This window comes from Gossypium hirsutum, chromosome D04 (genome assembly GCF_007990345.1).
Source record: "Gossypium hirsutum isolate 1008001.06 chromosome D04, Gossypium_hirsutum_v2.1, whole genome shotgun sequence".
Taxonomy (NCBI): Eukaryota; Viridiplantae; Streptophyta; class Magnoliopsida; order Malvales; family Malvaceae; genus Gossypium; species Gossypium hirsutum.
Window position 1 is genome coordinate 1,031,533 of NC_053440.1, and position 64,414 is coordinate 1,095,946.

The following is a 64,414-nucleotide window of genomic DNA, read 5'->3' on the forward strand; positions in this document are numbered from 1 at the left end:
CAAAACTAAGAAATCAAACTTCAAATCTTTGAATCACTAAAAATAAAAAGAATCCACGAATTCTAATTAACAGAAATCTACAATACAACTTAAAAACTAAAAGTGAAAAATACAATACTCCATTAAAGCTAAATTCCAGCATATGATACACAAAGAACAAAGAGGACCCAACTTCTCAATTTTCTTTAAAAAGGCATAAAGGCAATAAGTAAAGCTTGAACTCTAAAGCACGACAGATCTAAAGAAGCTATTTAAAATACAAAGAAAGTTGAGATATAAAGACCCACTTCTCAATTTAGTAGAATAAAATAACATTTCCAATGTAATTCAGATCTATGTATTGGTGCCAACCAGTCAAAAACAAACTCAACTTTACAAGACCGCAAAACAATGGAGAAAAGGGCATTTTTATCAATACAAAAGTAGCCAAAAACATATAAAAGAATGTAGTTTCGATAGCAAAGTTGATCATGTATATTGAAAATGAAAGAAACACTCACTCACAGTGTAGAATTGATTCACCATTTAACATTGAAGGCTCGTTTCACAAGAACAGATTGAACAAAGTAAATATTTTTATCAACACCCCCATACCTTATTATTATTTAAAGTTCAAAGAAAGAATGAATCCAGCAATGGCAGGAAAAACACACACCACTAAAGCTCAACCCTTTTTGGGTCTGTATAAGAAGATTTTGTTTTTGAATGTGTGGCTTTTGTCTGTAGTTCTTTTCCCTTTTAAACCCAACAGAAGCAGCAGCAGAAGAAGCAGCAGCAGCGTTGAAGAAGGAGTGAAAAAGTGGGGCCCAAAAGGACGGATCTGACGAGGTATGACCGCAAGGGTTGGTAGGCTCCACTCTCTCTCACTGCAGCCACCGTTTTCTTTTCTATACCTCTTAATTAATTTCCCTTTTTCTGACAAAACAAAATCCACAGTGTTTTTCGGAACAGGGTTTTTCTTTTGTTTCTGTTCTCACTGTTCCTGTGGGTGGGGGTCTTGTTGGCTTGCTTTCATACGTTTAATTATTTATTTTTGGTCAAAAACAAATTATGTCGTCATATTAAATTATATATTTTTATTAAAAATTAAATATTATTAATATTTGATTATTAGTTTATATAAAATTATATGGTAGAATTTTGAAAATTAAAATATATTTTATGCAAGATTTTCAAAACCGGACCAATAGTCAAATTGGTCAGACCATTGGTTTGTATGGTTCAATTGAATAAATCATTAGAAAGCATCTACCATCTAAGGGTGAGCGCTCGATTAAATCAAGTGAAAATATTTTGAATTAGTAGAGTTCACAAGTCTTATTTTATCTAACTCAATTTTAAATTTTTTCGAATTGAGTCAAGTGAAATGAAATTCAAGTCGAGTCGAATCAAATGAAATTGTTCGAGTTAAATTAAAAAATTAAACATGTCAAATAAAAATATTGTTATAGTATAATTAATTCTATATTAGAGAACATAAATTTGAAATCATATATATTTTTAAAAAAATTCAAAGCAAAATAAGAAAAAAATTTATTGAGTATGATAAATTTGAATCATTAATTAGGTTCTAAAATTACTATTTTAGAATATTTTTAAAATTTTAACTTTTTTTGATATATTTCTAAATTTTTTTAATTTTTTTTATAATTTAAAAATTGGAATTTCTATAAATATTTTGGATTATAAAATTTATTTTGAATTTTTGAAAATCATTTTGTAATTTTTAGGGTAAACTACACCCATGGTCACTTTTGTTTACCTTAGGTTACATTTCAGTCACTTATGTTTGAAATGTTACGTTTTAGTCACTTACGTTATCGTGTTGTAACGTTTTAGTCACTGAGCCATTAATTATCATTAATGGTGTAATGGTAAGCTGACGTGGCACGTTAAATCATCATTTCAAACAAAAACTTTAGGTTAAATTATACAATTGGTCCCCATAATTATTCGTTTTGAGCAATTTAATTCTTTTATGTTCATTTAACTTTCTTTCTTTCTTTTTTTCTTTTTTTTTTCATTCTCTTCTGCTTCTCACTCTGTTTTTCTACCTTCTTTATTTCTTTTAACATATCAGGAAGTCGAATTGGTAGTGAAGAAAGAAGCATGGTATGGGTTTATGGGTTTTGGTTATACGCAAATGATGACAGTCGACTTCCTACTTCTTTTTTCATTGCCAATTCGACTTCCTAATATGTTAAAAGAAATAGGAAATGTTTGAAACCAGAGGGAGAAACAAAAGAGAATGGAAAAAAAAAAAGAGAAAAGTTTAAAGAACATAAAAGAAAAAAAATTAAATTACTTAAAACGAAAAAAATATGGGGATCAATTGTATAATTTAACCTAAAATTTTATTTGAAATGATGATTTAACGTGTCACGTCAGCTTATCGTTACACCATTAACGACGATTAATGGCTCAGTGACTAAAATGTTACAACATGATAACATAAATGACTAAAACGTAACCTAAGGTAAACAAAAGTGACCATGGGTGTAGTTTACCCTAATTTTTATTATGAGAGAGACCAATTTGTTTATTTTCAAAATTGATTAAGGACCAAAAGAGTACTTACACCAATATGTTATTCGAATTATTTGAATTGTGAAGTTCAACTCAACTCGAACTAATTCGATTCGATTAACTTGAAATTTAAATTTTTTTCGATTTTTTAATCGAATCAATTCTGCTCACCCCTACTCTCACTAGACTGATACCCGACTTATCCAAACAACAATGACTCTAAATTTCTACAATTTGTACATTTAAAATTTAGTCCTTCTACTTTTATTTTCAAGAATTTAGTTCTTCTACGTTTTGGGTTTAGAAATTTACTTTCAAATTATATATAATCACGTAACATTTTAATTGATTACATTATAATAAAATATTAAACTAATTAATAGCATTTTGTAATATAAAGACCAAATAATGTTAGAAATTAAAGTATAATGATTAAATCTCAAATTTAAGCATATTAAAAAGACCAAAACTGAAAATTAACCACTTTTATAAAATGTAAATGTAACATCCCCAGAACCCAAGTCGGGGATCGATAGTAAATATGTTAGGATTTAAAAAGGTAATAAAATAAAAATTATCTGTGTTAGTGGAGGGTGAACATAGAATCTACGAATAATTGAAAAGGCCCGTATGTTGTGAGAAATAAATTCTGAGTTTTGGTCATTGAACTATGAAAAATTTTAAATTAGTTAACAATATTTTATATCATTCTTATTTTGATCACTCATATTTTAGATCGTTTTTATTTTGGTCACTTCCTATTAAATAGTAAACATGAGTGATAATTTGATATTTTTTCTAATTGATATAATAACATATTTAGTCATTAATACTTACAAATTTTATCAATTTGATCCTCAAAGACATATAATTAAATATAAGTATAGTTATATTTAAACACATTTAATTGTGGAAAAGGGTCTCCGACCTCTCCCGATCTAACTTCCAATCGTGCGTCTCTTCCATATTCGATTCCTACCATCCATTCGAGGGCGATGAAAACTAAAAAAGTTTGCTACTTTTAATTTTAAGGAGAAATTTCAAGAAATTGTTTGAAACCTTGAAATTTCCAAGCGAAAAGATGAACTGAGAGCTAAAAGAAACCTAAAAATCTTGATAAACTTCATTTATGATCGTGCTAATAACATTTTCAACGAAGGAATCCAATTTTTTCTATGAGACCTAACAAATAATTAACAAATAAAAAGAAAAAGCTTCCTATAAGCCATTTTCAAATCATAATCTTTTACATTCTTGTTAACTTGAATCGTGTAATAATTTGCATCCATCTCTAAATATAAAATTTATTTTAAATTTTATCTTCATTTAATTTATTTTCAATTTATTTAGAAAAAGATGTAAGTTTTATGAATTTTCGATTTTTCTATTTTGAATTTTATATATATTTTTAATATTTTAGATACATACATTTTTATAATTTATATTTTCTTTTGAATTTTTAAACACTTTTATTAAAAAAATAGATTATAGCATTATCATTGCCATGTGTTAAAACCTGAGAGTATCATGTGTCATGTATTTAACTTCGTTACAAAAAAAAAGTACTAAAGCCCTTGACGGAATGGAAACTCGGGTACCAACGTGAGACAAAAAAAGATATAAGTACCAATTTGAGAGAAAGTGTAAGTTCAAAGGACTAAATGAACAATTGAGCCTTATAATTATAATTAAATATAAACACATATAAACAATACTATATAACCATCATTTAATTATGTGTGTTTGAGGATAAGTTGATAGAATTTATGAAATTGGCGGATTAAATTTATTGAATTATTTAAAATTAAGAGCAAATTAATAAATTGTGTAAGTACTGAAGACTAAATGTGTTATTATATCAATTAGAAAAAGACAACATCATCACTAGTGACTAGAGGTGCTCATGGGCCGGGCTGGGCTCAGAAAAAATTTGGCCTGCGTCCTAGGCCCGGCCCGGCCCGAAATATGGGTCTGAAATTTTGTCTAGGCCCTGCCCGAGAAAAAATTCCTAAGCCTGAGTCTGGCCCGGTCCATTTTTTAATAAACACCAAAAATTTATTTTAAAAATAAAAAAATTTAAAAAAAGTATTTTAAAAATATTTTAAAATAAAAAAATAAAAAATAAATATTTATTATATTCGGGCCGAGCCCGGGTCAAAAAAGTGGTACCCGAAGCCTGACCCATTTTCTAAACGGGCCTTTTTTTTGCCTAAACTTATATTTCGGGTTTATATTTTTATCCGAACCCTCTCATATTACAGGTGAGCCGTCGGGCCACTCGACCCATGAGCACCTCTACTAGTGACCATAAAGAAACGATATAAGATGTGGGTGATAAAAATAAAACTGATGACTAAGGGTGAGTTTATATAGGCGGGAGCCATAGCGGATCCAAACCTGTAGGTCAAAATAAAAATTTTATAATTAGATAACCAAACATCATACTGTCAGTAATTCTTTCACTCATTTTAACTATAAATACTCGTTTCTCTTGCCATTTTCGTTTCCCCCTAGAAAAAACAGATGGCGAAACTGAAATCTCTAAGTCTAATATTCTTTTCCCATCTCTTTCTGGTTTCCTCTTCCGCCGCCGTATTCCCTGTCTTAGACGACCTACGTTTTGCCGGGTCGAGTTTTCCGTCGGTGCAAGCAAAGAAATTGATAAGGGAGTTGAATTTGTTTCCTAAAGAGGAAGTTAACCTGGTCGATCGAGGCCGAGTTTCGTTACCCCAGGATTCGAAGCTGGTGGAAAAGCGGTTCAAGTTCCCCGGTTTGGAAGCCCTTGGTGGGGTTTCTGTTGACGATTTGAGTCATCATGCTGGCTATTACAAGCTTCCTAATTCTTATGATGCCAGGTAATTTTTTTTAACTGGGATATTCATTTGATGGTTTTTTTTTTCAATTTTCATTATGTTGGAGGATTTTTTTTTAAAAAAATTTGATTCGAGAACCATGCTCTTGAGCAGGAATCACGCTCCAAGCACTGAGCTAAATGCTCGGCTTCGTTGGGGGGTTTTACAAGCCCTTAAATTATAGTTATTGTAACTTAATCGGTGAAGGGGGTTAACATTGTAGATTTGGGGGTTTAATAATTAAAGCCCCATGAATTGGATATTGAGGTGATTTTTCTCTGGTTTTTTATAGCTGAAAGTTTGGATTTAATTGGAATTAGGGTTTTTTCTTTTAATCTTAAAATAATTTTTAGTTAAAGAAAATCAGTATTTCATTTGTTAAGGAATATTTTCGATGTTTAAATTTGGAATAGGAATTTCAAATTCTAGTTATTAAAAGGCGATGACTCTATTTTTTTTTGCTTGATTCTTGTTATTCATGGTTTTAAAATAAATCTTATTTTTGTAATTTTCAGTGTGTAGTTTTTCATTAATCTTAAGTTGCCTCTCGGGCTTAATCTCTAAATCCCTGAAATTTATTTGGTTTCTGGGTGAATTTCTATATGTAAGTTCTCCCGTTGCCTTGTAAATTCAGAATCTTTTTTCTTTTAAAATTTTCTTAAATTTAGTCTCTAGATATGTAACAGCCTAACAGGTTTGTCTCAAACAATTTGGTCTTGCATAAATGTCTGTGCAGTTCATGATGATCTTACTTGTTTTGTAAATGTTAATGCTTGAATGGTTATCATCTGCCTCTTCAAGAAATTAGAGGCTACAGGGCCTTTCATTCCCTTGACTCATACCGATGAGAATTGGACTCCAAGGAAAAAATATATATTAAACAAACGAAGCTGAGCGAGCTCATCTTTTGCCCATATCTATTAAAGTCTTTTGAAATGAATTGCAGACTAAATGCTTTCTTGATACTCAAGCCTAAAATAATCCAGTCACAGAATAACATATTTTCCAGATTGCAGCTTTCTTGTTCCGCTATTAGGTTAATTAAACTTTATAAACTTTACATGTAATCTTCATTTCATGCTTGATTATCAGTTTATATAGTCAATCTCTCAGTTTTCACTCCCCCCCCCCCCCCGAAATGGATAGAGGTGATTAATTACCTCTATGGTGGGTTTATCGAAATTTACAAACAGCTTACTTGCTATATCTCTCCCCTGCTTTTCGCCCTTTAAATGTTACTAATATTTTCCTTTTCAATTTGGTTTCACTCTTCCTGTTTTTTGGCAGAATGTTCTATTTCTTCTTTGAATCACGCAGTAACAAAGAGGACCCTGTTGTAATCTGGTTGACTGGAGGTCCAGGTTGCAGTAGTGAACTGGCTTTATTTTATGAAAATGGCCCTTTCTCCATTTCTGATAACATGTCTCTTGTCTGGAATGAGTTTGGTTGGGACAAGGTATTTTTCTTAATATTCTCCGTTCTTTGGTATTTGGTGTTTTCCAAATTAGGTATCACATTGAATAATTATAATTTTGTATCGTTTTGAAACCATGTAATATTAAAAAGTTTTAAGTTCTTTATATAAATGATGATGGACATGTTTTCATCTTTCCTCTTTCTCGGTTTTGTGTTTAGGTGTCAAACCTTCTATATGTAGACCAGCCTGTTGGTACTGGCTTTAGTTATAGCTCTGACCGAAGGGACATTCGTCATAATGAAGACGAAGTTAGCAATGACCTTTATGACTTTTTACAGGTTAGTCTGTTTATCATTGGATCTTATTCTGGAAGAAAAGGAGTTTAGCATAATTATTTACTCTCCACTGAACTATTATTGTCAATATTGTGGAAGTGAATAAACTTCATTCAATATGTTAGAGAAAAACAAATAAATTTGTTTGTTTTGACTGTGCTCTTTTTATTATGTTAGGCATTCTTTGCTGAACACCCTGAGTTTGCCAAGAATGACTTTTATATAACTGGAGAATCGTATGCTGGGCACTACATTCCAGCTTTTGCTGCCCGACTCCACCGAGGAAACAAAGCTAAAGATGGAATTCATATAAACCTGAAGGTGTGTTACTAATTATGTGACGTAAAGCTTCTAGATTTTATTTACTAATTTCCCGAAGTTTTAACTCGTCTGAATCAATTCATTTGTTTGCTTACTTCAACTACAATGTGTTTTACAGGGATTTGCTATTGGAAATGGCCTGACTGACCCTGCAATCCAGTATAAAGCTTACCCCGATTATGCTTTAGACATGGGGTTAATTAAGAAGTCTGACTATAGTTTAATCAACAAGCTGGTTCCAGTTTGTGAATTTGCAATAAAGCTTTGTGGTAATTTTGCATCTGAAATGGCTTCATCTCTTTTGTATGATCATTCTCTACATATTTACCTCGAATTTTCAAACTTCAAAGAATTGATTTTCCCCCCCAATTCTGCATTTTATATTATAAGATTTTCTTTAGAAAAAGTTATATCACAGATTGAATCAGTGTTGCTTATCTCCTTGATTCTTTTTCTTTCTTTTTGGAAAACCATTTTTCCAGGCACTGATGGTACAGTCTCTTGCATGGCTTCCTATTTTGTCTGCAATACCATTTTCGCTAGCATCATAGCACGTGCTGGTGGTATAAATGTAAGAGACATAAATTATTTGCTTACTACGTGGGATCAGTTATCTTTTAATGCTTAGAAACAGATTTGATGAATTTTTTGCTTAATTGGTTCTAGTTGTTCTTGTTTCTGCTGTAATATCCTGTGATGTAGAATGTGTTTCTTTTCCTAGCATTACGAAACTATCTTCTTCTAAAATATCTGGAGAAAAGTTTTTGTGCAAATAATGTAATTTGCCTGATTAGAAAAGAAAATGAATATAGTTTATGAATGATGGAGTAGGGCCTGAAATTGGTCTTAATATCATTGACATTCTTTCTTAAGATATTTTATGAGCAATATGAGCAAAGGATACCTAGAATTTTTTTCCTATTGTTAAACCACTTATAACTTAAATTACTCAGATCCAACTGTGAGTGTCTGATATGGGTATGTGTTTGACATAGTTATATTCGATTCTTTTAGAAGTTTTTTCGTGTATTTAGAAGGTCATAGAGGTCAGACATGACACTTCAAAGGGGAAAAAAAAAAGCTATTGAGAGGAGTCATCTGTGGCCTGATATCTTATGATTCTTTGAATAAAATTTGAAATGCTCCAATGTTTTCTTGTTGCAGTACTATGATATTAGAAAGAAATGTGAGGGGAGTCTTTGCTATGACTTCTCAAACATGGAGACATTTCTGAACAAGAAATCTGTTAGGGATGCTCTTGGTGTTGGGAATATAGAATTCGTTTCCTGCAGCCCTACAGTGTATCAGGCCATGCTGGTTGACTGGATGCGGAATCTTGAAGTTGGCATTCCTGCTCTCCTTGAGGACGGAATCAAGCTTCTTGTCTATGCTGGTGAATATGATCTTATCTGCAACTGGCTCGGTAAGCATGTTCTGTTTCGTTTATGGATGGGGGGAGGGGCAAATTATACCAGATACATCTAGCGAATTACGGATCACAATATCATATTTGGAACAGGCAATTCAAGATGGGTTCATGCAATGCAATGGTCTGGTCGAAAAGAATTTGTAGCATCGCCAGAGGTTCCATTTGTGGTTGATGGCTCGGAAGCAGGAGTCTTGAAAACTCATGGACCTCTTGGTTTTCTTAAGGTCTGGTCCTTCTCTATACCAACATTTACCCGTGTCTTTAAATCTAGTTGCAGCTGGCTGGTTGTTGATATAGCTGCATGATGATCTTTAACAGGTTCATGATGCTGGTCACATGGTGCCTATGGACCAGCCCAAGGCAGCCTTAGAAATGCTGAAAAGATGGACCAAGGGTTCACTAGCTGAAGGTGGTAAGGCAGAGAAACTGTTTGCTGAAATGTGATTTTTTTTTTCACTTTTCACTGCTTGCAATCAGTGTTAGTTACCCGCTGCTCTTAGAGTGGGAACAACAAAACAAAGTAACTTTGAATACCTGTATATATATGTATGTGGATGCCATAGGATCCTGGTTATCTTGGTGTTTTGATTATAACCTACTAAAAATAATGAAGTGATTTGAACTTTTTGTTGTTTACTTTTTTATGTAGTTAATTAGTTAATCATGTGTTCTTTTATATCTATATTATTTAATATTTGATATAGAGTAGAAATATGGTTAGGAATTGACAAGTATCTTATAGGGTATGGTAAAATATTAAAAAAAAGAGACATTATAATTATTTAAGACTGTTTGTGAAATATTTTTTTGTCAATTTATATAATGTAGTTAAGTATAAATTTAGGCAAATTATATGATGCTACATGCTAACAAATTTAATGGGTAAATATTTAATTATTTGTATTTGTTTTTAAGAGTATTTTAAATGAGATGTTAGCATGTTTGATGAGTGTATAGATTTACACATTTGTAACATAGATTAGGTTATGGCCACCTATAATGGTGGTGGGAAAAAAATTAATAAAGTTTTAGTTGAATTGAAAAAGAATTAATGCTTTAGATGTTACGATGTTTAGGTTTTAATCTTACCTTATGTTGTAATTCTACTATGCATTGTTTAGAGATCATCACTCACTGACACAAAATAACCTTTTAAGGTGTTTGATTTGTCGAATTTTAGATTATGCTTCGTAATCCGATTATGGAAATGTAAGATTGTGAATGGAATGTGAGATTATATTGTTTGGTTCATTTTGTTGGAATGTGAAATTCAAGTATTTAATTGATTAAATGTAAAATTACTTAAAAAGTAAATTTTATTATATTGTCCTTGTTATAAAATATGGATCTATTAATCAAATAATTAATTCAACCATTGAATTAAAGAACAAGTTAATCCACCAAAGTGTCGATCATTCTACAATCTAATATATGAAAAAAAAAATAATCTAAAATCCTGTAAAGAAAAAAAGAATTTGATTGAAAGCTATGACGTTGGTGAAATTTTCTATCCGAACGGCATGGCTAAACAAATAAGCTTCAAACTTCAATCTATATCATTAATATTAAATTAATCGAATAAAAGTTAGCAATTGTTCTTAATAAAATAAAATAAACTCATAGCAAAAAGAAATTTTGGATTTGAAAATAGGAAGTTAGTTAAAACTTACAAACGGTACCATATAGAGGAAGAGATGGCAACGGTGGTTATCATACAAGGTCTCTTCCTTCTACCTCTCTCTTTATATACTCTCCTTAATTAATTAAACAATGATTCATAATAGTCAAGAGAACCAAAAAAATAAACGAAAGAATTCATAACAATCAACAACAAAGAACTCGACAAGCATCAAGCCTATAACATAAATTGAAAAAAAAAATCTACAACAATCAACAAACATGAAGCCTAAAACATATATTGAGAAAAAAAAAATTAAAAAAATCTTTCAATGCGATAAATCACAAAGCAATATGAAGACACAACTAGAAATTAAAAATATTAAACTTACCTAACTGTAGACGATAATGAATGTCCAAGAGAGTGTGGAGTTAAAATTAGGAGGAGAAGACTAGGAGTTTGGGTTTTCAATTTATGACAGAAAAAGAGAAGAAGAAAAAAAGAGATATTTTGATTTTTGTCTTAAAAATAATAAAATGAATTATACCGATAAATATAATAAAAATAGAAGATAATTTTGTCTTAAATTTCAGATTCTATTGTAATATTAGATTATTTAAGAATGTATATTGCAGGATGACCGTAACGTGAGATTATAGGATGTCAGGAATGTTGAAATCCAAACACTATAACCTCATTCTAGAATGTAAGATCATGAACCGTACATCGAGACGGGTGAAAGATGTTACAAAGTACACATTTTAGTAGGGATGGCTAGCCACTTAGAGGCCACCATTCGCCTAAAACAATTTTGAGGACTAATTTATAAAGTTTAAAATTAGGGAATCCATCTTATAATTTTCCATTTTTATTGAAATATTATATAAATAAAATTGGGCCATAAACCCTATTGGGTCATTAAAACAAAAGTGGGCTCCAAATACCCATATTTATTTAATTAAAAATTAACCAAGGCTCAAATAAGAATGAAAAGCCCAAACTAACTTAAATCTATTAAAATAAACCCAATTAGCCCCATGAAATTCAATGCCTTCTATATAGATAATCATTCAATTTTCACAAAAATTTTCATTTTGGGTATCGAAAATTATTCCCATTAGATATTTTTATCGCTTTAGATATTTTTCGTTAATTTATCATCACATTCAATCATTTTAGTCACCCAACTTTAGTACTTTTTTTATTTTGGTCGTCAGTTCATCTAATGAGATGAAACCCTTTTTTTTATTAAAAAAATAAAATCAAACCTAAAAAAATTAAAATAAATTAAAAAGATAAGCTGAATTTAAAAAAAAAAACAAATTTTCCCTATGAAAACTAATACAATTTCTTATAAACTCTCGTGCTTTTCCTTTTATTGAAAAAACTAAAATTAATTTTTTAAAAAATAAATTAAAAAGATAAATATTATAATTCTTGTAAAATTCCAAATTTCCCCCTTCTCTTTTACTAATAAAAAACTAAAATTAGTACTAAAAAGAAAAAAAATTAAAAAATTTGAAAAGATAAAATGAGTTAAAAATAAAAAAAATTAAAATTAAATTAATTAATAATATGTAATTGAAAATTAAGGATGAGTCACTAAAATAATAAAAATAAATAACGGTAGTGCTCATATTACAAACATTTTTTATACCTAAAATTAAAATTTATGAAAGTTGGAGGATCAACCATGGAATTTACCCTATAAAACCCGAAAAATCGGTTTACGGACTCTAATTAAAATAAAGTGGAGAGACATGTAATGCACACGTGTGATTGATGTTTATGAAAAAAACAAAGCCCTCACAACGCAATTAAATGAAACTGAACGGCTGATTGGGGAGCTGAAAGCCTATTATTTCATCAACAAAAAGAAAATAAAAAATCGAACGGCGATAATCTCTGGCGATGGTTCGACCGACGGCGATAGGCACCACGAACAGATCGTCATCAGCGATGTCCTCCATGACAACCACCGTGACGATCGAGAACACCTCGGGCGCGTCCTCCTCGTCGTCGCAGCCTCAAGAAGCCCTCGTCCTCGAACTCCGCCCTAGGAAGAAGAAAGTTACGTGGAAAGAAGGCACCGTGGACAACGAATTCATGAACAAGAAGAGTTCCAAGATCTGTTGTATTTACCATAAAGAAAAGCCCTTCGACGAAGACGACAGTGATGACGACGGACATGATCATCATCATCACCATCATCCGTCCAACGGACATGATTCCTCCAAGGATGGCTGCAGGCCCAGCAGCAGCTCCAGCTCCAGCTCCAGCGCCTGATTCTGTTTCCAATCTGTTTCTCTAAAACTTTGTTTTGGATGCACCGAACCGACTTTCATGAAATTCTATAGTATTGATTTCATGTAATTTGTTTGGACCTTTATATCGATTTGGTTTTTGGATGCAATGAACAAACGTTTATATCGATTTGGTTTTAACTAATAACGCATAGAACTGACATGATTAATTAACTTTTGATAGCTAAAGATGAATTTAAACCCTAATTTACTTATGATCTAAATTAATTTTTGAGGATGTCTTGAGAGATTGTTTTCTTATCATTTCTTTTCTCTACTTGCTTCTTAGTTAAATTTATCCAAGAATTCCAGCATCAGAACTGAAGGTATGCTTCAATTCATAACTCTGTTTTCTAATATGCATGATGAATATTCTGTTTGTTTACGATGCATAAATAAGCGAATTTTGTCTGACATAATTTTGGAGTGCTGGTTTTAGCCTCTTTTTGGTAGGCAAGAAAGAATTGGAAGGTAAATGTTTGAATTTAATGGTTGAGTTACAGGATAGGATATGTTAGCATGCACTTCTAACATTAGATTAGAACTTCTTTTCGTCCTATCCCCTGTTTTTCTCTCCTATCAAACTGTGTGTTAGACACAATGGGAATAGTGAGATAGACGACCCAAGGATTTAAGTTGTGGACTGAGGTGAACATCTGCGGCGGAAAAAGTCAGAAGCCCCAAAACAAGGGTCACAACATTGTGGTGTGACTAATATTTAAACCCTTCACAAGGCCAGTATCCCAATTAGCTGTTGGTAGAGGATAGTAGGGGAACATGTTACTGAAAATCTTGAATTATTGATTCCATTCTCATTTATAAAAGACATTAAGCAATGATTCAAGACTTTGATGCTGGGACTGTCTTTTTATCCACCGTTGAGATTCAAAATGGCCTCTTTTTTGGTGGTTGGTTTACTGTAACGGGGTTTACACTGATCTATTCAGGGGGGGTTCGCTTGGTTTTATAAAGTTAAACAGAGTTCGTGAGAAGAGTCTGGAGGGGAGGTAGCAATATGGAGATTGGAAAAGGGGACGGGGCATCAATTGAGGAATACGTTGTGCGTAAGAAAGGGGGTTAGAAGGAGATGGTTTGCTTCGTATTTAGAGTGTCAAACACAAAAATATGTCCCACATGGGTGTTATTTTTTTTATGTATTTAGAGGGTCCTTGGAAGATTATATTCTATACCATGTACAAGAATGTATGAAGATGGATACTTCATGAAAAGTTTTGGTAAGATAGACGGTAAGAGATGAGTAAACAAATAAAGCGGATAACAAATAAAGAGAAGGGTTAAAAGGAGGTGTGTAGGTATTAAAATGTGGAGAGGGTGGGTTGGTGAATGGTTAGGCTTGTTGGCTTTGGTGACAAGGGCTTGCTGGTGGTTGTTGGAAAGGTTAGTGCAAGTATGTCACAGGAATGAGTCTGGGGGCTTGGAAATGCTGTGTTACCCTTACCATGAATCTTCATTTTGATAAGTATGTTTATATATATATATTCAGACATGATATAAATTATGAAAAATTAAGCATGCTTGTATTAGTTATATACTCCAGGTCCAAGGGGTGATACTCATGCGAGGTGTTGAACACGAGCGAGCTAAGCCTTGACTGGGTGGCTGACTTGGCGAGGAGGAGATATGTAAACACCACTCGTTGAGGTTCTTGCTCTTTCTGTTAAGAATTACAGAGAATTTTGTTATTAATCACACTCCACGAAAAGGTCTGAATTTTGGGTTTACTTCTAGCTTCTATATAACTTTTATAACAAGGGAATGTGTTGATAGGCTCTCTAAAGATACTTCCTTAGCGAATCCCTAAATTTTTTCTATCAATAGAACGTTCACTGGAAGCTTAGCAACTTCTGAAGTAGTTTCTCCTTATTCCAACCTTTTTTTCATCAATAAATTCATTAACCATGACCTTATCCCAATTTTTATTCAAATCAAGGGATGATACATCACTATCCCACCAGTTATCCTTCCAAAAGCTAGTATAATAACCATCACCCAATACCCAAACTCCACCTTACTCCAGTCACAAGAACATGCTTCCCATCAAGGATGCTTCTTCAAGTATAGAGCATAAAACATTGTTTGCTTGAAACTTGGAAAAAGAAATTTTGTGAAGATATTTTGTACATATAACATCTTTCCACAGTCTCCTAATATCATCATGAAGCTCCAAACCCATTTTAGCAAGAAAGGTTCATATCTTTTGTTTTTGAGACCCAATTCCCTTCCAATTTAAGCAAAACAAAGTTCCAGTTAATATGAGGGGTTTTTTCCTCTTTCCGGTAGTACTTGCCTAATATGCCTAGTGGGTTGCATGGTATAGTTCGTGATAGAAGCAATAGCAACTTGGATGAGAACAACTGTACCAACAAGAGATAATTGATTAATCTTCCAAATTGCTGACCTGTTTTGAACTTTTTCCACTAAATGTAGTACAATTATGTTGTTTTGGGAATGCTATTATGTCTTGTGAGCTCTCTGGTTGCCCTTTCAAGACTGTTGTTGGAAATAGAAAGTTTTTACTTGGAGAAGCTAATAGTCTGTCCTGAGCATTTTTTGAGTTGTTTCAATGTTTCTTTGACAATCTCAACTGTGAGAAGAGAACCAATGGAGCTCTTCCTCTTTCAGAATTTGAGATACTCTTTCTTTTTCAAGCTTGTACAAGAACGAAATGAGATTCCAACACTTTTTAGATTGTAGTAAGGATTTTTTAATTTTTTTCTCTAAAAATTTTGCTACTCATCTAATTTATTCCATTTAGAAAAGGGCTGTAAATCTTAAAAGGTTTCAAGTGTGGCTATAGAGGACTCAACCCCAAAGTGCCCAAAGAGAGGTGATACACCATTGTTTCAGGATAAATAAGCTTCCATTTCTCATTACAGAGAAAATTATCAACCCTCTCATAAACATTTGTTATCCCCCATTTTTAATTAGTCTCCCAAGTATATTTCTACTCAATGAAACCAAGTTCAACAAAGCTATAGTGATTAATGACCTTTTGAAATTTATTGAATGAGCTGAAAAATTAAAATCATGTACTGATGAGGCAATTTCATTGAACACTAAAAGAGCCATTGGTTTGTTGATTTTGTAGGAGCTGGACTCCCATATATGTTGGTAATTTCACTCTCTACTAACCAAACATTGTGATTGTTCTCTTTCTTTCCATAGTCGTATCTTCATAAAAGAGAATGATAAAATGAGGAGGAATTCATCTTGTTGTACAACAAATCCCTCCTTTTCTTGCCTATCACTCATACCCTCACATCAAATTTCTTTATCTGAAATGTTGATAAAATGGTGAAGGTGTGCTACAGATTTCTTAAACATCTTTTACAATCCTAGATAACCTTGTATAGCTAAATATAATAAATCATCAATAATCTTGTACATGTGTGAGTTTTATATCTGAACCTAAAGGTCTGAGGAAGCCTAAAACTGATTTCCAAGAAAGGTTTAGGGGCTTTAATCAATTTCTTCTTTGCATATTCAAACTCAGCTCGATATGTGGATACTAAACCAAACGTGAACACTCATATAAGCTTGAAGATTGATAAAACATATTCTCAAGAAAAACTGTAACCTCTTTTGACCAGTTAAGTGTTTTCCCAAAATTCCCAAAGTATTATTTTGCAAAATTCAACAAACTTGCAATTTCTTTAAGGATAAAAATAGCAAAAATTATCAAAAATAATTTCCTGTAAACCTAATTATTTAGTTGTAGAATTTATGACCAAACTCTATCATGTATAGAGAGTCAACTGATAGAATTCTACTTAATTTGAAAAAATAAACTGCAAAGTCCTAAAATCATCACAACTAATATTGGCATGTCCTTGGTAAGTAATCTTTTTTCTGCACCAATACTTTACAACTTGCTCCATAAGTCAATCAATTGTTTTAATATATTAAAATAATTGTACTTGTTATACATGTAAAATTTCGAACGGATCTAATACCTCTATCATATCGATCTACAATATTATCTATATAAATATATATTTAATGACTAAATTCTTTTTATATAAAACAAATAGTTAAGATATCTCTATCAGATCGATCTAAAATATTATCTATATTAATATATATACCTAACGATTAAATTATTTTTATATAAAACAAATAGTTATAAATTTATCCAATTTCAACTAATGTAGTGCTTAGAGAGCCGCCTAGCAATTAGATTTTGGTGTAATTATAAAAAAATATAATTTTAAAAAATATTTTTATACAAGTTATAAACAATATATTATATGCATGAATATGTATGAGTGTTTGAGATGGACATGATAAAAAATTTCTCATATTAATAAAAAATATTAAACCCTAAAAATTTCTAAAATTATAGCAAAAAAATTTATTATAAAAAATAATTTACATGACTAGAAGTATGGACATAACTTATTTATGTGTCTATGCTATATATTATGAAAATAATATACTTATTCATAAAAATGTTATAATTTTTTATCATAATTTATTTATAAAAAAATAACTTTATAAAGTTATAAAAAAATTATTTATAAGAAAAGTCATAAAAATTTTGGACAATTTATATAATTTTTTTAATAGAAGTTATATATTATAGTTTTTATATTAATTTTTATATTATAAATAGGGATATAACTTAACATAAATCTTTCTCCAAATTAAGTTTATATAAGTTATTATAATTAAATTTACAGACTATTTGGACTATGAATTCAAATATTCTAAGGTCGATGCTAAATATGTAAATAGAAAATATTTTCTTGCACCATATCGTTGGGTATGGTACTATTTGAAAGAATAGTGCTAGGCACAATCACCATATACAACTCACAAACTCTTTAATTTGAGAATATATTTGTTGTTCTAGAAAAATATTTTTCATATTAACAAAATTATCTTAGCATAGCATAAAAAAAAGTTGGATCATACTAGGATATTGCATATTTTATAACTTCGATCATAGGTGGAATTGAAATAATTCATACTTCAAAGAGTACGTGGAAAATGATATATTAAGAATCTTAATGATATACAAATTCCAATGGTAATGAACTCAGTCAAGGACAAACCGGTGATGATGATAAGGAGCATATGTTAAATATTAAGGAGGGAATAATCCAACAAATATGCACTAAATCAATTAGATAAAATTGCACATGTTTATTTTCTTGTTATTTTTGTTAGTAATCATATTATCAATTATTTTTTAGACTGGCACAATACATATGATTTTTTATAGTAATTAATATTTTTTAAAATATAAATTACGTAACTGTCTAATTACGATATAATTACTATTTATAACATAGTAACTATTATTACTTTGTACTTTCCAAACATAACCTAATTTAATCGTGCAACAATTTTATTATAATTTTGATAAATTAATTATCTAATTATATAAATTTTGATATTTTCATGCATACCAGCCCATGTTTTTTTTTTGGGGGGGGGGTTACATTCCAAAATTACCAAATCTATTTTAAACATTATATTTACATAATAATATTACAACAAAAATAGAATTTTCAGTGAGGCTATTGCCACAATTGTAAGTCCCTCTCGTTAATGGCTAGTGAACTCAAAGCTCTTTTAAATGGCTGGCATGGTTGGTAGGTTCACGGTGAGCACAAAAGAAGCTATTTAATACTAACACAAAACACACACTTTTAGTTGATAGATAGCAAAAGAACACCAAAATGGAAGTTAAAGGTTTACGATCTAACTCGAGCGAGTCGCGCCCTTATCTCTTCCAACTCTTCCTCATCATCTGCACCCTCTGCAATCGCTTCTTCCTGTAATATTTTGAAGCAGTATAGTTCCTTTAGCGTTTTGTAATAACAAGTAAAAGAACATAAAAACAATGGCCAAGGGAACATACTTGATGTGAAGTGGTTTCTCTTTGGGTAGGTACCCTCGCTCTTTCCTTCCGAACAGCTTCAGGAAGCCGTGCAGCAGTTTCACCAGCTATTTCCGAAAGAACCTTATTGACTTCTTCTTCTGTCTCTTCTTCTATATCTTCTGAATCCAATGCCGTGCCAACAGCATCATTTACTATTTCTTCAATCACCCCAGCCTATAAACCAACTTGCAACTGCAGCTTAAGAGAATTTAAAGAAAAAAAGAGATGTACTCGCCAAATATGCTGCATGACGGTACTTCTTACATGCCACTTAGGTCTCTTATCAGTTTTAAAAGGGACGTTCATTGATTTAGTTACGTTACTAAATAGTACACCAATCTGGTTCTTTCAATCCTCTTAAGTCTGAATCCATATCCCACTTGACTGAGCTGAAAAACAGGGAATCTGGCATCCCCATCTGTTAAATAACTCAACACCAAATGCACCTCCTCCACTCCCACTAATAACGGTGGATTTTTTATCCAATTATCCATAATCTTTTTCCGAAGAAAGTTTATGTGACTATATCTAATATTTAAATAAAATGAAAGAAAACTTCAAACTCGTAAATGAATCTTAAATAACCTTTAGACGAAACCATACTGGATCAAAATTTGAAATTTCAATTGGACATGTAAGAAAATAAACAGCCTGACAGTTTACTCGAGCACCAGGAGAAAATCAACTAACTCAAAAAAAAAAAGCCAAATACCCAGTGTTAATATGTTACTTGCATTAATTTCCGATGAGATGAGAAAACAGAGATTTAGAACAACTGAGACAGGAATATTGCCAACAAGGATGATGAATATTATGAAACAAAAACTGGCAACATAAACATAACACAATAACAAACTTTAAAATTACCTTGGTCATTTCTTTGCTAAATTCTTGCATTGTGGTAGCCATTTGTGGAGCTTTCATGAGGTTGTTTACAAGTTTCATGACTTCAGCACTCTTGGAAAGATGACCGACAGTACGAGCAATTGCTTCAAATCCATCCCCAGAAAAGAAACATTTATAAATAAAGGTTAGAGAGGAGCAGAAGAGATCTATGTCAAGCATTTCTTCCAAAAGAATACAAAAAACATTAAAGAAAGAAAAAGGAGGAAAAAGAAAAAGGAAAAAAAATTCCCTACAATACCCTTTTATTTTCAGCAAGGGCTCCCCAAACATGCCATTCCTAAAGCTGAGTTAATATCTAAGGCAGATGGGAAAAATTGATAACCTCAACTCCAGCAACAAACAAGGTTTTGTTGCTCCAGAAAGAAGTTGAAAGTGAAGGTCTTCTTAAATACTACAATGAAAGTGATTTTACATTGGAAGTTTATAAATAACTCGACATAGCATAAATCTTTTATTAAAAAAGATTCTGCAATCAGTCATTCTTGTCCTCCCGTAAACATCACCTCCCAGAAACAGAAAAAAAGCTCCAAAATAACCACATGAATAAATCCTTGTACACTTTTAAGGCTGAATCCACCAGCACAGAAAGGAGTAGGCTTCTCTAGTAGCGAAAGCAAAACAATTTTCCAGACATATCGACATGATAAAGCATGAGTGTTCTTATCTTTCTATGTATAAAAATTGTAGAGGCATAGCTTCTGTAAATAGAAAAAAAATAAGAATAGGTACTTCAGTAATCGTCAATATCCCGTAAAAGATGATAATAATGATTATTGATAATAATCAAAAGTCAAAATCACATCTTTCAACCACCAAAATTGCTATTCCCATAAAACATTATTCGACTTGCACATTCTCCAAAGTTAGAAGAATATGTACTTAGGTGTGTTAGTTTAATAGTGAAAATACCAAATCATTCATGGAAGTAACAACATGCCATGAACATTCTCAGCATGCATTCTGATTCTTACGAATTAAAAAGTTTTAGGCGTAGGGATATAATAGTGTCTTGGAATAAACATAACGCATAAAAGCATAAGTTGTCATACCAACACTTTCTCCGAGGTGCATGGATATTGAATTAAGCTGTGCCTTATTCTCATATAGACGGTTCACAGCTTTTCTTGACATTACAATTTCTTTTGCAAGTGCCTGGATATATGTAGGGATCACAACGTGAATGTAATTAAGAGACAATTCATCAACAACAAGAAAGCAGATTGAAAATTAATTATGGGCATTCAAGCATGCGGATGACGGAAATAGATAAACATTCTCATATAACAGTTATGGGAACACAGGTTTTAATTTATCAAACCTATTCATTTTTTGTCAAGTACCTGTGTTTGATATATAGACGAACATGGATATGGAATATGACTCTCCAAATACATGGAAAAACTTAAAGAAAGAATTGAACAAGCTCATGTCACACATACTCAAATCCAACACTCATACCAGAGTACCAGTAGTAACATAGGGTCAAACCACTTAACTAAAACATGATCATTCTTGATCCCAAAATCTACATTTCCCTGTTTTCAGTTAACAATTTGTGTTTCTCACTAATAGCCAGTCACAGTTAGGCCAGCTTTCTAATCTTAAGTTTAGTTTCTAAACTTTCGAAAGCTTACTGGATGAATATCTAAGATCTTTAATATTTCTATATTCAATTAGCATCCCTTGCGTGCATGCCTCATTATGTCATTCAAACAAGAATAAACTCCAATCTGCTTTGGAAATTTAAATACCTAAATTATACATCATATTAGGACCAAATCCTTTTAAGGTAAACTTCAATCTACATGATAGAAGAAAATTTAAATATTTATAGTATTCATCATATTAGGGCCAAACCCTTTTAAAGTAAACTCCAATCTACATGATAGAAAAAAAATTAAATACCTATATTATTCATCATATTAGGGCCATATCCTTTTAAAGTGAACTCCAATCTACATGATAGAACAGAATAAAATAAAAGAATAGATCAGCTATCAACAAAAGATAAGAGATAGTCTATGTTGCCCCAATCATTTTTCTTGAATATCCATGTCCAACACCCATCTCCTACACATATTCGGACATGGGTATAGGGATATGAGTCTCAAAGAACCCTCAAACATACACTCACATCAGAGTCCAAGTAACATAACAAATAGTTACTACTAGCCACAATTGATTTCTTGAAAAACAAGCCAAAAAGACAAAAAAGAACAAGTAGAAAAATTCACACTAGGGAAAAGAAAAATTAGTTCAGATATCTCCAACAATAAGGCCAGTATCCGGATGGCAACAAAATCAATTCGATAACCCTTATTCCATAATGATCTTTGATGTAATTATATAACATCTACCTAATCATTCCATTCTAGTAAACAAGAAAAGAAAAAGAGTTCAATTCCCTAACAACTATGGCACAACCAATCTACTTAACTAAAATTCCATTGAAAACAAAATATAAACAGGAACACTAAGAAATTACCTTAGCAGACCCCATGTCATTTCTCTTGGCAGCTTCTCTAATTGCTTTTTGTACACTTTTCTCCTCTCTCTGAACATCTAAAACAAAATCCATATGAAAAAGAAAAACCCATAATCAATTTTCTTATCTGAAAATTCAACAACCAAAAACCAAGCAATATTAAACTCCGAATTTAACCAATTAGCTCAAAAATCACATTAGCACCAGAAAACTAATTTTTACGATTCACCTAAAAACTAAGAGAAAAAAGAAAATGAAGTAACTTGCCTCTGATTTGGCGTTCAATGTTACGACACTCTTGACGAAGCTTTCTTTGCCAATCTCTTAGTAATTGCTGTGGGTTCGGCTTGGGTTTCAACATATTCTTAAATTTATCCATCTTTTGCTAGTCTCTTTGTATATCAGTTTATTCCTAATTTTCTCATCGGCATTTGTTTCCCCAGAATCTTTTATTTGCCTTACTTCTGCACTTTTCAGGGACAAGAGAGTACACAGTGAGCACAAGACAGCGACGTCGTATGTAGACTGCTTTAGACTTTCCTCCACAAAATTTTGGCTTAATGCTCACTTTGTCCCCAAACTATACCAGTTTTTCATTTTGGTACTACTTTTTCTAGTCTCATTTTAGTACATAAACTGTCATTTTGTTCCATGGTTCAGTTCAATTTTTTTAATAGCGTTAAAAACATTTAAATTTAAAAATAGAAAAATAAGAATATTAAAAAATAAATATTTTTAAAAAATGCCTTTAACTTAACTTACCGTTGATCAATGTTGATTGGCCGTTGATCACTATGTTAACTAGTGTTGATTGATTATTGACCGAATTTTAAATATTTCCAAATTTTCATAATTTCTTAAAAAAAAAAATTTTCCACTTCTTAAAAAACTTAATAAAATTTTTCTAAAATTTATATATTTTGATTTTTCAATTTCATATGTTAACTTTTTCAATTTCTAGACTTCATATTTTTTAGTTAAAACTTTTTTTGTTCTAATTTTTCTAATTTTTTATTCATTTTTTTAATTTTTAGAATTTAAAATTTTCTCAAAAATTAAAATTTATTACAAATTTTCTAGAATATATATTTTAAAAATTTTAAGTTTTTTATTTGCAATTTTTTAAAATTTAAATACTTTTATTTTTATAAAATTCTACAATTTTTATATCTTATGATTTTTTAAAATTTATATTTATATATTTTATAATTTTATAATTTTTTTATTTTTTGAATTATTTTTATTGTATATATGATTTTTTAATTTTTTAATCAAATAATATATATAATATTAAAAAAATAAAAAAAGACTAAAATGGTGCATTCTAATAGCGACACGTGATTTGCTGTAATTTGATACATCAAATTAGGCGCTCCATTACACTCGAGAAGCTTATTCTCAAGCAATTTAGGAGTTTTTATTATTATTTATTTTTGTCAATTTTTAGCTTTTGTTATTAATAAATGGTTTTTATTAGTTTTATGCTCTTTTAAGAACCAAATTGGTCAAATGGTGCCATGAGGGACTTAACGATATATTGAGTTGATGTAGGAAGTTGATAATGGGCTGAAGTTGAAGAAATCATCATTCAGAGGGGATATCACGACACTGAGGCCATGGAAGTCATGATATCCCTTACAATGCTAAAGTGAAGAAAATTGAGATAAACTCTAGTGATATTGCGATAGCAAAGATGGGTATTGCGACACCGAGACCCCTCAAGACTCCAAATTTCAATATTTTTTTGGGTATCGCGACACCAAAACTTGAGTATTGCGATACTGTTGTCTGGCAAGAAGACAATTGACTGTAGGGGTAGTTTTTATCCAACAACAATTAAAATACAACATCTAATGGCATTTTGGTTAAAAATTTTAGATTGTAATTAGATGTTAAAAGTCACTTTTAACTGAGAACTAAGGAGGTTGTTCACTTTTTACTTTCTTGTCATCTTTTTGGTTTTCTAACTGTCTTCTTCCTCATTTTTCTAGGGTTTAGTTTCAAACTTTTCTAGTTTTAAGTTGTGTTAATTGGTAATCAGTGAGTTTTTACTGTAACTTTGCCTTAATTGTTATTTATTACTCTAAACTTTCTTTGTATTTTCATTTTAATCCATAGCATTTAATATAGTTAAGCTTAATTTCCTTTTTCTTAGTTAAAAATATGAACTTTCATGATATTTTGCACCTCCATTGTTGCCATATTCATTCTCCTCAAGCAATCATTAAGAAAACACTAAGCTTTCTTTAACCCTATCTTTGTGCTTATGTTAATGTATGACTTGAACGTATTTTGGATTGTTGCTTGTATTGGAATGATGATGAGTAGCCAAATTTATGGTGGTTGGCTGATGGAAATGTTGTTTGGTTAGTTTTTGGTATAGGGACTAAATTGTAAAAACTAGACTAAATTGAATAAACTTCAAAACTTAGAATTGACGCCTCTAAGGGAACATATAGATAGGGGAGACCAATAGGAGATCCTGTTGAGCATCAATTTATTTAGCCCGAGTTAGTTTGGTGAGGTTGAGAGATAAACTAGACTAAATCGTCTAATTTGATGAAATGGTGATCAAGAGATAACATTGAGCCAATTAGAAGTTTAAACCTTCTAAGCAATTTCATTTAAACTTCTAATTGAGCCCTCACTGACCTTAAAAAAACCAATTTGCTCCTTCTGCTAACAAAATCGTCAGTTGATTAATTGGACCGTTAATATTGCTGACATGATTGACGGAAGCCACCAAAAATTGCCATGTGACAGTACGCTGAAATAAGCATGCTGACGTGGCAAATATAAACAAAATTTAAAATTTTTTAAATAAAAAATAAAATAAAATGTGCATATATAATAAATCTAAACATCTTGATAGCCTTTTCATTACATAAATTAAAATTTTATTACATGCTTCAGTTTTATCTTGTTGATTTGGAAGTCTCCATATTAAAATATTTGTTGATTTTAAAAAATAAAAATATTTTAGATTTTGTTTTTTGAGTTTTTGAACATTCAAAATTTATATATATATATATTAGATTTTTTTAAAAAAATTTTGAAGTTTTTTTTTGGTTTTGTACTCATCCAAAATGAATCTATACAACCATTTGTACAAATTCATTTGAATCTGGACAACCTTGTGTCCAGATTCATTCTATATGCACATTTTAAATTTTTTTAAAAAAGATTTTATATTTTCAAAAAATAATTATTTAAAATTTAAAAAACTAATTTTTTTTATTTTTTTTGACATGGCATGCTAGGTTGCATACTACCACGTGACAATTTTTTATGGTTTTTGTCAATCATGTTAACGATGTTAATGGTTAAACCGATTAACTAATAGTTCTCGTTAATGGAAGGAACTAATTAAATTTTTTAATTTTTTTGAGTAGGAGTAATATGATAAAAAAAAAAGGAGTTAAAAACCGATGCTAAAAAATTTATCAAATTAAAGGAGAGCTTTGCTTTGATTCACCCTTAAAAGTTACGTCATGTAAGTATTTATTATCCACCAAAACATGTACAATTCTTTCTCAACAATTAAATCTTTTCTTTCAAATAATTTCCATATCAGTTTATTAATTATAATAATTTATAATCTCATTGTCCGTCAGCCGACCTTAGCTCAGTTGGTAGAGCGGAGGACTGTAGTTGGACATCTTAATAGCTATCCTTAGGTCGCTGGTTCGAATCCGGCAGGTCGGATCTACTGTCAGTATTTTTACACTTCTCTAACAGAATAGGTTAAATTCTGCTATTAGTCCCTGTTTTATGCCATAAGTTGTGAGTTTAATCCCTATGCTTCCTTTAGTATTATTTCAAATTTTAAAATTGCTTTGCATCACCTTTTCACCTTATTAAAACGATAGTAGGTTTAATTCAATTGAATTTTTTGATTATTTATAAAAGATGTATGCAATAAATGAATACTTATGTATAAATTCTTATCAATTTCAGTTTCAATCTTTAGATCTTTATTTTTTAAAATTAGTGATTTGTAATTGTTTTATTTGCTTATTTTCAGTACAGTAATTATAAAATTCATTAAGTTCTGTGATTTTCAAAATTTGAGGTGTCAAACATATTATCGCATGTGTAATGTTACTTCAGCTTGTTATTTTCATATATTACTCACACAAAAAAAATCAGTAAATGGATTTTAATGACTGTCGTTTATATTAAGACTAAAATTTCAAAATTCAAAAAAAAATATATAACGACTGAAAATGATCCAATTGGAGAATACAGATTAACTCTATAACTTTACAATAAATACAAGACTAATAGCATACTTTAACCAAACAAATTTTAACTGCTAGCATTTGATCAGGACTAAAATTAATCAAATTAAAGTACAAATACTAAATTTATAACATATATAAATTACATGGACTGATAACTAAATTTAATGCTCATAACCTACACGCTCCTTTTTCTTTGAATTATTATTAGGAGTTATTTAATTTAATAATTTTCCTTAGCTTAATTGTAATTAGTGATGTTCATAAATTGGGTGGGTCGGATTTAGGTTGAATTCATGTAACGTATTTAGATCAGTTTTTTAAGTTCTGGGCTGGCTCAGTCTGAAAAATGGGCTTATTTTTTTTAAACTCGACTCAATTTAAGAAAAGTAAACTTGGGCCTGACTCACCCATTTTTAGATTACTTTTTATGTAAAAATATTTTTTAAAGATATACTAAAATAAAATTTTCTAACACATTAAAAATATATTAAAAAGTATTTATATTAGAAAGCACTACCATAAATATAATAAATGTTTTATTATATTAAATAACACAAATAAATATAATAAATATTTTATTGTATTAAATATAATTTTTAAAATTTTATATTTTAGGTTGAGTTATTTAGTTGGGTAAGTATCTTCTTCTTTTTTAAGTTTTGAGAAATGAATTTAATTATTATTGATTTAATGTAAATATAAATAATTATTATTTAACATATATAATTAATATTTATATTAATATTTTAACTTCATAGTTGGTGTTGGATATGAATATTGATACTAATATTTAAAAAAAAAATTAACATGATGTGTGACAATATTCATGTAATAATGTCCGGTCAATGTCTTATGAATAGATATTTTTTTCTCAAATTATTGTATCTTTTTCATACAATGCCCAGAACCATCCATAACACATCCCTAACCCTTAAATAGGAGGATAATGCGCTTCAACGCACTCAAAACCACAATCTATTGCACTGATAATAATGTCGATATTAATCGAGCTAAGACTCAATCGACAATATAAACAATAATAATTAAATTTTTTTTTTGTTATAGTTGTTTTTTGAAGAGATAAATATGTTACGTAGTGAACCACATAAATAAGGTTAATAAGTTAAAAGAAGAACCATAGCTAATTGTTTGAGAGTGTGTTGTCCAGGAGATCCATAAGAACCTAAGTATGGTAAACATGAGTGGCCCCAATCCCTGTTTTCCCTACATCCTTGTCTCGTTGAAGCAGTCCCCTAATACCGGGGTTGCTCCGAAAGGCCCATCACCCAACCTTTTGTTCTTCCAATATTACGTGAGAGGGGATGAAGTGTAATTATTTCACATAATTGTTTTCCTTTAAAACATTAACAATCTGACACAAATAAAGAGAGATCTGTTTTACATGGTACCATTTTTAAAATCTAGTTGGATTTTAATATAAGTGTTGATAAATATTATACTATGTATAGATTAGATTGATAGTTATTTGATGTTTTGGTATTTTGGATTAAATCGTAATGATAGTTAAATTGAATGTCATAATTGAAAAATGTACATTTCGTGTAAGTACGTTTGAATTGGTATAGTGCAATGAAATTAAAGGATTTGAATATGTACATTGGTCCCGTTTGAACCTTGTGAATACTTAGGATACAAATGACATGTCATTAAGGATTAAATGGTTTCGGGTGCTGGTCTTGGATGTCCTACCAATGGCCGAGTTCCTGCATTTGTTGTGGATTCTCCACAGTTCATGTGAGCAGATTCGTTTCACAGCTCAAGTGAGATTATAGATACGATTACAGTTACATGTAAGGCAAACTTTGTGTGAGCATTTCCCGAGTATCCGATGTTATTCAATTTGGTTCTACGTGTAATTTAGCTTTGAAACGAAAATGTACGTATATGAAATGAGCTATGTTAATGAGAATATGGAATGAAAAATGTAACATGTGTAATTGGATTGAAAAGGTAACAAATGGAATATGTGATGGGTGGTTTATATATTGGAATCCTTTTCATGATATGTGCTATGTTTCATAGGTTGATATATTTTTAAATATATCTGCTAGCTATGTGATGTGTTGTGGATAGGAAAGAAAAATATCCATATGATCTAATGAGCAATGTTTGAATGGTTTAATCGTTTTATGTTTGGTAAGTTTAAGTTTCCTTTATATGAGTTTACTAAGCATTAGTTGCTTACGTAATTGTTTTTCTTTGTCTTGTAGATCATCAGAAAGCTTGATTGGTTGGAATCAGATCGAAGCATGATCACACTATCCAATTATCATTTTTGTAGTTTTTGGTTACTTTAATTTAGGGTTAAAAATGACATGTAATAGGGCTTGAATGTTAACTTGACAATTTGGTATGTTTGAGTAGTGCCAAACTTATGTATGCCTTAACGTTTTTGATTGATGAATTGTAAATAATGGTGCAAATAGGTGTGTTGTTAAACACTTATGCATGCCCATGTGATGATGGGTAAATCATGGCTAAATGATATGTATGTGTGAAATGGTTTTGGTCTGGTTACTTGTGCTTAATGAATGAACTTGAGATGTTGGTTGGATTCATTTTGATGTATTAATTGTGGTGCCTTGTGATGACATATTGGTTAGATTTATAGGATGGTTGATTTGGTATGTTTTGAAGTGTGTTTGAATGTGTTTTGGTCATATGAATGCATGTGGAAATAGTGTATTTTAGTGTGCAAGAATTGGTGCTTGATTTGACTTATTTAAGGGGCAACTTATAAAGCACATGACCTGAGAAACGGGCTACCATACGGCTGTGTGCCACACATGGTCACCCCACAAGGCCGTGTGTAAATATTATTTTAGTTGCAGATTTTACAGGGCCTATGACGCGACTGTGTAACCATATTTCAAATATACACACAGTTTGGCACACGGCCTGCAACACGACCATGCAACCCTATTTCGAATACCACATAGGCAGACACATGGGTTGAAACACGACTGTGTGTCCCATACTTCGAATACTCGCACGGTTTGGGTTATGTCACACGGCCTGGCCACACAATCGTGTGACTCCTGTTTCTAAAATTTTTCAAAATTTAAAAACTTTTCTATTTTGTTTCAAAATGATCTTTGAATGTTTTTAAATTATTTTTAGGGCCCCGTAGGCTCGGTTTAAGGCCTGGAAGTGCATTTTTACTTTAATTAAAATAAAGTACTATTGATTGATATCAATTAAATTTCTTAATTGTTTATGTTTAAAACTAAATGTTCTGATTTATATCGTAATGCTCTGTAACCCTAATCCAATGACGGAGATGGGTTAGCGGTGTTACAAATAATATATGAAAACCTTGAACCTTAAACCTCAAATCCCAAACCTAAATTCGAACCCCAACTCTGAACCCTAAATTTGACTTTTTGGTTTAAAGTTTAGAGTTCCAGATTCAAGGTTTAAAATTTGAGTTCGAGGTTTATGTTCAGGGTTCAAGTTAAAAGATTACTAAAATTATGTATTAATAAGATGCGGGAAGCGAATGAAAAATGATTTCCAATAAATAATATATTAAACACTAACTGATAAAATAATTTCAAAGACTTTCACACCCACTCTCATATATATATTTTGAAAAGAAAAAAGAAACTAATAATCCGGTCAACATAGCAGTTCAACAGCAATGCTTAAAAAATACCTGAAAGACAAAATATTAAAGTAGAAACCATATACTACTGAAAAATACCTTACTCATAGTAGAGGAGATTTTATTGATCATCCAAAGACACTCACAAGCTTGAAATCTGGAGATTTGGAGAAGCAAAGTTTAGGAATTCATGATCTTTTTGTAGTGCAGACATTCTGGTTTCATCTAAGGTTATCCAAGCTTCTATTCCTTTCCCACATTTGGTTTCAAGGAGAATAGTTAAGTTTCCAAATTGCCCTATTTTTCCCAGTATTGCCCATGAACAAGGTTGCCCCCGTCCGAAATCTAGTTTGTGAAACTCAGTATTGATCCAGCTGGTGAAGGCGAAAATGTCAGGTTTTTCAAAGGAAAACAACAGCTCCAGCTGGTTCAAGTGCTCAGCGATGGCTTCAAACCCTTGTTCACCTTGGATGGATCTCACGTATTCGCCGTCGATAACAGCAATGGATTGACTCATCAACTCGACCAATGTGGATAACTCGGTGCCTGTCTCGGCTGGATTCGAGAGTGCACTCGCCAGCCAAAACACATTCCCAATCGAACCATCTAATGTGGTAAGCTTCCCTTTTGACCTCATGTTCACCGCTTGGACTACAATGGATGGTTTCAGGGTTCCTTGTATCGCCCTGGATGCCGCCATTGAACATTTCCAGATGAAACTCGAGATAGCTACGGTTCGTGTCGGTGTAGTCACGACTTCCCCTTTTGCCATGTCCTTTAGGATGGCTACTGCTTCCTCATTAAACACAAATTTCCTTGTAATAAAATTACCTTTGGTGAACCATAAGTTTTCCATCATGGATACGTAATTCTTGGGCATTGGATTTTTAGGTGGAAAGATCAAGGATGCCTTAGATAAGGCAGGAAATCTAATTTCAGGGTGGTATCCTTGGCAGATTGTGCTCCAAACAAAGCCTAAAATGACTGCTGTTTCGGAGTCAGTGATTTTATGTGAGGCGCAGATGCCTAAAGCTATTCCCCCACATGCAAACATGGTGACTTGACAAACCAAGAGAGGACCCTGATGATTTGATTCCTTGGATAAAGGAGTGCAAGGGAGCAAGTTGTTCAAGGTCTCAATTTGATGATGCCTAAGAAACTCGGATAATCGACAACCGATTCGAGCCGATAAAAACGGAACACCAGCGTCGAAATCATGGATGAACATGTTACTAAAGATTCTCCCAGAAAAGGGATATAAGATGTTTAGGGTTTCTGAAAGAGATTTCTTCAGCTGAGTCAAAATATTGGAGGTGTTGGTATCACTCGGGGCATAAAATAATATGATTGGAACATAAGTGGTGGGAGTTAGCTGATCAAATACACAGAGTTTGAAGGGTTCTTTTAGATGAATTTCTGGGGAAGATGGTTTGATGATTTCTTTTGAAAGAATCTGAGCCTCAAACTTCATCATTTCTTTGTTTTTTTTTTCCCTCACCAATATGTTTACACAAGCTCCATCGGAAGGAGAAAAATATATAAACTATTGGAGATCAAAGCCTCCACTATAAGATCTTCTAGTTTTGGCTAAACTACTATAAAAGCCCTTTACTTAGTTTACCTTTGTTGAAGCCCTTCACTATAAGATCTCCAATAAATCTGCCAAAAATATTGTTAATAATAGTAAACAATTGTATTAAACATGGATAATAAGTGTAGATAGTAACATATTTTGGTGAATTACCCAAAAATGCTATTTTTTTCGAAAAAATATATCGGATTAGACCGGTTTTTTTTTAAATTTATCGGATTAAGCTGATTTTGGAGAGAGAGTGGATTTGGCAGGAAAGTGCTTCTAGCTAGATGTGCTTTCCTGCTCAGTCAACAAAGCACATCTAGCTAGATGCGTTTTCCCTAATGGCTACCCACTCAACGGTCGAATTCTAATGGCTCCCCCCTAACGGTAACTCTTTTCCCCTATTTAAACCCCAAATTTCCCACTTTTTCAATTCACTCTCTACTCTCTCAATTCATTCTCAATCCTCTCTTAATTCTCACTCAATTCTCTCAGTTCACTCTCAATTTTTATTAAAATTGTATTAAGGTTTTTTAATTATTTTGTATTACAATTTTTATTCGTCTTTATTGAAATTATTAATGACAAATTTTCTTATTCGTTTAGATGACAAGCACATTTCGACCGTTCAATTGCAAATGGTAAGAATTTTTTATTACTTTTAATCTAATTTAATTTAATTATTTTGTTGTTATATTGAAATTTAAGATTTTGTATTTTTTTTATAATTAGCTAGAAGATCGGATTTTGGAGACGTACATTCGCAATCTATCTACTCCTTTATCGTTTTTAATCGAACCATACTTGTGAGATGCGAGATTTTTGCACATCGCCCGTATGGGTAAGGGGTGCAAATTGGAACTCGCACTTGTAAGCGTGTTGGTGGAAAGATGGTTAAAGTCTTATTGGTTTGAGATGTGAAATTGGACCTATATATTGTGATGTTTTCACTTAGGTCTTAAGATCAACTGTACTTTGTTAAATGACAAGATGAAACTAAAAAGGTATGAGCTTGTAGGATTCTGCCTACAAGGTCGCGACACTAGCTTTCAACATTACTACGTCCTTTGTTTGAGGTCGCAACGTTAACTCATTGTTTTCAAAGTCGTGACATTGCACCATCAAAGTCATGACACCATGTTTCTGCCATTGATGACGCGACGTGAAACCTTCATGGTGGCGAAGCCAACTCGATAAAACTTGATAACTTTGCATTTTGGTCCTCATATGGTCTCGGGTTATCATAGGAGCTTTCATAAGCTTGCATAAACCCAAATATGAGTTGGAAGAATGTTTTATTGATGTTTTATCTGAAATAACTTATATAACAAATGTCCTTTTTTGAAAGAACAATTTTGTATGTTGATATGTGAGGGTGAGTTACAATATAAATGCAAGAGGTAGAAAAGAAAAATGAATGCTCTTATTATAGCTCCTAGTTGTTTACATTGAATTCACTCTTTAGTAATTGTGCTTACATCAAGAAGGAAAAAATTAATGCTCATAGCCTACACTTTGCACCCTTTTCTTTGAATTATTATTAGCTTAAATTGTCTAGTCACCTATTTTAAGAAGTTATTTAATTTAATAATTTTCGATAGCTTAATTGCAATTAGTGATGTTTATGAATTGGGCTGGGTCGGATTTGGGTCGAACTCATGCAACGTATTTAAATCAATTCTCTAAGTTCAGGACCGACTCAGTCCAGAAAATGGACTTACTTTTTTGTTCAAACTCGATCCGATTTAAGAAAAGTAAACCTGTGCCTGACCCACCCATATTTAAAATCTAGTTGGATTTTAATATAAGTGTTGAATGCATGTGTTTGATTTATATAACTATATATTTTTCCATATTCATATTCAAATTTTTAGTAGATGAGCAGGGGCGTCACCTCATCCTGTATTTCTTTCCAATTATTTAATGACACTTCAACAATTCTTTTCACGTCATTGATCCATAATTTTGGTAATTTTTTAAACCTAAACATTGAATTTTGAACCCAAAACCCCAAACCCCAACTCGAACCCCAACCCTAAATCTTAAACACTGACCTCTAAACTTGACCAATTAATTAAAATTTGTAATTTCCCATTGATAAGGGTTATAAGTTGAATTAATTATTCTAAGTTATTTGAATGGTTTAATTGAATGAAAATTATTATTTAGATCAATAAACAAACCAAACGAATCTAAACTGAGAAAAAGCTAAAGTGTCGGATTAGTCGTCGGCTTCGTTTTTACAACTGTTTTTGTCGAGGTAAGTTCATATAAAGATTTAAATTCATTAATTGATGTTCTGAATGTAGTTTTGATAAATATTATACTATGTATAGATTAGATTGATAGTTATTTGATGTTTTGGTATTTCAGATATAATCATAATGATAGCTAAATTGAATGTTATAATTGAAAAATGTACATTTCATGCTCACGTGGCAAATATAAAAAAATCCATATTTTTTTAAATTTAAAAGAAATAAAATGTGCATTTTAATTACATTAATTAAAATTAAAATTTTATGTTGTTGATTTGGAACTACTAGCAAATTGTTAAAAATCTTTATTGATTTAAAAAAATTAAAAAAATTATAGATTTTTTAAAGTTTTTTAACACTTGATAATTTTATTTATTTTTAGATTTTTTTTAATTTTTTGAAGTTTTTTTTTAATTTTGTACTCTTCTAAAATGAATTTGTACAACCGTTTGTACAAATTTATTTGAATATGAAGAACTTATTGTTTAGATTCATTCTATATGCATATTTTATTTTATTTTTTAAAAAGATTTTATATTTTCAAAAAATAATTATTCAAAATAAAAAAAATATTTTTTTTGCTGACTAGGCATGCTAGGTTAGCATACTACCACATGGAAAATTTTAGTGGTTTTTGTCAACCATGTTAATGGTTAAATCAGTCAAGTGACAGTTTCTGTTAATGAAAGGAACCAATAAATTTTTTTATTTTTTATTGAGATTTTTTTTTGACCCTTGGCAAAAGAAAATTACTTGTGCTAATTGTAAGAATTGACATAAGTAACTTTAAGGACTAATATGATAATAAAAAAAAAGTTAAATACGTCATGTAAGTATTTATTATCCAAATAATTTCCATATCTATTTATTTATTAAAATATTCTATAATCCCATAAGCAATTAACCGACCTTAGCTAAGTTGGTAGAGCGGAGGACTGTAGTAGAATATCCAAACAGCCATCCTTAGGTCGCTGGTTCGAATCCGGCAGGTCGGATATTGCCCCTTTTTTTTTTACAATTTATTTAAAAGAATAGGTTAAATTTTGCTTTTAGTCCCTATACTTTACTTGGTACTTTTTCAAATTTTAAAGTTGCTTTGCATCACTTTTTCACCTTATTAAGAGAATAGGTTAAATTCTACTATTAGTCCTGATCAAATTGTAACTGTTAAATAAATTAGTTTTTGTTATTTCTAAAATTTGGAATGAGAAATACATTATCACATATGTGTAAATGTCGCCTCAATCTATTATTTCCAAAGATGATATCAGTTTAATTCAATCAAACTTTTTTAGAATTTTCGAACCATCCATCATACTTTAATTTAGTAAATGAATCATAATAAAATGATAAAAATAAATCATATTTATAATTAAATATTTATTAAGAAATGATAAAAATTTATATAATTTTTTTTATAAAAGATGTATTCAATAAATGAATACTTATGTAAATTCTTATCAATTTCGGTTTCAATCTTTATTTAAAAATACTATTTTTGTAATTGTTTTATTTAAAATTTTGAATAAAAATAATAAAAGATAAAAGACACTATTTTTAAATTAAAATTTACAATATATCAATTTTTTTATATATTTTTTACAAATTCTTTAATAATGATTAGAATTTTTTTATCACTATATTTCAAATATCAAAATAATTTATATCTATTTATTATTTAATTAATTATTATTTTGAATAATGTTACTTTACATTAATCACAACATGATAAAATGCTTTAATTATGATTTGAATTTTTTATTATAATATTTGAATGATTAAATAAGTTAATGCATTTTAATTATATTCAACCATTCAAATAAAGCATATTATTGAACCTCATGTGATGGCTTGATGGTCAAAGGTGTTCATTGTCCTAGGTGTGACTTGAGTTCAAGTCGTGTTGGTTGTTTGGGCTTTACTTTGCTATTGTAATTCACAAAAAAAGGAATATTATTTTAAACTAATTATGATAATTATAAAAAAATATTTAAAAAATTAATTAAAAATTAAACACATAAAATCACATTGTAATTATAAAAATTAATTTGCAAAAAAAAAAAACTGTTGTTTTGCTGCCATTTCACTGTTATGTTGTTATTGTTTGCATATTGTATAATTCTTGTTTTATTGTTAATTTATTACTATTTTAGAGGCATTTGTTTGTTAAGTTACGCCTATCTTAGTGTTATTTAAGTATAAAAACATTTTTAAATTTATTTTCAATTTGTTGAGAAATATTTATTTTACTGTTTTTAGTATCTTTCATGTTTTTTTTTAAATTAACATAGACCGAATTAGGTTCGGGTTTAACATCTATAAAACGAACCTAAAATTTTGTTAGGACCGACTTGAACCCGACCCGACACAGGTATAGTTTAAACCCTTGAAACATCATTTTCTCCGATGTGGAGTCATAGTTTAAAATGTCCTCACACAGCTGCACCAAAATGGCATGGTGGAGTGGACACATGCCTTTCTTCTACAAGCCTTCGTGCCTCTGATGTTTTGGAAAGATGCGCTTTATTCTACGACCTTTATAATCAAAATACTTACTTCAAAGGCTATTCATCACAGGAACTCCTCATGAAATGGTCTTTGGAAGCAAGCTAGATTATGGTTTTCTAAAGGTCTTTGGCTGTAAGTGTTTTCCTTACCTTATACCTTTCAATAAAAATAAACTTGAATCTCATTCAATGCCTTGAACATGCCTTGGTTATTGTTCAAATCACAAAGGTTACAAGTGTCTTACAGATGATGGGAGGGCCGATATGGTATTACGTGAATCAATAAATTCGATACGGGTATGAGTAATGGTATGAATCGAAAAGGAAATGAATATGTTCTTAGTAGTAGAAACTATGGTATTATTTGGTTATATTAAATTGTTGAATGCAATATTTGTATGAATTGATATACAAAGCTATTATGCATATATCATATCTTAATGAAATGTGTATTGGCTAAAGGCTGAATTGGAATTGATTGTGCATAATCTCAGTTTTGATATATGCATGTTAATAGTTTTGTATTGGAACCCACCCATTGTTTGAAAAGTAAAAAAGGGTGGGCACCGAAAGTAGAAAGTAAAATTGGTTGGCAAGTTGGGTTAAAAGTTGGCATGGGATAATTGCAATTTTGGTCCCTAATTGTATAGGGACATTGCAAGTTGATCCTTGAACCTCAACTATAAATAGGCCTAACCATTTCTTACTTTCTTCATCCCACACTTGCCATTCTCTACTTAAGGCAATTGTTCTCTCTCCCTATTTGTAAACTTTCACTTGTATTTTTGGAGTGAAATATATTTGGTAGTGCCCGAGGACGTAGGCAAAATTTGCTGAACCTCGTTAAAATTCTAGTGTTCTTTATTTTTGTTCTGCATATTTTGCAAGTGTCATTGTAGTGATTTATTGTGCTATTAAATTACGATAGAGTGATATTCTGGCTAGGAAAGATCTGGTATGTAAGCGATCCTCGTGATCCACCTCTCTTTCCTGGGAATTGAACTTAGTGTGATTTTTCAGTACAATAATTTTACTCTTTCACACGCTTCCGCGCAACAATTGGTACCAGAGCCAGGTTCGTACTTGGGGAATACGACCGTTTACGGTACTATTCACGTATACGACACTATTCATGTATACAGTACTGTTCACGTATACGGCACTATTCACGTATACGGTACTGTTCACGTATACAGTAGTTGGGATTGAGGAGAAAAATGGCAGCAGCATCGTCATCAGCAAGGACTACTGTGACAAATGCAAAATTTGAAGTAGAGAAATTTGACGGTACCAATAATTTTGGTATGTGGCAGTGTGAGATCCTGGATGTCTTATGTCAGCAAGAGCTGGATATAGCCCTTGAAGAAAAACCTGACAAGATGGATGACAAGGAGTGGGCCAAGATCAATAGACAGGTGTGTGGTACAATCCGCCTATGTTTGGCCAAAGAGCAGAAGTACTCCGTCATGAGGGAGACATCAGCGAAGAAGCTGTGGGATACATTGGAAGAAAAGTTTCTAACGAAAAGTCTTGAAAATAGGCTTTATATGAAAAAGAAACTTTTTCGGTTCACGTATGCACCCGGTATGTCGATGAATGACCATGTGAACTCATTCAATAAAATTTTAGCAGACTTGCTAAATTTGGATGAGAAATTTGAAGATGAAGACAAGGCATTATTGTTGTTGAATTCCCTTCCTGATGAATATGATCATCTTACCACCACATTGCTTCATGGGAAAGATTCAATCACATTTGATGCAGTCTGTAGTGCGTTGTATAGATCTGAGACTCGAAAGAAAGATAAAAGAGATCACAGAGATACAACTGCAGAAGTCTTAACAGTAAGAGGTCGTTCACACAGCAGCAAACCTGGTAGAAGGGGTAAGTCCAAAGGGAGACCCGCCAAAGATGAATGTGCCTTTTGTTGTGAGAAAGGGCATTGGAAAAAGAATTGTCCTAAGTTACAAAAGGGCAAGTCTATTTCTAATGCATGTGTAGCGGAGCATGATGAGGAGTCAGACTTTAGTTTGGTTGGCATGGCAATGGCATGTCAAACGGATGAGTGGATATTGGATTCGGGATGTACTTACCATATGTGTCCTAATAAGGACTGGTTTTCTAGTCTTGAAGAACTAGAAGGTGGAGTTGTTTTTATGGGCAATGATAGTGCCTGTAAGACAATGGGTGTAGGTACAATCAAATTGAAGAACCATGACGGCTCAATCCAAGTTCTGACAGATGTTCGCTATGTACCCAGCTTGAAGAAAAATCTCATCTCATTAGGGGCCCTAGAATCTAAAGGGCTCACAATCACTTTGAGAGATGGATTACTAAAGGTAGTAGCTGGGGTATTGACGGTGATGAAAGGCACTAGAAGAAATAACTTGTACTATTTAAATGGAAGTACAGTTATTGGATCAACATCAACAGCTTCTGCGAAAGATGCAGATTCAGAGGCTACCTGGTTATGGCATAGGCGATTGGGACATGCTGGTGAAAAAGCTTTGCAGACTTTGGCGAAGTAAGGCTTGTTGAAAGGTGCAAATTCTTGCAAATTGGAATTCTGTGAACATTGTGTTCTGGGCAAGCAGACGAGGGTAAAATTTGGTTCAGCAATTCACAATACGAAAGGAATTCTGGACTATGTTCACAGTGATGTGTGGGGACCTACCAAAGTGGCTTCTTTGGGAGGTATGCACTATTTTGTCACTTTTCTTGATGATTATTCAAGAAAAGTATGGGTGTATCTAATGAAAAGAAAAAATGAAGTTTTGGATGCATTTCTGAAGTGGAAGAAGATGGTGGAGACTCAGACAGGTCGAAAGGTCAAACGACTTCGATCAGATAATGGTACTGAGTACAAAAATGATCCATTTCTACAAGTATGTCAAGATGAGGGCATTGTGCGACACTTCACTGTTCGAGATACACCACAGCAGAATGGGGTGGCAGAACGCATGAATCGGACTATACTGGAGAAAGTTCGATGTATGTTGTCCAATGCTGGATTGGGCAAGGAATTTTGGGCTGAGGCAGTTACATATGCGTGCCATCTAATTAACCGATTGCCATCAGCTGCAATAAATGGAAAAACTCCTATGGAGATGTGGACTGGTAAACCTGCTACTGATTATGATTCTTTACATGTTTTTGGTTCCACTGCATATTATCATGTAAAAGAATCTAAGTTAGACCCAAGAGCAAAGAAAGCATTATTCATGGGTATAACTGGTGGTGTAAAAGGATACCGTCTCTGGTGTCCTGATACAAGGAAGATTGTTTTCAGTAGAGATGTAACTTTTGATGAATCAACCATGATGAAGAACGAGGATTCACAAAAGGATGACAAAACCAGTAGTACTTTGCAGCAGGTGGAGTTTGAAAAGGTTAATGATGATCCAGCTAATATTGAAAGAACAAATGATGAAGAAGTTTCGACCCAAGAACTTCTACAGCAACAAGATTCAATTGCATATAGGAGGCCAAGAAGAGAGATTCGTAAGCCTGCTCGCTTTGATGATATGGTGGCCTATGCACTTCCAATTGCAGATGATGATGTTCCTTCCACTTACACAGAAGCAATAAGTAACTCTGATGGTGTAAAGTGGAAGCAAGCTATGAATGAAGAAATGCAGTCTCTTCATAAAAATAGGACTTGGGAGTTGGTGAGACTGCCCAAGGGAAAGAAGGCAATTGGATGCAAATGGGTATATGCAAAGAAGGAAGGATTTCCTGGTAAAAATGAAATTCGATACAAGGCTAGATTGGTAGCAAAGGGTTACGCTCAGAAAGAAGGAATAGACTACAATGAAGTGTTTTCTCCAGTTGTGAAGCATTCGTCTATTCGGATTTTGCTAGCCTTGGTTGCGCAATATGATCTTGAACTAGTTCAGCTTGATATGAAGACAGCATTTTTACACGGTGATTTGGAAGAGGAAATCTATATGACTCAGCCTGATGGATTCAATGTTGCTGATAAAGAAAATTGGGTTTGCAAACTGACAAAGTCGCTTTATGGATTGAAACAATCTCCGAGGCAGTGGTACAAGCGATTTGATCAGTTCATGAAAGGGCAAAGGTACACAAGAAGTAAATTTGATCATTGCGTATATTTTCAGAAGCTACAAGAAGGAACTTTCATATACTTGCTCTTATATGTTGATGATATGCTGATAGCATCTAAGAGCAAAGTTGAGATTGAGAGATTGAAGACTCAACTCAATCTCGAGTTTGAGATGAAAGATCTAGGTGAAGCTAAGAAGATTCTTGGCATGGAAATATGTAGAGATAGAGCTCATGGCAGAGTTAGCTTGTCTCAGAAGCAGTATTTGAAGAAAGTACTACAGCAGTTTGGCATGAACGAGCAGACCAAACCTGTAAGTACCCCGTTGGCTTCTCATTTCAAGCTTTCTGCACAACTATCTCCTTCGACGAATACGGAACGAGAATACATGTTGCAAGTTCCGTATTCTAATGCAGTGGGTAGCTTGATGTATGCAATGGTGTGTACAAGACCCGACATTTCACGGGCAGTTAGTATAGTGAGCAGGTATATGCATAATCCTGGAAAAGGACATTGGCAAGCTGTGAAATGGATTCTACGGTATATTCAGAAGACCGTGGATGTTGGATTACTGTTCAAGCAGGATAATACACTTGGTAAAGGTGTTATTGGGTACGTTGATTCTGACTATGCCGGTGATTTGGACAAGCGAAGATCAACCACCGGTTATGTGTTTACACTTGCTGGAGGACCAATAAGTTGGAAGTCTACACTACAGTCTACAGTTGCATTGTCAACCACAGAAGCCGAGTACATGGCTGTAACAGAGGCTGTAAAGGAGGCTATTTGGTTACAAGGTATGGCTAAAACCTTGGGGTTGGTTCAGGAGCATATTAACGTGTATTGTGATAGTCAAAGTGCTATTCATTTAGCAAAGAATCAAGTCTATCATGCACGTACAAAACATATCGACGTACGATTCCATTTTGTGCGGGAAATTATTGAAGAGGGGAAAATTTGTCTTCAGAAGATCAAGACTGCAAATAATCCCGCAGATATGATGACCAAGGTGGTAACAGCAACCAAGTTCGAACATTGTTTGAACTTGATCAATATCCTGCAAGTTTAACAGTTGAAGAAGGCACTATCAAGTATTGTTGTCAAAAGTAGAAAGAATTGTGTGAAGATAAGATTATCCTAATCAAATCTTCAAGGTGGAGATTATTGGAACCCACCCATTGTTTGAAAAGTCAAAAAGGGTGGGCACCGAAAGTAGAAAGTAAAATTGGTTGGCAAGTTGGGTTAAAAGTTGGCATGGGATAATTGCAATTTTGGTCCCTAATTGTATAGGGACATTGCAAGTTGATCCTTGAACCTCAACTATAAATAGGCCTAACCATTTCTTACTTTCTTCATCCCACACTTGCCATTCTCTACTTAAGGCAATTGTTCTCTCTCCCTATTTGTAAACTTTCACTTGTATTTTTGGAGTGAAATATATTTGGTAGTGCCCGAGGACGTAGGCAAAATTTGCTGAACCTCGTTAAAATTCTAGTGTTCTTTATTTTTGTTCTGCATATTTTGCAAGTGTCATTGTAGTGATTTATTGTGCTATTAAATTACGATAGAGTGATATTCTGGCTAGGAAAGATCTGGTATGTAAGCGATCCTCGTGATCCACCTCTCTTTCCTGGGAATTGAACTTAGTGTGATTTTTCAGTACAATAATTTTACTCTTTCACACGCTTCCGCGCAACATTTTGGTTGAATTGACTTGAATCATAAAAGTATTGTTGAGCTTTATCACTTAGCGTATGGTTTGTTTATTCCATGTGCAGATATCCATAAATCTTGAAGCCTCGAGAGGTGAAACAATGTCCAAATTGTTGATTCTGGACTCAGAAATGTTTGCACAATTCTCACATTTCAATAGATGACATGTACCTAAAGTTGAACCGATTTTTAGGTTATAAATGGTCAAATTAGTGTAATTGAATAATGTATGGAAATGAATAGTTCATGAAATTGGACCTATATATTGTGATGTTTGTCATTTAGGTCTTAAGATCAGCTATACTTTGTTAAATGGCAAGTTGAAATTACAGAGTTATGAGCTTGTAGGATATTCAGCCTACAAGGTCGTGACACCAGCTTTCAACGTCACGGCGTCTCCTGTTTAAGGTCACGATGTCAACTCCCTGTTTTCATTGCGACATTGCACCATCAGAGTCGCGACACCATGTTTTTGCCATTGATGCCGTGACGTGAAACCTTCATGGTGGCGGCGCCAACTCGATAAAATTTAAAAACTTTACATTTTGGTCATCATGTGATCTCAGATTATCATAGGAGCTTTCGTAAGCTCTTATAACCCCGGATATGAGTTGAAATAATGTTTTATTGATGTTTTATCTGAAATAACTTGTATAAATTATTGAATGGATCGATATTGTATTCCTAGTTACTTTGACAATGAATGTGACATCCCGTAACTCGGATCCGACGATCAGGTCGGATATAGGGTGTTACAGATTCTTTAAAAGAAATTAGTTTTAGATGTATTTGCTGATAAAATTAAATCAACTAGATTGATATGACAGTTTTATTATTTTAAAAATTATATTAAAAATGTATTTTTGATATTTAAATTAAAATGAAAATATTTTTATTAATAAATATTAATTGTATAGGTCAAATTTTGCTATTGACCCTATATTTTGCATAAGTTGTAAATTTAATACCAATAATTTAATTTCGTTATTTTCAGTCTCTATGCTTTTAGAATTTGAAAATTTCAGTCCAGTAATTATAAAATTCATTAAGTTCTGTTATTTTCAAAATCTGATAAGTCAAATATATTATCGCATGTGTAATGTTATGTCAGCTTGTTAGTCTCATATAGTACTCACAAAAAATTCAGTTAATAGATTTAATGAGTATTGTTTACATTAAGACTAAAATTTCGAAATTAAAAGGAATATAATGACTAAAATTGATCCAATTGGAGAATATAAACCAAATCTATGACTTTACGATTCATACATGATTAATAGCATAATTTAACTAAACAAATTTGACTGTTACCATTTGATTAGGACTAAAATTAATCAAATTAAAGCGCAAATATTAATTTCATAACTTATATAAAAGTACATGGACTAATAACAAAATGTAACCAATTTTAATGTCCTTTTTTGAAAGAATAATTTTTTATGTTGATATGTCAGGTAGAGGTGCTCATGGGCCGGGCCCGGCCGGGTTCGGGCCAAGCCCATAAAAAATTTCGGCCCGGCCCGAAATATTGGCCTGAAATTTTGTCCAGGAAAAAATTATAAGCCCGGCCCAGCCCGGCCCATTTTTTAAATAAATACCAAAAAATTATTTTAAAAATTAAAAAAAGTATTTTAAAAATATTTTAAAATTAAAAAATAATAAAAAGTATTTTAAAATTAAAAAATTTAAAAAATAAATATATTTATTATATCGGGCCGGGCCGGGCCCGGGCCAAAAAACTGGTGCCCGAGGCTCGGCCCGTTTTCTAAACGGGCCTAGTTTTTTTGCCCAATCCCATATTTCGGGCCTATATTTTTACCCAAACCCTCCCATATTTCGGGCGGGCTGTCGGGTAATGTCAGGGTGAGTTACAATATAAATGCAAGAGGTAGATAGGGGTGAACAAAATTCGATTCTATTCGATTCGAAAAACTCGATAAAAAAAACTAAATTTTGAATTAACTAGTTTGAGTTATTCGGATCAACTCGAATAAAAAAATTAAAATTTCCGGTTTAACTCGAATATGAATTACACAATTCGAGTAAACAGAAAATCTAAATAAGAAAAGACAAAACCACGTCGTTTTGGTAAATGTTTATCTTTTCTAAAGTTAAAAGTCAAAACCATTAAATTAAAAGGCAAAATTATTTTGTTTTGATAAATGTTTACCAATCAGTCTTACTTATGTAGTTAAATAATCTTGTACTTCGTCTACTAGTTAAATAATCAATCCATATAAACACAATATTGAGTATAAATAATGTGATTCGTTAACTCGACTCGAAATTTTTTCGATTCGAAAACTATTCAAATTAATTTAATTACCAAAAAAATTCGTCAACTCAATTAATTTAAAATTTTTTAAGTCGATTTTACTCGACGTGACCCAACGCTGAACGGTCAGATTGTTTAAATTGAATTCACTCAGTAGTAACTGTGCTTACCTACTTGCCACTTGGACGACAGACTTTCAACCAACTTATTTATGTGTATTTAATTTTCTGCAGTTTGTGTTCAAATTAAAGCGTACTTCAAAAATGAAAAATTTAATGCTCCTAGCCTTAGCTTTTTCTTTGAATTATTATTATTATTATACTTAATTAAATAACTCTTGTTAGCTTAATTACAATTAGAGATATTCATGTATTGGGTCGAGTTAAGTTTGGATTGAGCGCAAATAAAGTATTTAGATTACTTCTTTAAGTTCGGGTTCGGCTCAATCCAAAAAATAAGTTTATTTTTTATCCAAACCTTTAAAAAAAAAACTCGAATCTAACCCGACCATATTTAAGTTTTTTAAATTAGTTTTTATTTAAAAATAGTTTTTTTACTTTTATTTATTTTTTATCCCTCTAAAATAATTTTTTTTAACTTCGTCCTTAGTGTTGGATATAAATATAAAAGAATAACCATAATTGATGCTTTGAATGTGTTCTCCATTCATGTATTTAAACTGGTTTTTTTTTGGTAAAAAAATATTTTTTAACAGGTATGATTTGACAATATTAAAATCTAGCTTCCAAATGATTACGATTTGATAGAATCAGAATTTCACTGTTGAGATTTTTTAAGAAATTGACTCTTAAATTTACCATTTTTTTCCTTTGAAAAGAGAGTATAAATAGGAGATCATTCCTTAAACTTCTCCCATTATTTTATTCTTGGTGTTTTGCGGAATTACACGAGAGAGAAATTTTGTTAGGAGATTGGGTTTTAAACCGGACCGTCTATGAACCCTCTAATCTTTCATGGGAATTGAATCTAGTCTGGTTTCGTTGGTTTTCTTTTAGCTTATTTTCCGATCATATTTTCAACCAACTGCTTTTGTTTTTTTCAATTTTGATTCCTTTATTAGAAGAGCAATATCAATTATGTTCTACATTCTTTATCCGGGTATATAGATATTGAAATACTGTGTTAACCTTAGGGCGACTTCCACTATACGATTACACCGATCAAAACAAATTTACTTTTAAGACAGTGATTCTTCCACGGCACGATGATTGCTCTATTTATTTAGACTCAGCTTGATTTCCTATTAGCGCTAAACAGTTTTATTTTATAATAGTATATTTTTAACATTAATAACATGAAAACATTACTGAAATATCATTAAGATGAGGCAATTATTTCTAATGAAAATGATTTCCAATAAATAATATATTAAACACTAACTGATAAAAAAAATTGAAAAGAAAAGAAAAACTAATAATCCGGCCAACATAGCAATCCAACAGCAATGCTTAAAAATACCTGAAAGACGAAATATAAAAGTAGAAACCATATACTACTGAAAATACCTTATTCATAGTAGAGGAGATTTTATTGATCATCAAAGTGTTTCCAGAGACGCTTACAAGCTTGAAATCTGGGGACTTGGAGAAGCAAAGTTTAGGAATTCATGATCTTTTTGTAGTGCAGACATTTTGGTTTCATCTAAGGTTATCCAAGCTTCTATTCCTTTCCCATATTTGGTTTCAACGAGAACAGTGAAGTTTCTAAATTCAGGCCCTGCTTTTCCCAGTATTGCAAATGAACAAGGTTGCCCCCATCCGAAATCTAGTTTGTGAAAATCAGTATTGATCCAGCTGGTGAAGGCGAAAATATCAGGTTTTTCAAAGGAAAACAACAGCTCCAGCTGGTTCAAGTGCTCAGCGATGGCTTCAAACCCTTGTTCACCTTGGATTGATCTCATGTATTCGTCGTCGAAAACAGCAATGGATTGACTCATCAACTCGACCAATGTGGATAACTCGGTGCCTGTCTCGGCTGGATTCGAGAGTGCACTCGCCCACCAAAATACATTCCCAACCGAACCATCTAATGTCGTAAGCTTCCCTTTTGACCTCATGTTCACTGCTTGGACAACAATGGATGGTTTCAAGGTTCCTTGTATCGCCCTGGATGCCGCCATTGAACATTTCCAGATGAAACCAGAGACAGCTTCGGTTCGTGTCGGTGTAGTCTCGACTTCCCCTTTTGCCATGTCCTTTAGGATGGCTATTGCTTCCTCATTAAACACGAATTTCCGTGTAACAAAATTACCTTTGGTGAACCATAAGTTTTCCATCATGGATATGTAATTCTTGGGCATTGGATTTTTAGGTGGAAAGATCAAGGAGGCCTTAGATAAGGCAGGAAATTTAATTTCAGGGTGGTATCCTTGGCAGATTGTTCTCCAAACAAAGGTGAAAATGAAGCCTGTTTTGGCGTCAGTGATTTTATGTGAGGCGCAGATGCCTAAAGCTACTCCCCCACATGCAAACATGGTGACTTGACAAACCAAGAGAGGACCCTGATGATTTGATTCCTTGTAGAAAGGAGGGCATGGGAGCAAGTTGTTCAAGGTCTCAATTTGATGATGCCTGAGAAACTCGGATAATCGACAACCGATTCGAGCCGATAAAAACGGAACACCGGCGTCGAAATCATGGATGAACATGTTACTAAAGATTCTCCCAGAGAAGGGATATAAGATGTTTAGGGTTTCTGAAAGAGATTTCTTCAGCTGAGTCAAAATATTGGAGGTGTTGGTATCACTCGGGGCATAAAATAATATGATTGGAGCGTAAGTGGTGGGAGTTAGCTGATCAAATACACAGAGTTTGAAGGGTTCTTTTAGATGAATTTCTGGGGAAGATGGTTTGACGATTTCTTTTGAAAGAATCTGAGCCTCAAACTTCATCATTTCTTTGTTTTTTTTCCCTCACCAATATGTTTACACAAACTCTATAGGAAGGAGAAAAATATATAAACTATTGGAGATCAAAGCCTCCACTATAAGATCTTTTAGTTTTGGCTAAACTACTATAAAAGCCCTTCGGTTAGTTTACCTTTGTTAAAGAAGTCTCTATAACTTTATTGTACCAAATAAGCCCCTATCTTTTTTATTGTGCCATGTCAGCTGAAAAAGCCTTTAGCCTGTCAGTGCATTTTTCTGGCATGTCACTGAAAACACGCCTTGTAGATAGCGTTTTCAATCTCCTAATTTCAACCCTTACAAAGTTGCCACTCACCCGTCAAGTATCTAGGGATTCCTAGGATAATATTTTCTTAACATTGAGGGTTGACCTCCACCTACAGTAAACTACGCGTGACCAAAACTCGATTCGATTCTAAAAAATTTAAAAAAATACGAACTTCAAGTTAATCGAATCGAGTAATTTGAGTTTTGATTTTGAATCGAGTTAAATTTTACTATTCGAATAATAGATTGGTGTAAATACTGTTGACACCATTTTTTGATAAAACAGGGTCGACTTGGATTTTGAAAATAAAAAAACGAAAAATGGGGAGTCGCTACCAATCTTTTTTGATAAGGTGTGATCGGATCACCTTGAAAAGTGGTTGTTTTTTAACAAACGATTTAATTTTATTAAAACAACGATTTTGGTCCACGAAATTTAGAAAAATGGGTTCGGGAGTCGGTTACGTGCGAGGAAGGATTAGCACCCTCGATATGCCCAAAATTGGTACCTAGTTGATTACTTAATGTCTTAGTGTCGAAAATTAAAAACTCGAAAAGAATTTTAAAAAAATACGATCCCTCTTTATATTGTGTTATTTCAAAATTACTTGAATAAATCAAAATGGAAAATGCCTCCTTATCTCAAAGTAACAAGATGTCACATCCAGTAAGTTAGGACACGACACCTCGTATTTTTTGAGAGTAAGCTTGCATTTCACTTTTTATTTAAACCTCATTTATTTTAATCTTAAAAGGATATTCGGTTATTTAGAATCAACGAGAAAAATCGAAGCCCAATAAGTTAGGGCTCGATTCTCAAATTTTTTATAAATATAGAATATTACCTTTATTTTTGAAATTTTATGTGTTTGAAATTTAAAAGGATATTTTGCTATTTGGGTTTAATGAGAAAATCGAGACTCAGTAAGTTAGGGTACAATTTCTCAAATTTTCAAAATGCAAAATATTGCCTTATTTGAAATTTTTATTTTTTGAATAATAGCGTGTACAATATTTGAACGAAATACGTTTGTTTTATTCATGACGAAACATAAAAGTTTCTTATAAATATATAAAAATCGAGCGCAACTTTTGAAGTGATGAAATGGAATGATAATGGAGCATGAAATATCAACTTACGACTAAAATGATACATTAATGCATGACAATAATATGAAAACACGAAGAAGCTAATTATAGAACATATGCCGGCAATAATCACGCGATGCATTAACAAATAGAAGAAAACAAGACAAAATGTCATGCAAAAACAATTTAAAGTAAATAACAATTTAAAATAAATAATTTACAAGAATAAATAATGAAAGGATATATAAGCTTAAAGTGAATATTAATAGTTTAAAACAAATAAATAAAAGGCATACAACAATTTTTTTGAGATATATATATACATATATGGGAATTTAAAAGAGTATGTACATATAATGATTTTAAACAAATAATATATTAAAAGAATTAAATAAATAGTATGCAAAACAGTTTATAATAAACAATAAATAGGAAACTTAAAACAAATAATAATAAAGGAAACCCTGTTTTAAAACGATAAACAAAAATAAAATAAAATAAATGGACTAGGGATGATACTCAAACTAGAATCTGGGGGTTTTAATTGCAAAACCATAAACAGGTCACAAGGGATTAAAATGGCGCGCGCGCGAAGAATGAAGGACTAATCGGGCAATATACCCCAGTCCTAGAGTGCAACGTTTCAGCGCAGAGGACCATACATGGTCAAAGGACCTGATTGAAGCAAAAACAAAATTGGCGGCCCAAATCGAAAAGAAATAAAAGGTTGGATTGCACTTCAACGCAAGATGGAGGGACTAAATGCATAAATTACCCATTAGGGCAAAGCATGCGTCGATCTCCCCCATCAAACGGCGCCGTTTCACTTGGTGCATTTAACCTTTCCCCTTTTTTCAAGCATCCGATCCCGGCGCTTCCCCGGTAAGTCCCCTTTTCCCCTTATTCTATTTTTTACGTTTTCTTTGTAAAAATTTTGTGAAAAGGTGGGTAGATAAATAATGAAATAAATAAGTAAATAACAAACGATAACAAACAGAAATCGAAAGAACTAAAGAAAACAATCAGATCTTTTATCCACCTTTTAGAATCTCAATTCTGTTTTTCTTGATTCACTGATATGTGTTCGTAAAAAAATACAAGGATTCGATTAAGGCTTTTTATAGCTGAATAACTCATTTTTTTCTCTTTTTTTCCATTAACTATATTGCCTGCATGCTTCTGTTGTTGCATTTAATCTCTTTGCAGGTGTCAGACATGCATGGTGAAGCGGCGCGCAAGGGCATGCGTGGAGGCTGGCGGCTGAAAAGAGTTAGGGAGGCTAGGGTTCTCTAAAAAATGTTTAAACATTTTGGGCCATTGTGCCGCCTAGGGTTTTTTTTTAAATTTGGGTTTAGGGTTGTTGGGTTAGATTTTTTTGTTTGTTTTTGCCTGCGCAAAATTGGCCCATAACAAATACCTTTTTGGTACTTGTCAATTTTGAAAATTACCAACTTGGTCTCAAAATAATGACAAAAAAATTCAGAATAATTTCAAAATTTCAAAAATAATAATATTTTAAAACTCAAAATATTTATAACAATTCTAAAATTTATATTTTCCACCAAATATAAATATTATAAAAAAGATTCTAAATAGTATATAAAAAATGTTAAAACTTAAAATTTTCCTAAAATAGTATTTATGGGGACCTAAACCCTATACCTTGAACTTCAAAAATACTGACAAACCCTAACCAAAACCACTTAAAAGAATCCTAAAACCTAACCCTAAAAACCCTAAAAAACCTAAATTGTAGAGAGAGAAGGAAAATGCATCCAACTGGACGTGCTTTACTGACTGAACAAGAAAGCACATCCAGTTGGAAACTTTTTCTTGCCAAATCTGTTGAAAACACATCCATTTTCCTTCTCTCTCTCCAAAATCAACTTAATCCAATAAATTTCAAAAAACTGACCTAATCTAATAGTTTTTCTAAAAAATTAGCACTTTTGGGTAATTCACCCACATATTCTAGCCTAATTCTTAGTGTATTTTGGGTGATTATGTGACATTAATGGTGAATTATATACTTCTAATATTTTATATTCATGTTTTGATGCTTAATAGGGCACTTGGGAACATAGGAGTGAAAAAAATAGAAATTAGAACATTAGAGCATTTCGGAAGTTGTATACATGTAACAGACTTTCACACGGGCAATCCACATGGCCATGTGATCCACACGGCCGTGTGTACAGGGCGTGTCGATTTTAGAGGTGTCCATGGGCTGGGCGGCCTGGCCCGGCCCGACGGCCCGCCCGGAATATGGGAAGGTTTGGGTAAAAATATAGGCCTGAAATATGGGTTTGGGCAAAAAACGAGGTCTGTTTAGACGGGCTGGGCCTCGGGCACCACTTTTTTGTCCCGGGCTCGGGCCGAATTTAATAAATATATATTTTTATTCTTATTTTTTAATTTTAAAATATTTTTAAAATACTTTTATTTTTATTTTTTTTATTTTTAAAATAATTTTTTGATGTTTATTAAAAAATGGGCCGGGCCGGGCTCGAGCTCAGGATTTTATTCCTGGACCAGGCCTGGATAAAATTTTAGGCCCATATTTCAGGCCGGGCCGGGCCCGGGACTAGGAGGCGGGCTGAAAATTTTTTGGGACCCGACCCAAACCTGGCTCGGCACGACCCATGGACAACTGTAGTCGATTCCGAAACCATGTGTTGTAACACCCATTACCCGGTCTGGTTGTTAGACTTGCGCTACAGGAGGTTACCACGCGAACACAAAACATTTACATACTTTAAACATACAAATACACAAAAATGGCGAACTAATATGTGGCGAATCGCTCCAACGGATTATTCAACTAAGTAGAGAAATTTAAATGACGAAACTACAGATACACAAAAATGGCAGACTATTCTACAGATGCCCCACTCTACGATTTCATGGAATTTAAGACATGGAACATAATAGAACTAAACTTCAATTTATTATCATGCATCTCAGAACTTAACGAGATTATTTATAAATAACCTAACATTTATATATATGCCACTTAGACTGACTCAATTAAGTCAGAAGTCTGCCCCAACGTTTGACGGATAGTGTGGACTTCTTGTTGATCTAATCAACGAGCTCTAAATGTTCCAAAAATCTATAAGACAAAAGCAATCTAAACATAAGTATTTAGAATATTTAGTAAGATCATACAAATTCGATAGTTACTTACTTGGCATAACAATATTATTATAATTTAATATGCAAATACAATTTATTTATTCGCCAACACTATTCGCCAATAAGGTGAATGCACATATTTCATTACACATAATATCCTAAGTAAGTAACTCAATACAATGCCCTTATTCATATCTAATCCAATCTCAAACCTATCGTTGATGCGGACTCCCATTATAGAAATTATTTCTTTCATATTCTCCCATTTCTTAACTTGCAAATTTCACATTTCATGCTTTATATTACTTGATAAACACTGTAAAAGAACTCAAAACACAAGTACTCTTCACGTCATAGGCTCATTTGAGCTAATCACATACAGAGGTGTTAGGTTACCTATCCGGGCTAAACCTTTATTAACACAATGAAAGCCTAACCAGGGCTATATATAAATGTAAGGTTACCAGTATAGGCTAAACCTTTAAAACAACATCAAATTACAAGTCCAAGCTAAATCTGTGCTACATGTATCTTCAAGTCCGCAACAAATGCTGGAGCTCGAAATTATCAGGAAATACATGTAACCATGTGTATGAGTCTTTTACCATTTCATCAGGACGCTATCATTCTGTAATTTTATTTACATTCCTTCATACATAACTCAATATTTCTTATATATTTATATTTTGCAACCAACTACTTATCGAATTTCAATTATACAATGTAAGAACGAAATGGAAAGAAAGTTAAATAATGTTCATATTGTATGAACTTACCTGACAGAATGATCACTCGCCACACTAGAGTCTACTCAACAACTTTTCATTTCTCATGATCTTCTCATGGCAGATTCAAATCCTGATCTGTAACATAATTCCAATTCAATTTTTATTAACCAACACCATTCATCAACTTATAAAACACATAAGTCAGTTAATTTCCATCACTCTAGCTTCCTTTAAACCTACTACTTAACCAATCAAGCCCTTTATAACAATGTTTTATGAAAATCTTAATGTCATATCCCATATATATATTTTTAAATTGTAGTGCAAAAACAATGAAATGTGTAGTCTAGTGGTAGTAAGCCCCTAAGCTATTTAGGAGGTCTTTAGTTCGAATCCCTTTGGTACTTTATTTTTATTAAAATTTTGTACACTATTCCTATGTGCATTAAAGCATTGTCGTCCAACCCAATTATTGCCTTAATTAGTTTGATTCTTTTCCCCTTTTATGGGTCAAACTTGCCATAAGCTGGGGAGCATGATCCCCCTATGCTCCTATGTTCCTTCTCCGTCCTTTCACCCTATCCTTGCTAAAAATCAAGTGTTGACCACCCTAAAAAACCTCATTGTCGTCCAACCCTCTCATTCCCTCTTTTTTCTTTTCTTTTTTCTCTCCTCTCCTCTCCACTCTATTTTCTTTTATTTTTGACAAAACAACCGCCACCTTTAACCACCACCTTCAACCACCACCTAAAATTCCTCCACTGTGAGCTATAGCTTCACCACCTCCACACCACCATCCAAGGTTCTCTTCTCCTTTTTTCTTTAGATCACCGTCTTTCACCATCGTCGCTGTGAGCCGCCGCGAACCATCGTGGGAAAACCTTCCTCAACCACTTCTTTTCTTTTCTCTTTTCTTTCAATATTGTGACCAAAACCCCCACTCTTTTTATATTTTTTCTCTTTTCATTAGACCACCACCGAACCATTATCGTCGCTGCCATCTCCAACACCGTTTTCTGTTGGGATTCAATTTTCTCTTTTTTTTTCTCTTTCGATCTCTTCCATCTCTTCTAAGGATTTAATCATCCTATCTTATTTATTTTATATTCAAACTTATCGATCATATAATTTTTGTAGATTGTTAAACCTCTCCGTTCCTTTGGCGAGATTCATCATTGATTTTGTTGTGTTATTTAGTAGTGTAAATACATGAGGAGAATTGAGATCATTCTCTTTTCTTTATATTTTCTTTGTAACACCCCTAACTCGTATCTGACGCCAGAATAGGGTTACAGAGCATTACCGAACTTATAACTCAATCAATCAAACATTTTATGTACATTTCTCATTCAATTCAAAAACCATTCATAAACATTCATATGGTCCCAAATACGAGCCATCGAGGCCCAAAATACACATTAAAAGTGGTCCGGGACTAAACCGAGTACTCAAGAAATTTTTAGAAAAATTTTAAAATATTTCAACATGAGGGGACACACGTTCGTGTGGCCAGGCCATGTGAGCCCGTGTCTCAGGCCGTGTGGGCATTCGAAATGGGAATACACAGTCGTGTCCCAACCTGTGTCTGACCCCGTGTAACTCACTGATGGGTCACACGGCCAACCCACACGCCTATGTGCCAAGCCGTGTACCCTTCGAAATGGCCTCATTTTCCAAGCCACATTTCTCACCCAAATAAGTACCAACCTTGACACCACAATGGGCATACAACCTTGGCATAATAGGCATTCAAAACCAACCAATATCAAGTTTATAACATGCAATATCCACACATACAACATGATATTTATAAGCACATCAATTGACCACTTTAAAACATGTCAAATGTACTTCCAAAATATACCTAAATGGTCAAACTTATATATGAGACATTGTACCTAACTTAGCATGCATACGACATTTCAATTTCAATCATTTGGTATCCCAAATACCAATTCACAAACAAGACATTCACATAGTAATTACACCACACATATCATAAGGTCATTTACACCTATTTACATATCAAAGCATATACCATTTTCAAGCCAACTCAAAATGGCTAAATACACAACAAAACATATAGGCTATAATTAGCCAAAATGACCTATACATGCCATTTAACCAAAATATATAAGTCCAAAGTACGAAAATAAGCGTTTGATAGTGTGATGCAGTCTCCGACAACTTCCAATCCGAACGAGCTTTCGAATCACTATAAAACACAGAAAAATAAACAGAGTAAGCAATTAAGCTTAGTAAGTTCGTATAATACAGAATTAAACTTACCATTTAACCACAAATTTAGGTAAGTAACTCAAAGCATAACATAATTCAATTTGACCAAAGCCTATCACACAACCATTAACCAAGTTAGCCATGTATTCATATAAATCGAGAATCATGTATAAATTCAACAATTATTAAATTTCATGTACATGTACCATCTATACCGTGTATTCGTATATCATATAAAAACCATTTTCATGTAAATACTTGTATTAGTTCGGATTGAACTTGTGTAATCTCGTAATAACACTATGCCTATTGAACCACTTAGAATATCGTTAGATACACAGGTAGTACACATGAGGTGTGTTGAACTGTAATCCATCAATTCTTGTACATGTATGCTTATACGAGCGATAAATAGGAAGCTCCTCCGAGCTGAATAACAATAAACTCATACGAGTTGTGAATCGGTAAGCTCTCATGAGCTAAAATTGGTAAGCTTATACGAGTTGTGGTGTGTACGCAACACATGCAGGACCACAACCAAATCGGTAACCCTAAAGACATGTCATTTGTATCCTACGAATTTCTAAGGTTCAAACGGGACTTGGTATTCTTCGTACATCGTCAGTTATGTGCTCGATAATTATACATAATAATTAAACCATTCACATACATATGATTCAATTAAAGCATATAAATACGCAATTTAATTACACAAACTTACCTCAAACTCGTACGACATTAATATGATCATTTAGTCCACGACTTTATCCTTTCCCCGATTTAATTCCGAATATTGCTTTGCTTGACCTATATAATCAAATTTAACTCATTTAATCTTTAATATATTCAATTCAATCCAAAATTCATATTTTGACAAAATTACTATTTTGTCCCTATATTTTTGACTTTTTTAAAATTTAGTCCCTAAGTTCGTAAAAATGGAATTTATGCAATTTCTCTACACCCAAGCCTAGAAAATATCCTATGTGCTCATATTAGCCCATACATTTTACAATTTCACATATTTAACACATACTTTTCATATTTCTCAATTTAATCCCTATTTGACAATTTTATTAAAAATCACTTAACAAAAGTTGTTTAACTAACAACAAAGATTCATTTTCATCCATTAAACTTCAAAACCCTATTATATTCATTAATGGAAAAACTCAAACTATTCAATAGTTTTGCAAATTAGCCCCCTAGTTAGTTAGGTTAAGTTACAACAATCCCGAAAACATAAAAACCATTAAAATAGGATTGGTTTTCACTTACATGCAAGAGATTTCTTAGCCAAAAGTTTCAAACTCTCCAAGCTCCCCTCTTTTCTATAAAAATTGGTTCATGCATGAATGGAGAAAATGACCTTTTGTTTTATTTTATTTTTATCATTAATTTACCTACTTACCATTTTACCCTTACCTAACTTTAAAAATTACTCAATTATCAAGCCATGCACACTTTACTATCACCTTTAATGGTCTAATACCATATAAAGACCTCCACTTTAAAGTTCTATAGCTATTTAACACCTTTAGCTAATAGAACACAACTTTCACACTTTACGTAATTTAGTCATTTTCATCAAATTGAACATGTAAACGTTAAAATTTCTTAACGAAATTTTTATACTATAATTCTATCATGCTGTAGATATTAAAAAATATTAAAATAAATTTTTTGACTTCGAATTTGTGGTCCAAAAACTACTGTTCTGATTTCACTGAAAACGGGCTGTTATATTCTTCCTATAATAGAATAGTGATAGAATATTTACATCCTTCATGTGTTAACATTTTGTCCCTATGTTCTTTGAAGGACCAAATGACGCCAACGTAAGAAATCCTTAGTGTGATAACGAAGGCATTGAATCCAAGTGTTGATCTAAGGGTAAGTAGTTGGTGAGATTTATTTCAATAAACAATCTTTAAGTAATAAACCATATCCGATGGATCTATAACTAAAATACTTATTTGGTGCGTTAGATTCATCTATCAGGTTTAGATTCAAGCGAAATCTCTTCTAATAGGATTGTGACAATTGGATCTACAATATAAGGTGTGGGATCTAAATCTTTAATGTGAGTATAATATGTCACTTTCAATTTTAATAATATGCTATTAAAAAATTATTTGAGAGTACACTAAGTACTCAATGCAAAGTTGAAAAACTTGTAACACCCCAAATTCGATCTAAACGTTATGGTCGAATCTGGCGTGTCACATCGAAGTGTCTTTCAAAAATTGAACTTGGTAAAAACTCGCTTGTAAGTTTAAAAACCCCTTTATTATTATTTAAGAAATCATCTAGTCAAAACGTTTGCCTTGTTATTTGCTATTGTTATAAAAGGTTGATCTAAAATCGTGGAAGCTTTTGAAAAATCCAATGTTTAAGTTTCGTGTCTTTAAAAACAGTAATTATTTTGAGAATTCGTCTTCTCCTAAACTAGCAGTTTAAAATAAGTAAGCAAAAACCTAGTTAAAAATTTAAACAAACATAAATGGCCTTATTACAAAAACAAAACCCAACACAAACTTTAAATTTAAATAAAAGCAAGTGTAGAACAGCTGCAGTTGTGTGGCCACCTCCGAGTCCCTCGCAACGCCAAATCGCCTATGGCTGAGGATTACCTGTAAAGTTAAAAGGAAAGGGTTAGTTTACGAAAACTCAGTGTGTAAACCCCTATCAGTCAGTCAGTATACAACATGCAGTAATAGTCTGGGCTTGAGCCCTATTCAGTAACAGTACAGTGTGAGCCTTAGCCCATTACAGTATCAGTATAGTGTAATAATGTAACCCATCCCAATCCAGCCAACACACAACTCCGTACCACCAACATACCATGTGGGGATAAAATCAGCCCACCCAGCCAACACACCAATATCGTAGCAAAGCTGCCAATAATAAAAGTATCGCAGCAAAGCTGCCAGTAACAATATACTTCCTCCATAACAGTATCCCAACCCCATACAGTATGTCATGTCATAAATCATACGTGTAGGCAGAATTTCATACTCAATAATAGTCATATACAAATCATGAACACATCAGTCAACCTACTTCTAGGGGTATAATGGTCATTTTATCTATTAGGGGTAAAACAGTTATTTTACCATTTAGGAGTATTTTGGTCATTTTACCTATTTTGAGGTCTCGGTGTGGCCCGTTTAGCCCAGATTTTTCCCCAGCTATGAGATCTACATAGCCCAGTCCAACATTTGCCACAAATCATGGATTTCATCTGTATAGGGCCCATGAGCCTATTGAGCCCACACGGCCTATTTCGACCCAATATGGCCCATTATGGCCTAAGCCCATGAAAATGCTCATAGAGGCCTCTACAGTCTATCGCCCATGGTTCGTGGGTTTGGATTACCACACGAGCGATTGCATGCTCGTGTGGTCTCAACGCTGTATTTTTGGCTTTTCAGCTTTTGCCGTTCTACAGTTACAGTGAGGTGTTTACACACCTGATTATGAAAATGCACTAAGATCCACGAGCACCAAAGCCTACATTCATACAAGGCTTTCCATTAGTCGCTGAACAATAGGGTTAATCTCCCCCTTTTACACCATTAACCAAAACTAAAATTAACACTTGCCTTGATTGTCAAATGTGGCTTAGCCCACTTATACCACTAACGAAGGTTGACTACAATCTCTTTGATGGATATCTGCATTACAAATGTATTTTATTAAACAGGATTGCTTATTCATGTGGTTTAAATCCATACATGATAACTCACAGAACCGCAGAAAGCACTTGACCTACACTTTAGAATGCTAGCCTACATACTTACCTTTGATCGAGTGATGAAAGAAAGGTTTTGACAACTTTAATATCACTTGAAACTCCTTCACTTCTCGGGGAATTCGAACCATCAGAGAATAGTTTTCAAGTTGAAACAAAATTGAAGAGATGAATAGGGAGAGAGAAGCAATATTCGACAAACAGTTGACTGAAAAAGGGGTAGAAGAAGAAGAGCAAATCAAAAAAAGGATGCAACACGAAACTACTCAACACTATTTGGTTAAGGTTTGGGAAAGTAGAGGAGATAAAAGAAACAATAAAGAGAAGAGGGGAAGAGAAATGAGGATTCGACAGAGAAGAGAACCAAAGAGCTATTCGACCAAAATAAAAAGGAAATTAAAGGGAAGAGCAGAAAAAGAAAACGAACAAACCCGAGAGGTACAAGAAGTCTTAGCAAAAATTTGGCACCAAAAGTAAAAAAAATGAAAAGAATACTGACTGAAACCGAAGTAGATAGAGAGAAAACAACCCAAAAACCCCAAAATTAGTTATCTTAGTGCCTAGTGACAAAATTTGGCACAAACACTACTCATCACCCCAACTTCCACGATTTTCTCCTAAAATCACTCCACCACATCACAATCTCACTATTCTCTTCATGATTTACTCTCCCATTCAAATTCCACAGCATTTCTGTCAAACTCCACCAACTCACAGCACAGGTGATAAAAATAAACACTCCATAGTGCAACACTAGACTCGAACCGCATACCTTAAGAATACTTCACACGCCACCTACCACTGGACCAATAGGCTCTTTATGTGTCATAAAACAAGCACTATTATTAATAAAGCCTATATGCCAGTGTCTGGATTAATTTAAGAGCAAAACTAAAAAAAAATCTGCAAAAGCCAAAACTTGAACCCAGGCTTCTCAAACACTCCTATACACACCCAAATCACTTAGCCATTAAGGCAAACAAGCAATTTGTGCCATATCAAGCAAAAATTAAAGACTTAAATTTTGGGGCGTTATAAAACTCATCAAAAGGAAACCTAAGTAAGTGCTCCTAAATCATTAGTTCATGAAAACTATGATTTGTGATGTGTTGATGTATGTGATGATGACATGTGTGCAAATCTTATCTCTATGTTATGTGATACATGTCTTAATTGATATGTTGACGATTTAAACATGTGTTGTATATATGTGTGTGATGAGATCCATGATTTAATATGAAAAATATATATTAAAGCATGCTAAAGTGAATAAAAAGTGAATATTATATGATATATGAAAATGTGAGCATGTTTACATGCAAATTTGTAAAATTGAGAAATATGTGTTATGTAAGATTATGAGCATGATTATATGAAAAATACGAAAAGTGATTATATGTGTTAAAATGGTCATATCACATGCATGTGGTGGATATTGTGAAAGGTGAAAGTTATGTGGCAGTTCATCTGCGATTATGTGGTTGTTTTCGGCAATTATGTGGTGGCTTGTCCACAATGTGTTATGTGGCTATTTATCGGCATTAATGTGATGGCTTCTCCACAAATAGTGTGTTATTAGATGGATGGGTTTTAGGGAATTCGATATTGGTATGTAGCAGATATGGGTAGGAAATTCTTCAAAATGTGTAGGAAATTCTTCAAAATGTGCATTGTTGCATAAACATGCCTCAATATATTCATACATGTGTATTTGTGATGATATGAGATTTCTACAAATATGATATATATTGAAATGGATGTGTTTACTTGATGTGTTGTTATGTATGTTACAATATTTTGATGATCTCACATTGGGCTTGTAAGCTCACCCATCTTATGTGTATGTTTCAGGTAATCCTCGTTATTAGGACTCGGATGCGTATTTTAGGTGATGCTCTTGGATGTGAACTTTTTAATAAATTATGGATTTTATATTTTTTTATGGACTTTGATTTGGGTTTGTTTTAATAACTTTTTGGGACTTTATATTAAATTGTGGACTGTGGCATGGGGATTTTCATTTATGATTTTTTTTTGGATTTTATTTTTAAATTATCATTAAACATTTTTAAGATTTAGTATTCGCTGCAAATGTGTTTTCAAAACTAAATTATAACACAAGTATTTTAATAAAAAGGAACAGATAAATTTTATTGAAAAGAACTTGATATTTCCAAAATGACATGTTTCAAAAACAAATGGACTTTTCTTCTGAAAACATTTTGGCCATCTTCATGGCCCATGTAATTGCTCAGATTAGGTCGTAACGTCTAGGTCTGGTTTGAGGGGTTACACTTAAGCTAATTTTGAAATGTCTCTATTTTAATTGTTATTCGAAACTAAAAATTTCTAATTCTACCAAATGGCCCTTTATCATAGCTTTTCATCTAGTTTAAACATTTAACATCATGAAGGTCAAGCATTTAACAATGGTAATCTCAATAAGTCTTTAAAAGTTCTGGAAATAAACATCACTATTAGCTAAATTGAAGCACGACAAATTCAAAAACATCAAATTCAAGCAAAACATACTTGAATTAACTTACCATCCAAGAACATAAAGCTAGACCAAGTTTTCCTAGCATAATAGAGAAGAAAAACGATGATGGAGAGGATCAAGAATAGAATAATAAAATGCTTCTTTCCATCCACTAAGCTACTGCATATATATGTCTAATCTAATTTATTAATTAGGATTAACATCATTACATGTAAGGTAAAAACCAACACTTGTCTAGCCATTAACTATGAAAATGGATAAATTATCAATTTGGTCCCTAAATAATTATCATATTACCAGTAGTGAAAGAAATCTATAGTGGTTAACTTTTACCACCTTTATGATTTCATCCTTATACTAAAATAAATTATCCAATTAATCAAATTAACAAACTAGAATTTCATATAACACTGTAATAAACTAATATATATTAAATATTAAAACTTACTGACTCCATCATTGGTAAATAGGGCTCTAAAACCACCCTTTTCGGTACCACTGGAAACATGTTGTTACATGTGCGCTAACAGATGGAAGTCACGATTTTTAGGTTTTTTGGCACTTTAAGAAGGTATAAATAAGGAAATAAAAAAGAAAAGAAGCAACGCCAAGAGGTAGCAAGAAAATTAACCAACAAACGTCATTGAAGTCGATTTCCAAGCAATTTTCCATCAAGATTCAAGAGTCCAAGCCGATTTCCAATGGAGTTATCATGGACTTATTTTATTTTAGTGGTATATTGTATTTTTGGTGTTTATTTTTGCAATTATAAACTAATTCTCTTAATATTTAGGGAAGATGAACCCTAGGATGGATTGTATTGTTTGATTTCTAGTTATATGCAATAAAATCTTAGTTTCTTTGTTTTAAATTATGAATGCTTAATTATTCTTGGGTTGACAATTCTAAAGTGTTAATCCATGTTTGATGTGCATAAGTCTAAGTTTGAATAATGATTAGATCTTGCATAATTAAATGGAGTTCCATGTAATCCTAAAAATAGGATGACATAAATCTACCAAATTAGAATCTAATCTAATAGGGTGATCCATAGAGCAAATTAATGCAATAATAGGGGTTTTAATTATAAATAAATTCCAATTAATCAACTAGAGTTAGTTGCTCTTATACTTGAAAGAGATATTAGTATAAATTAAGGATTTCTAAGGATCAAAGAGCTAAGAAAAGAAATTGCTAAGAAAAAATTGAGAATTATGGATGAAATCTAGGTGGATTCTTACCTAGGTATTGTTTTTGTCACTTGGTTGATATTTGATTGTTTTTGTATTTTATTCTTTGGTGCATTCATTAGTTAATTTAGATAGTTGATTTAATTTTAGTTAAGATATTGAATTATTAGGTTAAACAGTAGAAATGTGATAATTACTAATAATCGTAGTCCTCAAGGGAACGATATTTGTGCTCACCATAGCTATAGTATTAATTGATAGATGCATTTGCCTTAAGTCAATTTATTAGTTAGTTTAGTGGACAGCAATGGATAAATGTTATTAAACCAAGTAATGAATAACCAAAAATATAGTTAATAATATATTTTTTAAATGACTAAACTTATAAATTTTCTATTTAATCAAAAGTAAAAAAGACCTAAATTAAATCTTTTATTCTTAAGAAAGAGCTAAAGAAGAATTTTTCCATTTAGCTGGGGATGACGACTTGCCTTTTTTTTTTCGGATAATGGAAGAAGGCAACCAACTGCCTTTAGATCAAATAAATCTTACATGTGATGCACCAAGATTATCTTCTAACAACAATTTCCTAACAAGAAAGCTAGAAAACTCAAAAATAATAAGTTGAACACCATCAATCGAACCTGATTTAGCAAACCAATATGCTACCATGTTACCCTCTCTTGGAACAAACTGGAACTTAACCTCTTGTAACTATCTTTTAACCTCATTAATCATTCATACAAGGGCCATCGAAGGAGTATTCAAAGAACTTTCCATTATCATCTCAACAGCATCTATGCAGTCACTTTCAACAATAACCTTATTATAATTCCCTAATCGAGCCACTTCTAGTCCATTTAAAATATCCCATAACTCGGACTTAACAACAGATCCCCTCTCGATACATTTCCCGAAACCTTCCATCCAATTCCTCGTCGAGTCTCGCACCATTCTACCAACCATCAACCAGTGTCCATTCACATTTGAAGATCCATCAACATTGACCTTAACCTATCCAAGACTCAGCGGACGCCATTTTACCCTCACACACGTTGACTTGCAAATATTAGAAACAAAGCAATCTACCCTACAAACAATCTCTTCAGGCCTATTTGTTATTTGCTAAAAGATAAAATTATTCCTATTTTTCCACAACAACTAGCACAAGGTAGCATAAATTTCCGCATGAGTATCATTACCACTAAAATCACCAGTCAAATTGACTACTACCCAGTCCAAAAGATCTAAACTAAAGAAGTGAGACAAAGAATTCGGGGATATCACCGTTTCCATACCTTAGCCACAACAGTGCAGCCATACAAAGCATGAATTATTGTTTCCTAATTATCCCCATACAAGGTGCAGCCCGTTGTAAGTGACAGATTCCTCTTGGCCCTTTCAAAATTTGTTAAGAGCTTCTGGTGCAAAACTAGCCAAAGTGCTTCATTCTCGGTGGTAGATTGGTCTTCCAAATTCCACTCCAAACACTGGCCCTTGCTTGATCATCCATTTGTACTAAACTATTATATGTCGCTTTAACAGAAAACTTCCCAGCTTTATGTGGTCGCCAAAGACAATTATCCCTACCCGCCACATCATATGGGGGAGGGCATATTGCTATATACTCCAAGACATCCCTACCCACATACCACCACAGAGCTGATCAGTTCCAATGATCATCTGCATTAACCATCTTAACTACCTTAATTTGATCTGCTTGCCTTTGACTACGCCATTGTTAGTTTCCTTCAAAAGAAATATGAAAAAAATCTTAATGATAACTTAAATTGTAAAATGACTCACATATTTTTTTATCCCTAATTTTTTTAAAAAAATTTTAAGAGAAATTATTTATGTGAATATGAATTCCTTTTTCTCCATAATCAATCTTCTCATTTACGAATATTTTTCTATGGAAAAATAAAGTATCTTGTCGAAATAATGATTTTCAGAACAACCTATGGTTGTTCAAAGACCCTTTCATACATTTTATTAGGTATCAAGGAAAGTCAATTCTAGCCTCAAAGGATACGTCTCTTCTGATCAATAAGTTGAAATATTACTTTGTCGATTTATGACAATATTATTTTTACAAGTGGTCTCAATCAGGAAGAGTCTGTATAAATCAAGTATCTAAATATTCTCTCAACTTTCTGGACTATCTTTCAAGTGTGCGATTAAATCCTTTAGTGGCACGGAGTCAAATGCTAGAAAATTTAT

At 32.5% G+C, this 64,414-nt stretch overlaps 5 protein-coding genes and 2 non-coding genes across 7 annotated transcripts; 4 read left to right on the forward strand and 3 right to left on the reverse strand.

Moving 5' to 3' along the window:
- The first annotated feature begins 4,885 nt into the window (after positions 1-4,885).
- LOC107941679 (serine carboxypeptidase-like) lies at positions 4,886-9,516 on the forward strand. Its single transcript, XM_016875255.2, has 9 exons — positions 4,886-5,381; positions 6,666-6,834; positions 7,014-7,133; positions 7,308-7,451; positions 7,570-7,720; positions 7,934-8,022; positions 8,616-8,874; positions 8,971-9,104; positions 9,199-9,516. Exons 1-9 carry the CDS (start codon positions 5,050-5,052, stop codon positions 9,322-9,324), a joined length of 1,524 nt encoding a protein of 507 aa, XP_016730744.2. The 5' UTR covers positions 4,886-5,049; the 3' UTR covers positions 9,325-9,516.
- Positions 9,517-12,272: 2,756 nt separating this feature from the next.
- LOC107941674 (protein phosphatase 1 regulatory subunit INH3) lies at positions 12,273-12,929 on the forward strand. The gene has a single exon (XM_016875248.2). It carries the CDS (start codon positions 12,410-12,412, stop codon positions 12,782-12,784), a length of 375 nt encoding a protein of 124 aa, XP_016730737.1. The 5' UTR covers positions 12,273-12,409; the 3' UTR covers positions 12,785-12,929.
- A 5,328-nt stretch (positions 12,930-18,257) lies between these two features.
- Positions 18,258-22,682, reverse strand: LOC107941672 (vacuolar protein sorting-associated protein 24 homolog 1). The gene is made up of 6 exons (XM_016875245.2): positions 22,368-22,682; positions 22,101-22,177; positions 20,665-20,767; positions 19,577-19,698; positions 18,689-18,883; positions 18,258-18,602 (listed from the first exon to the last, which is right to left on the reverse strand). The coding sequence occupies exons 1-6, from the start codon at positions 22,477-22,479 to the stop codon at positions 18,522-18,524; spliced, it is 690 nt and encodes a 229-aa protein (XP_016730734.1). The 5' UTR covers positions 22,480-22,682; the 3' UTR covers positions 18,258-18,521.
- Positions 22,683-25,714: 3,032 nt separating this feature from the next.
- On the forward strand, positions 25,715-25,805 carry TRNAY-GUA (transfer RNA tyrosine (anticodon GUA)). The gene is given in 2 exon segments: positions 25,715-25,751; positions 25,770-25,805. It is a non-coding gene; the product is annotated as a tRNA-Tyr (tRNA).
- A 4,306-nt stretch (positions 25,806-30,111) lies between these two features.
- On the reverse strand, positions 30,112-31,443 carry LOC107941673 (stemmadenine O-acetyltransferase). Its single transcript, XM_016875247.2, has one exon. It carries the CDS (start codon positions 31,441-31,443, stop codon positions 30,112-30,114), a length of 1,332 nt encoding a protein of 443 aa, XP_016730736.1.
- A 3,264-nt stretch (positions 31,444-34,707) lies between these two features.
- On the forward strand, positions 34,708-34,798 carry TRNAY-GUA (transfer RNA tyrosine (anticodon GUA)). Its single transcript is given in 2 exon segments — positions 34,708-34,744; positions 34,763-34,798. It is a non-coding gene; the product is annotated as a tRNA-Tyr (tRNA).
- An 11,145-nt stretch (positions 34,799-45,943) lies between these two features.
- On the reverse strand, positions 45,944-47,278 carry LOC107941677 (stemmadenine O-acetyltransferase). The gene has a single exon (XM_016875253.1). It carries the CDS (start codon positions 47,276-47,278, stop codon positions 45,944-45,946), a length of 1,335 nt encoding a protein of 444 aa, XP_016730742.1.
- Between the last annotated feature and the right edge of the window lie 17,136 nt (positions 47,279-64,414).

Bases quoted from the DNA above. Each gene is read 5' to 3' on its own strand.
- LOC107941679 (XM_016875255.2), top strand. From the start codon at position 5,050: ATGGCGAAACTGAAATCTCTAAGTCTAATATTCTTTTCCCATCTCTTT. The intron at 6,835-7,013 runs GTATTTTTCTTA...TTTTGTGTTTAG, and splicing joins ATGAGTTTGGTTGGGACAAG to GTGTCAAACCTTCTATATGT. The intron at 9,105-9,198 runs GTCTGGTCCTTC...GATCTTTAACAG, and splicing joins GACCTCTTGGTTTTCTTAAG to GTTCATGATGCTGGTCACAT.
- LOC107941674 (XM_016875248.2), top strand. From the start codon at position 12,410: ATGGTTCGACCGACGGCGATAGGCACCACGAACAGATCGTCATCAGCG.
- LOC107941672 (XM_016875245.2), bottom strand. From the start codon at position 22,479: ATGGATAAATTTAAGAATATGTTGAAACCCAAGCCGAACCCACAGCAA. The intron at 22,178-22,367 runs GCAAGTTACTTC...ATTTTGTTTTAG, and splicing joins CATTGAACGCCAAATCAGAG to ATGTTCAGAGAGAGGAGAAA. The intron at 18,884-19,576 runs GTAATTTTAAAG...GTTGGTTTATAG, and splicing joins TTAGCAAAGAAATGACCAAG to GCTGGGGTGATTGAAGAAAT.
- LOC107941673 (XM_016875247.2), bottom strand. From the start codon at position 31,443: ATGATGAAGTTTGAGGCTCAGATTCTTTCAAAAGAAATCATCAAACCA.
- LOC107941677 (XM_016875253.1), bottom strand. From the start codon at position 47,278: ATGATGAAGTTTGAGGCTCAGATTCTTTCAAAAGAAATCGTCAAACCA.